General features: G+C 34.4%; 1 protein-coding gene across 1 annotated transcript; it reads left to right on the forward strand.

Moving 5' to 3' along the window:
• Positions 1-2,458: 2,458 nt before the first annotated feature.
• On the forward strand, positions 2,459-28,826 carry LOC134723571 (uncharacterized). Its single transcript, XM_063587150.1, has 3 exons — positions 2,459-2,955; positions 24,886-25,080; positions 27,001-28,826. The coding sequence occupies exons 1-3, from the start codon at positions 2,511-2,513 to the stop codon at positions 27,600-27,602; spliced, it is 1,242 nt and encodes a 413-aa protein (XP_063443220.1). The 5' UTR covers positions 2,459-2,510; the 3' UTR covers positions 27,603-28,826.
• Positions 28,827-72,089: the final 43,263 nt, after the last annotated feature.

A 72,089-nucleotide genomic window follows, 5' to 3' on the forward strand; every position in this document is an offset into this window, starting at 1 on the left:
ATGATTTAGATAAAGTGTTTGTCCTTTTTGGAAATAACCAATACACTTCTGTTACCATGTTTACATTTTTCTTGTCTGTTTTGAAGTCAATTCACATTATTTTCATCACAATTTTCACAAAAATCTGATGTTTTCACCTAAAATCTCATGTTTTTTAAAAAAATATCTTTTTTTTTATTATTTCATTTCATAAAGGCTTTATAAAGTGTTGTTAAATTTTTGATTTGAAATGATTATCTTCAAAAACAAATATTCTATTAGCTTTTCCCAGTTTTCCACTATTTTTGATAAATTTTGCTATTTTTCACCCCAAAAATCCATTTTCCCATCAGAATAACTTGGTAGACTTTTAGTATGTTACAAAGAAAGCCTTTCAGAATTGAAAAATGGCCAGAACAATTCTGTTGCAATTTTTTTGAGGTTAGCCTCATTTTTGGTCTATTTTGACTAGACTGTATGGAGTTGTGTTCACGTCAACTCGAAACTATACACATGTTCATTATGACATGTTTTTTTGAAATATAAATCGAGTCATACTGTCCTCTGGATCATACTTGTTTTTTTATTCGTTTCTACTTCTTTTTTTTAAGTTTAAGAGATTTTTTTTTATTATGGCAGTCCATGACATTTTCCTTCTTTTATCTTGTTGCAAACCAGATACAATCTCGTTTCAATTTCAATTCAAATTAACCTTTTAAGTATTTGCTACCGTTCCACTTGACCTCAACTTTATGGAGATCCCGCATGTACTTCGTAACTTGTCTTTTGAAAATGTTGTAGATACTAGTTATAGTAGATCATAGTAACACACGTCTGTCAAGATAAACTGCGATTACCAAAAACACAAACTTCGGTGAGTTACCTTAGCCGTATTTGGCCTAACTTTTTGGAACTTTGGATCCTCAATGCTCTTCAACTTTCTACTCTATTTGGCCTTACAATTATTTTAATTCGAGCGATACTGATGAGTCTTGTATAGACGAAACGCGTGTCTGGCGTAGTAAAAAGCTATAAGCCTGGTACATTTGATTATTATTTAAAAGAGAACGTAGAAAATGAAGAGTCGAACATGAAATATTGTATGAATAAAAGGAGAAAAGGTGTGCTCCAGTTACAACTTTTATTATGTCACAAGGTCACAATTAAAAATGTCCTCGGGTCACTAGGTCACTTGTAAGCAAACTATTTAAATTATAAACTGATTTGATTCTTGGTTTAAACATTTTAAAGGTCACATGTACTTTCAAAGGAGACTTCAGGTTGCAACATGGTCAGCCCCCTTAATCAACGTCCAAGGTCAGATTGGACCATGTTATAGCAACATATAACTCCACCCTGGTGAATGCATCCATCCTGAACATTCAGATCCTTCTATATAGATACCGACCTTAAGGTATATGTCAAAGTGTCCATACCATTGGGACCGCCTCGGTGGTGTAATGGTTAGCGTGCTCGCCTCGAGTGCGGTAGGTCGTGGGTTCGACCCTCGGCCGGGTCACACCAAAGACTTGAAAATTGGTATTTGCTGCTTCTCCGCCAAGCACGCGGCATTAAGGAGTTAGAGCAAAGACTGGTCGGCCCGGAGTCAGAATAATGGGTCCGGGTAAGGTGACATGTCTTCCTGCGAACTGTTACCTTGTGAGCTAGCACGTTAAAAATCCGGCTTAGCGTGTCGGTCTAGTACAAAGCGGGGTTAATATTCATTTATCATTATCATGTTCTCGTCCTGAATATGCATCTGACTTGCCACTGGACGTTAAACAACCATCCATCCATCCATCCATCCATACCATTGAAGTATTTTGGCTACATGGTTATTTCACTTGCGATACATACATGTAAATGTTTCATTCATGAATACAAATACCTTAAATTAATTGGCACTAAATGCATTAACAACAAATGACCTATTACAGATTATTGCATATACAATGATATTAATCATACTGTTATTAACTATAACAATGTTCGAGACTATAAAGCACAGATAGAACTTGACTGGTACGGAATGCGTTGTTTTCGTAGTCAGCAAGCCGCAGTACGTGGCGGATCCAGAACTTTTCATAAAAGGGGGGGCTGACTAACAGAAGGCGGGCACACTCCAGTCATGCTTCCGTGATTATCTAATCACCGAATTTTTTCCCATGAAAAAGGGGGGACCCCCCCTCGGAATCCGCCTATGGCAAGATATGCACACATTCAGATTAAATCCGATCTCTTGTAAAAAATCGGAGATCGGAGACAGATCCAGGCTCTAAGAAACAGGGCGTGATTGTTCGTTTTAACGATTTTTGAGCAAACAATTAGATGATTTAGATCAAAAAGGCTCTCTATACTAGCATTGATTTTTTATGGGTCGTTCCTCAAAATACAGATTTTGTTCCGTTTCGTTGTGTTTCGTTTCGTTTCGCCATGTTCCGTTCCGTTTCGTTTCGTTTCGCTCTGTTTCGTTTCTGTTCCGTTTCTCACTTTACCGGGACCCCTTTATCTCCCCTGATTTACTGGAAGCAATGGATTCTGACGTGCCGTCCTGCTCTGGAGCCAAAAAACGTCGCAAATCAACAGATCAAATAGACGATCCTGTTTTTGTTGAATTCCACTCGAACGAACCATTGATGGCGTTACTTAACAACAGTGTCTCGGCTTTAAAGAAAAGAAACGAGTTCTCTTTATGTATGCTTAAAATTTCCCATTGTAATGGAATGGCTCCAAAAAACTTCTCAAAAGCTTTTTGCCAAACAGAACGATATAAGTGCACTGATGAAGCTTCTTCATCATCATCTACATTGAGCCCAAAGCATGTTATGTTGTTTTCCATGTCCAGTATCTTTTGTTACGGAGAAGAATTGTTGTGTAGTTTTCTGAAACCAAAAAGTGAGACTTGCCTTCCTCAAAGAAAAGGTGCAAAAATTGCATTATCAAAGCTTTTGTATTTTCTTTCAGAAGAAACTGGCGGTAAGATTTATAAAAATATTCTATGGGCATTACTGGTCCAAGACCAGTTACTATATGAAATTCTTTGTTTTTATCAAATATTTTTTTTCAGGAACATCTGTTGAAAATATTCTTTTAGCATAAACTGATAAAAGCACAGTGTTCTCCCCAGGATTTTTGGATAGCACCATGGTAGCGCGTGACAAGTTCTATAAACGTGTTGACTTTTGTGACGCGTCGCAAAGTTTTTTATGGTGTTTTATTCATAATATGGTTATACCCTTATGAAAGGTTAGTTTTTGCATTCTTTTAATTGTTTTCTTCTTAACCCTGTTCTAAGTTTGACATATTCTGATTAAATAATTGAAAAGCAATAAAGATTTAATATTATTTATTCAAGAATAATAAAACAAGATAAAATACATGTACATAACATATGACAAGCACTAAGGAAAGTTACTATTGTTTTCAAATTTGCAAGTGCTCACTGATTAAAATCTAATTATTCTTTACTTTTCTTAAAACATTTAGGCTTAAGAACTAAAGTTAAAACAATTTCATAAAGTCAATTTAAAGCAAATAAATAACCAGTAAATAAAATTATTTCATTTCACAAGAAGTTTTATTATTATTTAATTTCAATAAAAAAAATACTGGAAAGGCACTGGAAAGGTTTATATTAAAAAGATATATATATTAGAAAGGAAGGAAAGGATACCTTTTTCATCTTGGGTAATAATTTAAAAAAATACTTGAAAGATTTATATTAAAACTAAGAAGGAAGGGATGGATACCTTTCTTATCTTGGGTAATAATTAACCAGGGATTGGTCTTCTGTCAATCACTGTCTATACAAAGTTAATAACAATTCTAAATAACAAGGGATGTTGGTGTGGGGCTTATCGCGCCCTTTATTTTACAATTTTAGTTGGTTTTTCCGCTGGGCTCCAGTCATTATGAGTTTTGATTCCCCATTTTCGGTATCGTATCATATTTATGTCAAGTGAAGCTTTGACCACGTGCTTCATAAAGAATCAAAATATGTATGATCCTTAAAATATATTCTTAATCCAACAATAATTCATCTTAATCCAACAACATTTTGTAATTGTATCACTTCCCCGTGGTGTGTACAACTGTCGGCACTGTTTGTGTACAAAGGTAAATTTGCCGGTGTCACTGGTCAATGCTTGGGTGGTGAGTGAAGCCATAAAATTATAATCTCCAGTCATAAATTAATCCAAAATCAATTAAAACACAAAGGAATTCTGTTACAAGCGATAATCAAGTGATTAAATCCAATCAACAAGTTTCATCGATCACCTGTTGTGCAGCTCAAATAACGCCCGGAATTTTAGACCGCGGATAAAATCCTACCGATTTAACGCTTTTTCGAATACAATGTCCGGAAAAATATAGCACCTCGGTCAAAAATTATAGCACCGCGGCAAGACCAATAGCACCGCGGCCCAGAAATATAGCACCGCGGTGCCGCGGTGCTTTAAGGCCTTGGGGAGAACACTGAAGCAGTTACCAAAAGTTATACTAAACACCATAATCTCGGGCTGCTTTCCATTATGAGGTTCCTACCGACTGTACCAGTCGAACCGGAAATGGAACACGAACCCTAGGTTTGGTTCAATTGGATTGTCTGTTGAGACGAACTAGAAGAACCAAAATAGTCCGCAGTAAATGGTTCAAACCCGGTACAAACCGCATAATGGAAAACACCCTCGGACTTTAAATCATTTTGTAAACCAGTGGACCATAAAATTGGGGTCAAAACTCTAATTTGGCATTAAAATACGGGACCTCACGGTTAATGACGCCATATTGGATAGGGGGCAAATTTTCATACTGGGGGTGAAAACGGTATGAAAAATAGGGGAAAACATCATGGAAACTGAACAGTTGCTTGGAAACACACATAGCTTTTCCCGTAGTTTCATACCATTTCCCCCTCCAGCCAGAAAATCTGCCCCCTATCCAATATGGCGTCATTAACCGTGAAGTCTCGTATTAGAAAGATCGTATATCATGATCATAGGAAACATGTGTAATAAGTGTCAAGTTGATTGGACCAACTTCATTCAAAACTACCTTGACCAAAAACTTTAACCTGACACAAGACAGACTATCATAGGTGGGGCATAATAATGAAAGTTGTGTGAAAGTGTGCTGACTTTTGCATAAAATTTTATGGTTACGAGGACCGGTTACTGTCCCTCAATCATACATGTATGACCATAAATTCACAATTAATATGAATATTCCTGTCATATGCATCTACAGCTGGAAGAGATATACCCAAACATGCCTGAGTACAATGTATGTCAATGAATTTTATAGCTATTCTTCCTTAAATCTGATCTGATCATGAACTGGTCCTTAAGACCATCAAAATACACTGTTTTAAATAGGAGCATAGCATATGATTTTTATTTTTATGCCCCAACTACGATAGTAGAGGGGCATTATGATTTCTGGTCTGTGCGTCCGTCAGTTCGTCCGTCTGTCCCGTGTCAGGTTAAAGTTTTTGGTCAAGGTAGTTTTTGATGAAGTTGGAAGTCCAATCAACTTGAAACTTAGTACACATGTTCCCTATGATATGATCTTTCTAATTTTAATGCCAAATTAGAGTTTTGACCCCAATTTCACGGTCCACTGAACATAGAAAATGATAGTGCAAGTGGGGCATCCGTGTACTATGGACACATTCTTGTTTTAAGCTGTTCACAATTTCACGAAACAAATTTGTTTTCTAGAAAAAACTTTGATATTTCTTGTTTAAAAACAGTAAGTTTTGAAACATCGAGGACATCGGGGGGTGGATGGAGGAATTTTCAAAAGGGGTGGGGGGTGCAAAACATATGTCCCGATACAAATGCATTGATCAGCCAAAATAAAGGGGGGTGCGCACCCCTGGAACCCTGCAGATAATAGCAGTATACCAAAGTTAACAAAAAAAGTAACAAAAAGATGGAATCGCTCTAATATACATGTTCACCCTAGGTTCTGTTCGTAGTAGGTTTGTTTGCCCATGGGTTCTGTTCATCCTGGGTTTGTTCGTGTTATATTTATTTTTCTTATGCAATGATTTTGATTGGATGACATGATGTGTAAAATTCTTTATCTCCCTTTCTGTTTTAACTAAAGGAAGCCAACATTTTGAATTCCGGAACATATTGACATGTAATTTCTCCAATAATACATTGTAAGCCAAAAAAAAAACCTCATATGATATTGCACCTATAACATATCCAAATATGTATGATATCACGTGACTTTGGTGCATTTCAAGCCATCATCTTGTTCTAATATGTCCCATAGAAAATTCATCTATTTAAATCCAAATTTCTCATTATTCTGACCTGTTTTCTGACTTTTGCAGCTATTTCCTTAATATTCAAGTGTAATTCAATTTAGAAATTTTGGTCCTGACAGTTTCAGCTCAGGGCTATTCCAGAAAAAAATGTATGGGGGTGTTGGAAGGCACTTTTTGTCAGCACCCACCACCCAGACAATTGTAATTGACAATCATAGTGCATTAGAGTGTGAAAAGGTGTCCTGATACCCATCACCCATGTATTATTCATATAAAATGCCTTCCAACCCCCCCATACATTTTTTTCTGGAATAGCCCTCACCCAAAGGGCCATGTGAGCTTATGCATTCGTGTAGTCCATTGTCCGTCGTCGTCGTAAACTATTTCAAAGATCTTCTCCTCTGAAACTACTGGGAAAAATACCTCTAAACTTTAACTTAATGGTCCTTATGGTATCTAGTTTATAAATTATGTCCGTTGTTTTGTTCCATTGACAAACATGGGGGCCATAGCTAGAACATAGGGGTCAAATGCATATTTTTGCTTATATTTTATCTCAAAAACTATAGCACTTAGACGGGGTAAAAATGTTCAATAGGTCAAGATCTATGACCCCTGAAATTTTCAGACAAATTGGACAATCCATTGTTGGGTTGCCATAGGGGGGGCCTGGGGGGCCCGTCCCCCCCCTTTCATGGGAAAAATTTGGTTGATTATATAGGGAATCACTGAAGCATGACTGGAGCAGGCCCCTCTTAGGTCAGTTAATGGCCCCCCTTATGAAAAGTTCTGGATCCACTGGTTGCTGCCACTAAAATGGTAATTTTAAGGAAATTTTGCAGTTTTAGGTTATTTTCTTGAATATTATAATAGATAGAAAGAAAATGTAAATAGCAAAAATGTTAAGCAAAGTAAGATCTACAAATATGTTATTTATAATAACCAAAATTGTCAATTGACCCCTTAAGGAGTTATTGCCCTTTTAAAACAATTTTACACAATTTTGTCATATTTGCTAACATTCAAAAATCTTCTGCTCTGAAACTACTGGGCCAAATACTTTGAAATATTAACTTAATGTTCCTTAGGGTATTTTGTGTATAAATTGTATCCAAAATTTTGATCCGTCGACAAACATGGCTGCCATGGCTATAAATAGAACATAGGGGCAAATGCAGATTTTGGCCCATATCTCAGAAACTATAAGCATTTAGAGCAAATCTGACATGAGTTTAGATGTTCATTAGGTCAAGATCTATCACCCCTGAAATTTTCAGAAATAATTGGACAATTCATTGCTGGGTTGCTGCCACTAAAATGGTAATTTTAAGGAAATTTTGCTGTTTTAGATTATTATCTTGAATATTATGATAGATAGAGAGAAAGTGTAAATGGCAAAAATGTTCAGCAAAGTCAGATAGATCTACAAAAAAGTTAAATGACCAAAATTGTCAATTGATCTCTTAAAGAGTTATTGCCCTTTATAAAAGACAATTTAACACAATTTGCTAACATTTAAAAATTTTCTGCTCTGAAATTTATTATTTGGCAAAATACTTTGAAACTTTTAATAACAGTCAGAGCTCAGACATAAATAAGTCTCAATCTGCTATTGACATAAAGAAGTCAAAACATGTATTCATTAAGACTTATCTAAGTAAAAAAATGACAGACTTGTTTAGGTCTATTTATGTTGATGAAAAGACTATCTTACTTGGTACACCACCTATGACAGCAAAAACTTCATCGTCTTGTCTGAGAGTTCACAAGGACTTGAGCTATCTATATTTAATTATATATCTAATTGAACATCATTACTAAACACAGATGTTTTACTTCATTAAGTGTGGTTCCAGGTGGTTGCATTGCAAGGTTAATTAACATTATCTCTGATATTTTAGACTCTCATTCATATTTTTCTTTAGAAGACAAAGCATTGTCAGTCAATGATGTCATTATTTCATTTAGTTGCATGACCTTTTTATAAATATGCGTGGGTCTTGAAGTTAACCAATTTTGGAAACTTATCGACTTCAAGGAGTCCATATTTGCAATTTTTTATTCTGGTCAATTATTTCTTGATTAACAATATTTGACTTATTAAAGTCGTATTTTGTCTTGCATTAAAGGGAGACAAATCTTAAAACTTACAAATTTAGACCTCTATGTGTTAAAAGCAGATTCAGACTTATTTATGTCTGAGCTCTGACTGTTTTTAGTGGAAGAAGACGTCAAGTCTTCTGAAGACTTAAGGGACCGACCCTTGGCATTGAGTCTCTGTATGCCGCATTCATTTCGTGTATTACAATTTCAAAACAACTTAAGATTCCTGACACCGATTTTTACACATGATTAGGCATCTGAATCATTTAATTTGTAAATTATGATTGTAAAACAATCACTATTGTAAATATGACCCTTTTATTTATGTAAATTATTAGATTTCATCTCATCCACATGAACGTGATTTGTTTACTTGTAACAGGATGTTTTAACTGTAGATATTTGTATTACGCATGCGTGAATTTGGTATCGGGACAACTCGCCCTGTTTACAAGTTTGCCCTTGAAGTTACGAATTTGCAATCCTGCAGACAAGAAGATGTTGTTTTTATATAAATAAAAAGGATATATAAAGTGTTGTCTTTATTCATGGTTTTCCTTTGTCATGTGAATTAGATGCCCTTCGTAACATATAATAATATAATAATAATAATAATAATAATAATAATAATAATAATAATAATAATAATAATAATAATAATAATAATAATAATAATAATAATAATAATAATAATAATAATAATAATAATAATAATAATAATAATAATAATAATAATAATAATAATAATAATAATAATAATAATAATAATAATAATAATAATAATAATAATAATAATAATAATAATAATAATAATAATAATAATAATAATAATAATATAATAATAATAATAATAATAAAGCTTTATTTAGAGTCGGTATAAGCAAGCAATTACAAACATAAGCTCTGAAGAGCTTTTAAAACCGACATAACAACAAATAAAACAAAACATACATATCGAGTCATGCACACAACATTAAACATATAAAGCAAGAGTTCAATCAGTATATAAACATGCAGCACAAAAGTTCTTTAAGCATTTTACAAGTTTAACACATACTGGTACATGCAATTATGAGATAAAAACACAAAAGCACAAATGAAATGGTTTGCACATAAAAAGCATAAAAGCACATTAAGTTTCTAAAATTAGCACAAAAGCAGCAGAAGCACTATAGTAAAGATATTAAAATAAATTTGCCATGCTGAAAATAAAGCAACAAAAACAAAAAATAATAAGCAGAGATTAACTGGTTTTGCAGGCAAAGCATTGGCATGAGCTGCCAGACCAAGAATTTATCAAGTTCTTGAATTGATTTAAAGATGATTGCTTACGAAGCTCATCTGGCAGCTCATTCCAAAGCCTAGCACCTGCATACCTGAAAGATTGAAGGCCATATGCAGTTGTTCTTACATGTGGTAGATCTGCTGTATTCTGGTATCTGAAAGAGTAAGTTTTTTCCTTTAAGTGAATCAAATCATGAAGATAAACAGGACAATCTTTATTTATAATTTTGAAAACTTCAATCGCCAAAGATCGCATTCTTCTTACTTTTAAAGATGGTAATTTTGATTTGCAGAGTAGATCTTCATAACTTGCTGAATGGTCTTCGTAGATAAACCTTAGTGCTCTCTCTTGAATTTTCTCTATCTTTTTTGTATTTACCTCCCCACAAAAGTGCCAAACTAGTGGGCAGTAATTAAAGTTGGACATTATGAAAGAATAATAAATTGTTAATTTTCCGAGTTTAGTCAGGTGTTTACCTATTCTTTTTAATACATTTAATTGTTTGGATGCTTTTTTACATATTATAGAGACATGTTCATTGAAATTTAGTTTAAAATCTATTGTTACACCTAGCAGTTTAACGTTATCTTCACACTCTATTTCATTACCTTCTAATTTAAATTTTAGGTTTTTGTCTTTAGTTTTTTTACCTACAGCTATTGCCTGAAATTTTTCTGGATTTGCTTTCATTTTATTTATTGAGAACCAGTTTATCAAAATTTTACTTTCTTCTTCTAAAGTTTTAATTAATTTATCTAAATCGTTATCTGCGTATGAAAGGGTGTTGTCATCTGCATAATTATAGAGTTCACTTTTATGAATAAAATAGAAAATGTCATTTAAAAAAATATTAAATAATGTTGGCCCTAATATTGACCCTTGTGGCACCCCTTTAAACATTGTTTGCCAATAGCTTGAATTAGTACCTACTTTAACACACTGTTTTCTATTAGTTAAATAGCTTTCCAAAAGTTTAAGAGATGAGGCGGACACACCATAAGATTTTAATTTTAGTAGGAGGAGGTCATGGGGTAGGCAGTCAAAAGCCTTGGACAAGTCCATTAATATAGCTGCTACATATTTATTCTGATCTAAAGCCTTTTTCCAATCTTCAATTATTTTTAATAAAGCGGTTTGGCATCCATATCCTTTTAGAAAAGCTGACATACATGTGTTTTCAGGGGTCTCCTCCCGTCCTCCCGTTTAGGAGAAAAAACTCCCGTGTATGAAATATTTCATGAATGAAAATTTTCAGACGCCATATTTGATCATTTCTTACTACTATACGGGTGTAATTGACACCTGTGTTAAATTTTACCTGAACATCAAAGAAGATGTATAATTATATGGCTTCACTTGACAGCTTGGGTGTTAAACATACTGCACGGGTGTCATTCGGTTTATCGAGAGAAATGAGCGTGAAAGAATATCTAACGGCGGTCAAGTATTGAGCGACGATCGTGAAATCTCTGGTAACGGATCGTGAAAGACATTTAATGGGAATTCTAGGTCAGAATCTTTAAAAATATTGCTTAATTTTCAAAACGCGGAACAAATCCGAATAAAAAAATATGTCTGTCAAAATGTTTTAACTTCCCCAACATAACTGTGAAATAAGAAAGAGAAAATATGCAGTACTTTATGAAAAAACACAAAAGGCGCAATGCATGTATATGCAATTAATTACAAATAACACGCTTTTTGTTACTGTAATGGTAATGTTTCAGTTCATCGTTATATATTTGAAATGTAATCTTTGGTGTATCTGATAGTATAGTAAAATTAAGGTATGTTCTCCTCTTAAAAGCATTAATTTGTATATGAAAACCTTGAATTTGTTGAATATCCATCCAACTTGATCGTGAAAGATCAGGCAACGCATTATTTTGATCGTGAAAGATAATGCGTGACCAGTCTTATTACTAGTAATCAGAAATCAGTATTTCTTTTACCATTTGATAAACCTGAAACTGGTTAAAGCCTCTAACTATTTTGATAAGGATGAACATTAAAGCTTTTTTCTTATTCAACGCTTTATCTCGAAAGTTAAAAAACAACAACTAAAACATCTCTAGATAAGTTTGAAAGATTCAGCTCTGAGAATCGGTCAAGTGCAATTCATTTACTAATAGCCAATAATATGGATATGCAACGTTTAAACCAAAATGATATCCATCAAACAAAAAATTACAGAAAAACAGCATCTTTCATGAGTATTTGAGATTGAACGATAACCAACATTTTGTGCAACAGAACTTTCTTAAGTTCTGTATATACAACGCAGATGTGGATTGATTTAACTATATACTATAGACTAAAAAATACCAAATCGAAAATGCTGTAATGTCTTGTCTGCTTTACTTATGATAGTTAATGTTATGGAACGTCTATAATATCAAGGGTTTTACTAGAAGTGTCAAATGCGCATAATGCGCTTAATGTATTTTTGTCCATCATATGAATTAAGCCTTTTCAATTGATTTTTATAGTTCGTTCTTATATTGTACTGTTATACCACTGTCCAAGGTTAGGGGAGGATTGGGATCCCAATAACGTGTCTAACCCCGCCACATTATTAATGTATGTGCCTGTCCAAAGCCAGGAGTCTGTAATTCAGTGGTTGTTGTTTGTTTATGTGTTACATATTTGGTATTCGTCCATTTTTTTTATACAAATAAGGCCTTTAGTTTTCTCGTTTTAATTGTTTTACATTGTCACTAAGGGGGCATGTTATAGCTGACTATGCGGTATAGGCTTTGCTCATTGTTGAAGGCCGTACGGTGACCTATAGTTGTTAATGTATTTGTCACTTTGGTCTCTTGTGGATATTTGTCTCTTTTGCAATCATACCACATTTTTTTTTAAATTATGATTGTCTATGGTTAATAAAAAGAGTGCAAGGTCAGATGAACCATGACATACAGATCTCTACAAATATCCCGTAGACCAAATAAATGTGTTCCGATCCTTACAGTGCCTTAGAAACTGACTAATATAAAAGTTATGCTGGCCAATTAATTCGAAACATAAGGTCAAAAGTATTTGAACCCTGACCGACAGCCAGACATAGACATCTTACTATCATTCAATATATCAAATACAAATGACGGCATTATGGTCATTTATGAAACATGCAAACAGGCATGTACACCATACACGAAATACCATGGCGCTATAGTATACAGGTATATTTTCAAAGGCTAGACATCATAAAACGAGCATTGCCGAATGATGCATGACAATGGGTTCATTGTCAGTTGAAACATTGCAGAAGTCGAAAATATACACCTCACAATCATAACAACAGACACTTATCCTAAAGCTTAACGAATCCGCGATACGGACTTGACCACAAAAATGAATCTTCATCCATGAAATAAGGCAAATTCGGGGTCAGGTGAATTCTGTCTGACGGACATGTAATTGACAGGATCCAATATACCAAATGTGGATATCCTATAACTCGTGATAAGTGAGTACTTCACATGACAATAAAAAGCTTCATCCTACAATCATCCAACTATTTTACATTTCATTTTCTGAAAATATTTATACTTTGAAAAACTTAAACCTATTGAGGATGTTGACCTAAATAGCTTTTCTCAATATCAATAACAAATATTAACTACGATATAATTGAAGAAAAATTTGAACGTCTTCGTAGCATCAGATCTTTTGCGATCCTTTTCATGATCTTCAAAAATACGGTACATGATCTTTCACGATCCAAAAAATCCATTTTTGTGTAAATAGTTATTTATCTTCCAAGTATCATATTATGTTTATACAAAATAACTATAAAAACCATTTGATTAATTCAAATAGAATGCCCTTATTCGTATTAAAGTAGGTTTTCTAGTCGAATTTGTGAAAAAATCATGTTTGTTTACATTTTTTATGTCATTGAAATGTCGAGAAGCAATCTGCCTTTTGTTGTTTTGTAATAACTATGAACTTTTAAAACTGGATATTCTGACATACTGATCATAATGTTGAACTATTTTGACAGACAGTTTTATTTTGTTGTAAATTTGTCTGTGTAATTAATTTAATTAGAATATGTATTGACCTTTCATATGTCTTCTCGATTAAATGTCTTTCACGATCCGTTACCAGAACTTTCACGATCGTCGCTCAATACTTGACCGCCGTTAGATATTCTTTCACGTTCATTTCTCTCGATAAACCGAATGACACCCGTGTACTGGTAATCAACGATGTTTACCTCCGGCTAACTGCCGTTGTGTTATCAAAACGATGTGTATTGGGAATATTGAAATACTTTTTTGTTACTTCCCTTTGTTTTAGCCTGTTTTCAGTTATTTTGCTTTTAAAAATGTAAATTGTAAAAAGACTATAAATGATTAATATTTTAATCAAATAATCATAAAATGATGTTGATTAAATGAATTTAAATGATTTTGGACAAATAAAAAAATTAAAATTTATAAATTATTTTAGCAATCTAGACCTCCTTTCAAGGATTACATTGAAGTTTATATGATAAATTTGTTTCTTTCGGAATTTAGTCAATCCAAAGGTTTAGTAGTTACATTAATTCCTAGTAAAATCTTAAATGTATATGTTAGTATATATTAGATTTTATTGTGTAAGCTAAGAAATAGCAAGACATTTTACACTGTTTTTAAGTCTTTTTATGCTGTCTACAAATATGACTTTCATAATGCTTAAAATCCATGCAGTACTAGTGTTAGTGTATGTTATTTTTTTAATTAATTTACGATGTTGCAAATATACGTGTGGAGCTTATTTCTTTCTTATTTGTCTAAACATTTACAAATGATAAGGAGATGGAGACATGAACAAAATTATATACAGATAAGATATATAAATATAATGATTCATTTGCAAGCAGTGAACAATCATTTGTCAAAAACAAAACAAAACAAGAAACAGATTCTCCTAATTATTTTATTTTATTCAAATAGAGAGACAATAAGGGAACTATAAACATTACAATTTGTTGGAAATTTGAAGAAAAAACACAATTTCTACATCATTTGGTTACATTTACGACAAAATTTATGTCGATAAAAAACATGATGTTTTGACCATTCAGTACTTAATAGATGCATAGTTCTTGGGGAAAAGTTTCATCAAATAATATGAATATAAATGACTTTTTTTGTGCTCATTTTTTACAGTGGGTTGTGATGATCTTCCAGTTAGGTTACCCTCATTTGGAGTGTTGTTCCAAACCTGTTAAAGGTCCATCTTTGTTCATTATTCAAAATTGGAAATTTCAACAAGCATCTAATATTCTTAATCTGGAAAATAAACCCTGGTCTGCCAGCTTCATGTATATTTTTTCTACCGATTTAATATATAACTAGAATCATGCAAAAAGACTTAAGGAAAAGGCATGTAAGTTCATCATACAAATATGACAATTTTTCTAGACAATCCAGATCTTGCAAAATACGTCGCTAAAAATTGTAACCTTTAAAATTGTTGTTGTGCAGTAAAAACCCATATGGGAACAGTCACTTTCAAAAGTTGGCGGGTATGTAACAAGTCTTACTATTTTTATGCTCCATTTATGGGCAATATGTTTTCTAGTCTGTCCGTCCGTCCTGCTTCTGGTTATAAAGTTTACGGTCGAGGTAGTTTTTGATGAAGTTGAAATCCAATCAACTTGAAACTTAGTACACATGTGTTCCTCTTGATATGATCTTCTAAATTTGACTGCCAAATTAAAGATTTTACCTAATTTTCATAGTCAACTGAACTTAGAAAATGATTGTACGGATGGGAAATCCATGTACTTATGACCTTTTCTTGTTTGAAGAAAAAAATACATTTTAACAATTATGGAACAAAGCAGCCTGGGTAAGTGGGGCTGCTTTTATGGTAATTCTAGTTACTTTTTATTCACCTTCTTCCACTTCAGAGCTATCAGCTCTTTGATTAACTGAATGTTCCTTATGTTATTGAGTTTATGAACTATATCTAAAGTTTTGTTCATCAAAAAACATGGCTGCCATGTCTAAAAAAAGAACATAGGGTCAAATGCAGTTTTTGGGAAAAGGCAGCGTTCATGCTGGCTGTCTCCTTATGTGGTTGCACGGATCATGTTCCCTCATTTACCGTATCTGTTCCGTACTTTACAATATATCTAGTGCAGGTCAAACAGATCATATATATCATATTTACGGTTACCTGACAACTTTCATTATAATGCATGCCCTACACGATTTTGAACCTTTATCCCGATTACTGAATCATGATCATAAAAATAGCCCCAAAGTACGATTTTAATCAAATAATCAAATAATTTTTAACCCGTTCATGGTAAAATTCTTCTAAACTGATTAACCAATCAAAATCGGGATTAACTGTAACACACAGCTGATCAATCAAAAGCAAAAAAGCTAATACAATCGTGAATCGAAAGATTGAATGGGATTTTGAAATGAATCTTTTGTCAGAACTCAGAATTGTATAAATTGTACGTCATACTGTTGAACTATTTTCAACTTGCAAATTCGGTATTATCTTTAACATGTTTTCAGCAGCTGAAGCTAAAACAATCGTGAATCGAAGGAATGGACCATTGAATGTGAATTACAAGTGAATCGAAAGAATGAACCATTGAATGAGATTTTGAAATTAATTTTTTGTCAGCAAGCAGAATTGTATAAATCGTTATACAGTTGAACAGGCCCTGTGCCGTATTTGATTGACATACGTTGTTAAATTCACTTCATTGGGGAACTGATTAGATTTTGCAGAATGTAATACAGTCGGAAAGCAAGTCCTTAGAAACGTCCGTTGTTGCTACTTTCATAAGACAACAATGAATCGCATGGATAAGCCCGCCATTCTGATATTACGTTAATTTCGCAGAAAAAAATATTTGGCGGTAAAATTGGATTTTTTTCATTTTTTTTGTTAAAATTTTAATTTTTTGGTCGTATATTGGTATCACATTAACGTTGGCGTCGTCGTCGTCCGAATACTTTTGGTTTTCGCACTATAACTTTAGTTTAAGAAAATAGAAATCTATGAAATTTAAACACAAGGTTTATGACCATCGAAGGCAGGTTGGGATTGATTTTGTAAGTTTTGGTCCCAACAGTTTAGGAATTAGGGGCCAAAAAGGCCCCAAATAAGCATTTTCTTGGTTTTCGCATTATAACTTTAGTTTAAGTAAATAGAAATCTATGAAATTTTGACACAAGGTTTATGACCACAAAAGGCAGGTTGGGATTGATTTTGGGAGTTTTGGTTCTAACTGTTTAGGAATTAGGGGCCAAAAAGGGCCCAAATAAGCATTATTCTTTGTTTTTGCGCAATAATTTTAGTATAAGTGAATAGAAATCAATGAAATTTAAACACAAGGATTTTGACCATAAAAGGAAGGTTGGGATTGATTTTGGGAGTTTTCGTCTCAACAGTTTGGGAATAAGGGGCCCAAAGAGTCCAAAACTAAACTTTGTTTGATTTCATCAAAAATTCAATAATTGCAATTGGGGTTCTTTGATATGCCGAATCTAACTGTGTATGTAGATTCTTTATTTTTGGTCCCGTTTTCAAATTGGTCTACATTAAGCACCAAAGGGTCCAAAATTAAACTTAGTTTGATTTTAACAAAAATTGAATCCTTGGGGTTCTTTGATATGCTGAATCTAAAAATGTACATAGATTTTTGATTATTGACCCGGTTTTCAAGTTGGTCCAAATCATGGTCCAAAATTAAATTTTGTTTGATTTCATCAAAAATTGAATAATTGGGGTTCTTTGATATGCCAAATCTAACTGTGTATGTAGATTCTTTATTTTTGGTCCTGTTTTCAAATTGGTCTACATTAAAGTCCAAAGGGTCCAACATTAAACTAAGTTTGATTTTAACAAAAATTGAATTCTTGGAGTTGTTTGATATGCTGAATCTGAACATGTACTTAGAGTTTTTATTATTGGTCCAGTTTTCAAGTTGGTCCAAATTGCGGTCCAAAATTAAAAGTTGTATGATTTCAGCAAAAATTGAGTCCTAGTTGTTCTTTGATACGCTAAATCTTAACATGTACTTAGATTTTTAATTGTGGGTTGACTTTTCAAGTTGGTCCAAATTGTGGTCCAAAATTATACTAAATGTTTTGTATCAACTAAAATTGAATCCTTGGATATTGGAATACTTCAAAAGGGATTGGTGTTCTTTAATATAGTAAATCTAATCAATATTTAAATTTTAAATATATTGGAAATTTACCAGAGGTGTTAAAAGGATAAATTTGATATAATTTTGTGTATTGACTTTAATCAGGACACTTATTATCTTAGCAGCCTCCTCAGTCAAATAGATAGATAAGAAAGAAAATTTAATTGCCATTTTATATACATATAATTGATTGTAATGATTACTGTTTGTTTGTTCTTTGTGTATGTGTTGATGACAATCCAGATTTGGATTTTTATATCAATAAAATCTTATCTTATCTTATCTAAATGAACTCTAAAGAACTGTCAAAGTAATTGTTTAGTGGTGTTTATCTATGGACATAAAGTCAAGTTATAAAGTTTTCTCTGCAGAACACTTAAAGATTCTGATTAACTTAATCTGTTTCATATTCAAAGATAAAGACTTGTTTAATGTATATTCTGGTCAGTTTTAAGGTTGTTGCTGGATGTGAAAAGTTGGTTACATGTTTGCACTATATAAATATTGTATATGAACTTGATGTTGTATTTTTTTGGAAAAAAATTTATGGGGTCAAATTTTTTAGGGGGGGGGGGTTTCAATTTTAGGATTTCTCACAATTTTTTTGCTATTTCTTTGTCTAAACATATTAACTAAGTATTGCACAACAGCACAGTGTATTGCGCAACAGCAAATTGTATTGCACAACAGCATGAAATCTTCAATTGAAAATAAATTCAAATCATTTAACCAATTTCAAGTTCTTTAACTACATTTATTCTGTGACAGAAAACTATCATGTGTCAAATATTTAATTAAAATCCAAATTCAGCCTCTATCAAGCTTGAATATTGTGTCCTTATTTGCCCAAACTGATCAGGATTGGACCTCTGCGGTCATATCAAGCTGCGCTCGGCCAAGAACATTTTTTTGTTTGCGTCAAAGAAAATATTTCAAATCTGATTAAATATCAGATGTCTCCCGCTATATAGACCCTTTAGAAACCTCTTAATAAACAGAATTCCATAGGAAAGACATTCTATGACATTGTAGTTTTTAGTCTCCCACATTGATGTCAACAAGTTGATGTTCTGAAGTCACAAGTGTGTATCAGTACACATGCAAGATTTTAAAATATAAGTGTATGTCATCACAGTTTTTTTTGAAATATTATGGCAATTGTTCAGCAGGGAGTTTATATTGTGGATTTATTCTCCTTGAAAAAAATTGAAGCAAAGGTAAGACATTTTAAATATATCTTAGAACTTGTACTTTTATATGGCCCTTAAATTAAAAAGAATCTAAAAATGTACGAGCCAGTTAGTTTTACAAAAGAATCTTTCAATGAAGATTGTTCAAATGTAAGCACAAATCATTTGATTTTCGGGGGGGGGGGGGGGGGGGGGGGGGGGGGCAGGGGATTTTATATCAAGACAGTTTTTTTTTAACCATGCAAACCAAGCAAGATTTTTTTTGTCTCGCCTGCGACTTTTGTCCCAAAAAGCGAGACTTAGGGATAGTGTTAAGGCGAAGGCGATGGCGGCATTAGCTCTTGACTAAAAGCTTAATATTTCAGAAGGTAGAAGACCTGGATACTTCATACTTTGTATATAGATGCCTCATGTTACGAACTGTCCGTCTGTCATATGACCATTGGCCTAATTGACCTCATTTTCATGGTTCAGTGACTACTTGAAAAAAAAGTTAAAAATTTTTGCAATGTGAATTTCTCACTTATTATAAGTAATAGGATAACTATATTTGGTGTGTGCGTACCTTGCAAGGTTCTCATGTCTGTCAGTCAGTTTTCACTTGACCTCGACCTCATTTCATGGATCAGTGAACAAGGTTAAGTTTACAGGGTTAAGTCCATATCTCAGAAACTATATGCAATAGGTCTTGTATATTTGGTGTGTGGAATGATTGTAAGGTGTACATGTCCAACTGGCAGGTGTCATCTGACCTTGACCTCATTTTCATGGTTCAGTGGTCAAAGTTAAATTTTTGTGTTTTGGTCTATTTTGCAGATACTATTAGCATTTAGTCAATTATATTTGGTGTATGGAATGATTGTAAGGTGTACATGTCCAACTGACAGGTGTCATCTGACCTTGACCTCATTTTCATGGTTCAGTGGTCAAAGTTAAATTTTTGTGTTTTGCTAACTTTTAAAAATCTTTTCCTCTGAATCTACTGAACCAATTTCAACAAAACTTAAGGTGAATGATCATTAGGGTGTCTAGAATAAAGTTGGTGTTTTATTTTCTGTTTCCTTAAAAAAGATGGCTGTCATGGCTAAAAGTAGAACATTGGGTAAAATGCAGTTTTTATACGACCGCAAATTTTGAAAAAATTTTCGTCGTATATTGCTATCACGTTGGCGTCGTCGTCGTCGTCGTCGTCGTCGTCGTCGTCGTCGTCCGAATACTTTTAGTTTTCGCACTCTAACTTTAGTAAAAGTGAATATAAATCTATAAAATTTTATCACAAGGTTTATGACCACAAAAGGAAGGTTGGTATTGATTTTGGGAGTTTTGGTCCCAACATTTTAGGAATTGGGGGCCAAAAAGGGCCCAAATAAGCATTTTCTTGGTTTTCGCACTATAACTTTAGTTTAAGTTAATATAAATCTATGAAATTTTGACAAAAGGTTTATGACCACAAAAGAAAGGTTGGGATTGATTTTGGGAGTTTTGGTCACAACAGTTTAGGAATTAGGGGCCAAAAAGGGACCCAAATAAGCATTTTTCTTGGTTTTCGCACCATAACTTTAGTATAAGTAAATAGAAATCTATGAAATTTAAACACAAGGTTTATGACCATAAAAGGAAGGTTGGTAATGATTTTGGGTGTTTTGGTCCCAACAGTTTAGGAACAAGGGGCCCAAAGGGTCCAAAATGAAACTTTGTTTGATTTCATCAAAATTGAATAATTGGGGTTCTTTGATATGCCGAATCCAACTGTGTATGTAGATTTTTAACTTTTGTCCCTTTTTCAAATTGGTCTACATTAAGGTCCAAAGGGTCCAAAATTAAACTTCGTTTGATTTTGACAAAAAATTAATCGTTTGGGTTCTTTGATATGCTGAATCTAAAAATGTACTTAGATTCTTGATTATCGGCCCAGTTTTCAAGTTGGTCCAAATCGGGGTCCAAAATTAAACTTTGTTTGATTGCATCAAAAATTGAATAAATGGGGTTCTTTGATATGCCAAATCTAACTGTGTATGTAGATTCCTAATTTTTGGTCTTGTTTTCAAATTGGTCTACATTAAAGTCCAAAGGGTCCAAAATTAAACTTAGTTTGATTTTAACAAAAATTGAAATCTTGGGGTTCTTTGATATGCTGAATCCAAACATGTACTTAGATTTTTGATTATGGGCCCAGTATTCAAGTTGGTCCAAATCAGGATCTAAAATTATTATATTAAGTTTTGTGCAATAGCAAGTCTTTTCAATTGCACGGTATTGCGCAATGGCAAGAAATATCTTATTGCAAAATATTGTGAAATAGCAATTTTGTTTTTAATAAGAGTTATCTTTCTTTGTCCAGAATAGTAAGCTAGAAATATCTAATTGTAAGAATTTTTTTTATTTGGAGTTATCTTTCTTTGTCCAGAATCAACTTAAATCTTTGTTATATATACAATATACAATGTATATTCACTTTTTACTACCAACTGATAAATTAAAATAATCTTTACCATTCAGTGATAACAAGCAGTTTTTTTTACATCTTAATATTTTATGATGTATTTAAATGAGTCGTTATTGTTGCAAACTCCATTAGAAATTTTAATTGAGATTAGTTTTGGAATAAGGGAAAGGGGGATGTGATTAAAAAAATTGGGTTCAATTTTCTCATTTGAAATTTCATAAATAAAAAGAAAATTTCTTCAAACATTTTTTTAAGAGGATTAATATTCAACAGCATAGTGAATTGCTCTAAGAGAAAACAAAAAAATTAAGTTCATTAGAACACATTAATTCTGTGTCAGAAACCTATGCTGTGTCAACTATTTAATCACAATCCAAATTTAGAGCTGAATCCAGCTTGAATGTTGTGTCCATATTTGCCCCAACCGTTCAGGGTTCAACATCTGCGGTCGTATAAAGCTACGCCCTGCGGAGCATCTGGTTTGCTTATATCTCAAAAACTAAAGCATTTAGAGCAAATCTGACTTAGGTGAATTTGTTCATTAGTTCAAGATCTATCAGCCCTGAAATTTTCAGAGGAATCAAACAACCCATTGTTGGGTTGCTGCCACTTAATTGGTAATTTTAAGGAAATTTTGCAGTTTTTGGTCATTATCTTGAATATTATTATAGATAAAGAGAAACTGTTAACAGCAAAACTGTTCAGCAAAGTAAGATCTACAAATAAGTCAATAATACCAAAATTGTCATTGACCTTTTAAGGAGTTATTGCCCTTTGAATATATTTTACTCAATTTGTTTACTTGTTAGCTTACTTTAAAAAAATCCTCTCCCTTGAAACTGCTGAATAAATTTCAGCCAAACTCAGACTGAATGAGTTTCAGAGTATCTAGTATAAATTTTATATTTATTTCCTTGTACATCAAGAAACATAGCCTGTATGGCTAAAATAGAATATAGGGGTAAAATGCATTTTTTTGCTTTTGAAGAAGATATTACCAGATTCAAGAATATTTATTTATATTGAAAAGCCAAAATAATCATTGATGAAAGATTTAAGCAAATAATTTAAGGTGAGCGATTCAGGCTCTTGAGAGCCTCTTGTTTGTGTTTTGGTCTATTTCTCATATACTATTGGCATCCAGTCAATTATATTTGGTGTATGGAATGTTTGTAACTGTAAACTGTGCATGTCTGTCTGGCAATAATCATCTGACCTTGACCTCATTTTTAGCTCACCTTTCCTAAAAGGACATGTGAGCCTTTGCTATCACTTGGCGTCCGTCGTCGTCATCCGTCGTCGTCATCAACTATTTCAAAGATCATCTCCTCTGAAACTACTGAACCAATTACAACCAAATTTAAGCTGAATGATCCTTAGGGTATCTAGAATAAAGTTTGTGTTTTATTTTCCATTTCATCAAAAAAAATGGCCAGCATGGCTAAAAATAGAACATAGGGGTAAAATGCAGTTTTTGGCTTATATCTCAAAAACTAAAGCATTTAGAGCAAATCTGACATGGGTTAAAAATGTTCATTATGTCAAGATCTATCAGCAACGAGCATGTGTTGATTGTGCCAGGAATCCCTATCCCACAACATAGAATTTCACTTTTAAGAGACACTTTTACCATTTTTAATTAGTTTATTGAACATTGAGATATTTTCGATATTCCCGGACTACTCTGACATGATTGTTAAATATAGTTACATCTAAAGCCACAAAAAATACAATTGCTCTCAGTGATCAGTAATGATGTAGTCAGAGAAGGCATGACTTCGATCATCCGCTAGAAGGCACAACGCAATTTTCATAAATTCTGACTCAATCTGCCAAGGGTGAAGAGGAGGGGCACCGGATCGTAATCCTTGGCTAGCGAAGATGGATGACTGTCAGCAGGGGGACATTGTTTAACATAGGACTCTATGGGTAAAACATACAAATGTTCAAATAAGCTTATCAAAGCCAGGTGAGCGATCCAGGCTCTCATGAGCCTCTAGTTTCATTTGCATTTGAAGCATTTGCATTTGCATTTCAATTTCTTTTGATTTTAAAGCATCAACCCAGAAAATTTTAATTAGTTCCAAAGCATCCTGATCCATAATATCCTCTTCTACCAAATTTGTAACTTTTATGTTTCGAACTTCAAATTTCAACATTGAACATTTAACTTCTTATTCTAAATGTTTGCCTAACGCTAACAATTCAGACTTTTTCAGTGCCACCAGCAATTCCCTATTTGGATTCTCCATAAAGTTCTTTGCAGATAAACTTATAGTCATACTAGTTGTGATATGAAAAAAACTCATGGTTGTGATATGAAAAAACTCATGGTTGTGATATGAAACAATTAATTTAAACTTTGATCACTTTGTTTATTCTAAGTGAAATATTTGTGATCCCAGACAAGCCCCCAATTTCTGCTACATGTATGTGAAGTTTTTATAATAATATACTACAGAAAGACAATCTGATTAATTTCTAATATTTATTTTAAAACGAAACAATTTACAACAAATATTTATCAAGTTATGAATAATGTACATTGTAAGGACTGGCCTGAATATCAAAAGAATGTACTTGAATAATTAATATTCCTTTCTTCCAAGATGCTATATTCCAAGATGTACTTTTATTTTCAATTAAGCTTGTGTTTATAAGTCCAAGAAGTGATATCACTAAATATGTATATATCCAAAAATTTCCAAACATCCAATGATGAATCCTTAGTATCCCAATTAATCCATTACATGAAAGATACAGTAAACTCAGGCCGTCAGCCTTGTATAGGGTTTGAGCGTCATGCATGACCACAACTATTTGTTCATATAAAATTTACTACAAAGTATAAAAAATAAATGATTCACAGGTTTGTCTACAACAAACTTGTATTTATATAAAGTTATTAATAGAATGATGTAACAATAGACTGAGTTTTCTATAGAATATTATTATAAACATACTGAATTTAATATTAGATATAATTTACAAGACAAATACATAACATTATTTACATTTATTGCTCCTTTTTTTTTAAGAAGACTTAAATTGTGAATATTTTGAATAGCTATCACATTTGTTTTCTACCGAAAGCAAAACAATTATGAGTTCCTAGTTTACACCAATTCTTGGTTTAAGACCCTGAAAATATGTTTACCTGCGTCTGAAAGTGTACTCTTTGTGGGCATCTTGAAAAGCCATTTCCTGTTGTTATTTTAGTCATAAGGGAAAACCAATTAACTTCAGGGGGTTTAATGATTGCTCCCTTAGGTGATTACTTCTGAGATATCTTTTAAAATATTATAGAATATGACAAGATTGTACAATAACTAGCATTCATCTGATTCATTTGCAATATTAATTTTAGAAAGAACTGTGTGATGCATACTAATGTACACTGAAATTCATTTCTTTTAATTTCAGCTGCTGAAAAGGCTTTTGCAGAGGAAGACCGGAAGTTGACAGAGGCAGAATGGGCAGTTGTTTTAGCTCATCACCTGTTTTCAAAACTGTCTGTTTCATCATATTATCTTATTGACAAGGGGTACAGCAAATATGCAAGATGTCCATGTGGTTGTGACGGAATTTTAACCGGGGACTATGGGGACACAAGCATAGGTATTGGAGATTATTCTAGTAACCGTATATTTTATTTAGAGTTAAGTGATACATTTACATGTACAATGTAATACCTCAATAATATTTTTTTTTAAAATGCGTTTGTATATTGCTATCATATTGTGGTCGGAAGACATATTGGTTTCTTGACAATAACTTTAGTTTAGTGAATGGATCCCTATGAAATTTAACCAAAAGGTTCAATACCACAGAAGGAAGGTTGTGATTGCTTTTGGAGGTGATGGTTCCAACTGTTTATAGCAATAAGGGGCCCAAATCAAACATTTTTCTAGTTTTTGGACAATAACTTGTGAAATAATTTTTTGAATGCTCTGAAATTTTACCACAAAGTTCAATATTTTTTTCGTATCCAGCTAACTCGGCAGAGCACATTTTTAAAGCAGTGCATTTATGTCATGGTGTAACTAACATTTTGTTAACCCGATGTTGATTACCTGATATAGAGTGCACACATGTTTCATTGTTTTTTTTTCATCTGTGACTTCTGTTGCAGAAAGTGAGCCTATATGGATAATGAGGCAGCAGCTTTAGCTCATTACCTAAGAAATTTCAGAAGGTAGACAACCTTGTTGCTTCATGTGTAGAACTATTAGTCAGAAAGTAGTATAATTATTTGAGACAAAATGGTTCCTGTGCATTGCTATTACTTTTGAAATATTTAGAATATTTTTGTATTTTCTGCTACCTGGAGGCTTGTCATGTGCTTATGAAGAAAAGAATTTCTTCTCTTCAACTTTCGAACCCCTTTGCATTTCATTTATGAAACTAATGATGATTCCCCCATATGCTCATTGATATCCTGGTAAAATTTACATCACAATTTTTTTGCTGCATTCATGCACATATATATATTCTTTTTAAACGTGTACTGAAGTTCTTGTTTTTTTTTCACAAAATATATAGATACATATGTATATGTAAACTGTAAAAAAATGGTTTTATTTCCAAGCCAAGGAATTATACCTTCACCAAATGACAACAAACATTCCTCAAGCAGTTGATGATGTTTCTGCAAGTTAACTTTTTATATGATTTGCTTTTATACTATTTATATGCAATGTTTTGCATTACAACATAATGCTTTTAAAAATGCTACTAGTTAAACAAATAGGAGAATTTAAGGTGTCACAATACAAAGATTTTTTCCCTACAATCACTAACCTTTAAAATGCTGTAACTTTATTTAGAATGCATAAACATTAATAAAAGAGGTATATATAGATAGATAAAAGATTAATCTTTTAAATGAATGCAATATTTTTATTATGCAATTATTATGTAATTAGTGGCAAATTATTGGTCAGTTCACTTGAATGAATTTAGCTCTGTCATCTCTTTAACTATACTGAAAATTGTAACGTAATCTTAATCAACACATTATGGGCTTCAAAAGGGTGTCTCAAAATGTCCCTATGGTATGCCATTCTCTCATAAATCACTAATTAGTGTAAACATCCTAACCACATAAAAGAAGATAATGTTTGAATATGTGTAAAATTTGTTCTATACATTCTATTTGAAATCTGAGACACCTTTTGTAGATAATGGCCATAGGAACAACATATAACAAAATCAGCCCTCTAGGGATACCTATGCAGAAGCTAATTTCAATTGAAAGTGGAAATTTCATGAAAAATATTTAAGGCACAGTTAACATTATAATTGATTACATAATTGTAGCATACTACTAACATTGCATTAATTTGAGAGAGTAATCTGTTAGCTATCCATAACTACCACATTTATAAATTTTCAAGCAATATTAAGAAAGTTACAGCATTTTAAAACTTGGGAGTTGTCAAGTTGTTGGAGTTATGAAATCTTTGTATTGTGCTACCTTAAAGGAAGTTAGTATAGGTGGTGTTTGTTATAGATTGCTTTTCAAGTTTTGTTTTACAGGTTGTCCTGAAGTTTGGCATGGTTTTGTTGATCTCATGATGGGCATGATTGGCATAAATATAGCAACCATTGAACCAGATTCACCTGGTGGGTCAGGAAACCGTTCTTCAATAGAAGTAAAAATTGAAAATACAGATTTGAAATCTAATAAGGAGCAAATGATAGCACAGTCCATTGTATTTTCATTTCTGCAACAAAAACTGCATCCTGAGTTTGTAAACCATTTAATTCCAAGCATTGGTATATCAAAAGAGATGTTAGTTATATACTACTATGATTGTAAAAATGATGTACTTATTGAAAGTTCTCAGATGCCTTACATTCAAGATGAAAAACTGTGTATTCCGACCATAGTTGCTTTGTGGTTAGCATTGAATTTCAAGTACTTTTGTTCTGGTATAACCAAGGGCATGAATAACTCCAGTTACAAAGCAGGCTTCTTTAAACAAGTTGATGAAAAATTAAATCTGTATATGAATGTTAATATGCCATGTGGTAAGCACTATTCAAAGGAGGATAATACCTGGACATGGTTAGGAAAGCCAATAGAAGATGAACCTGCAGAAAAAGTCAAAGATATCAATAAGTTAGAACCTTGGTGAAATTTCTCATTTAGACAAAAACTTAATGTACACCATTGATCTTCTTTTTCCTGCCTAATCAACATCTTCTTTACCAATCAAAGAACAATACTTTATTTTGGATCTTCTTCAAGTGTTGTTGTCTATGTCTGCAGTAGTAAATAAAAGTTTCAGGTCAAAAGATTGATGAACATATGTTTTCCTACTTAAGGCACTCTTGCAAAACGAGGATATCTTCAATCAAGATGATTTTTAATGCAACTGCTCACATTTTCATGTGAAAAAAATGTGACATAAGTCGCCACTTTGTGTTTAAAGACCCTGACACTTCATTGTTAACAAATCGTAAATGGTAGATTCCATTTGAATGGGTAAAAACCAGAACCTGATTGGCAGGTCTAAAAACAGGAAAGTTATTTTTTTATACATTTTTAAAACTCTATAAAACTTAAACTAAAATCTGTATATATATATATATATCATGTATATAGCAAAGAAGTGATTTTTATTAACTTTATTGGTATATTTATTTGAAATATGTGATGTTGTATCTAGGCAATATTTTTTAGGGAAAATATTGATTTAAGTTGAAATGATAGAGCATTATTTTGAGTTGGAATTTACTCTTGTCCACTTACTGTATAACTTGAAAACAGCAAGTGATAAACACACCTGGTCTTCAGTTATGATCACAGTACCATTAAACTATTTAAATGAGGGTGAGTCCCCTGGGTAACCCCCCACCACTTGTAATTTGAGAATGTTCTTAATATCTTGTAAATGGTTGTGATCCCCACCCCTATTTAAACCATATATATTCTTGTTTGGGACAATAAAACTTTGGCAAATGAAATATAGCGCGAGTCCCTTGGGTCTTGACTTCTTAAGACTGGAGTTTGATGTGTCTTAAATTTTCATGAAATTAACCGAAATTTGAATTGTAAAGTTAAGTATTAAATTTACAAGCACTTCTTTGTTTCATTGTAAAGTTTATTTCATTGTCTTTTTGAAAATGTTAAGTTTTAAGAAATCAGTAACCGTTAACCCAAAAATAATTTTACTACTGGTGATTAACATTTTGAGATAAAAAGTATATATGTTCTCATATTATTCATCTAAATATTATTTTATTGTTAACAATCTGTGTCAGAGATTCAGGACACTCCATTCACTATATTCTTGTTTTTCAATAAACTGACCGACAGCACTCATAGTGCTTTCATTAATAGGTACACCATCAGATGATCAAGATATTTCAATTTTTTTTAACCAACATTGACATAAAAATAGAACATTTGCAAAAATCAGTAAATTGCAAGTTACTATTCATATTCAATTTTACCACACGGTTTCATACCACAAAAGAAAGTTTCTGAATGGGAGTTATCTGGTTATGGCCGTAACTATTTAAGAAAAAGGGACCAACAACAAGCATTTTTCTTTTTCTTAGACAATAACTGATTAATAAATGTTTGGATCTGTACCTAATTGTACAACAAGTTTCCATATGACAAAGGAAAGGTTGGGAATTTCTTTGAATGTTATGGCCCAAAGTGTTTTGGAATCAGGTCTGGATTCCAGACCTTGGCCTCATTTTCATGGCCCATATGTCCATATATGAATATTTTTGTTTGGTTTCTCAGATAGCAATATGTCATCTGTATCTTTCAAATTGGAAGATTCTAAGATGTATTTTAAAAAAATATAATCCTGGTACCTTTGTACAAGCGTCTTCTCACAGGTGACTCATTTTAATGGTTCAAGTTCAGTATCTTTGGTGAGGTTTGTTTCTTAAAAATTAATAGGCAATAGTTAAGTAATATTTTTGTATGAATGATTGTAAGACTTTTGTAATGTTTTCAAACTGAAAGCCTTTTAATGAAGCAGTGTGAATAGTGATTATTTTGTAATTTTTGCTTTATTATAATTTTACAAAGTTAATACAAAATTGTGAATAGAAATGGGGAATGTGTCAAAGAGTCAACATTGAAACAAATTTGTAAATGGATTCAAATAAAAGTATTTTAAAGTTATAGCATTAAAATGAGTTTAGGATTTAAAAAAAAAGTTTTTAAATCAGTATATTAATGCAAGTGTAATATTCTGTAAATTTTTAAAGAATTTCCTTTAGCCTTGGTATGTTATTGCTTTTATATATGTTATCAATATTTGAATGAATTCACAGAGTTTTGTATAAATACTGGATGGAGAGTTGTCTCATTTGCACTCATACCATTTATATTGTCTGAATTTGTGATTGATTAACATTTTTGGGTTTATTTCCTTTTACATTTATTAATTTTAATGTAAATAACACGTATATGACATTACCAATTAAATCAATGTCATTTTTTTTCTTTTATTTTATGTATATGTTTAATATATATTTGTTACTTTACAAGTTCACTACATTTTACATTTTAACATGTTTGTACATCTCATCTGAAATCATGACAACTTTGTTTATCTTAATAAATATATTTGTATATTTTCTAGTTTATCATTTTAAATATATCATTTGAAATAGTGAATAATGCACGACATTTAAATGTTATTTGACAGAATTACCAGACAATTAGCCAAAAAACAACATTTGACTGGGTAGCAAGACAATAGCCAAAACTGCTATTTGTCCAGATACTAACAAATAGCCATGACCTAAAAAATAACTTGTTTATGTTATGATTAATTATCAACTCAAATTTTATAATCCCTCTCCATCCTTTTTTTGGTGCAACTTGGCAATATCTCTTGGTCGTCAAAATAGTCCTACACTTATTAGTTTGACACACTGATTTTTTTCATCTGTCCTTAATTGAGTGAATCTGTGAATTTATGTACATCGTGAATTTTGGCTATTAAACTGGACTCTTGACCATTTTGGTTGGTGCTTGCTACTGTAAACATTGATATCTGGTTTACATTTTAACATTTGCATGTTTGTACATCTAACCTGAAATCATGACTACTTTTGTTTATTTTAATAAATATATTTGTATATTCTCAGGAAGGTGTGTCATTTTTGCCTCATAAAATCTACCCATATTTATAAAAACACGCTCATTTTTCATACCTTTATTTATATAGATATATTCAAAGAATTACCTATACTTATAAACGATATTTTAAAGATAGAACCAATTGATCAAAGAACAATTAATGGTCTTTCCAATTTTAGATTGATGATTGATGAAAAAAAGAAAAAAATATTTAAAAAGGTAATAAAGAGGTTAAAAGATGATTAATCTTAACCTGATCCCAAAAATATATGGTTTCTATGCATTTTTACTTCAAATAAGGTAAAAATACAGCAACTTCCGGTTTGAAAATTTTTACTTCCGGTATCACTTGAAAGATAATTTTATCCTGATTACGAATATATATGGTTTGTATGGACTTATATGTAAAATAAGGGAGGTATTGACCACTTCCGATTACAAAATGGCATTTTTGGTCTCAGATAAGGCTTCACTACAAACCAGTAAAAGTCTGAAATGGCCTATATCTGTACTCGACTGTACTGATTTTTACTCGACCAGTCTGAATTGGTCTGAATTTTACTGAATATTACTCGACCCCAGTCTTAACCTTACTCGACTGTACTGATAAGTACTTGACCATTATTTATGCCATTGACAGGCTAGGTCTCAAGTGTTTAAACACGGGCACTAGGCCCTCAATGCCGTTTTCAAGTGTTCACAGAGGCTAGGTCTCAAGTGTTTAAACACGGGTACTGGGAACTTAATGCCGTTTTCAAGTGTTTACAGAGGCTAGGTCTCAAGTGTTTAAACACGGGCACTGGGCTCTCAATGCCGTTTTCAAGTGTTCACAGAGGCTAGGTCTCAAGTGTTTAAACACGGGTACTGGGCTCTCAATGCCGTTTTCAAGTGTTCACATAGGCTAGGTCTCAAGTGTTTAAACACGGGCACTCGGCTCTCAATGCCGTTTTCAAGTGTTCACAGATGCTAGGTCTCAAGTGTTTAAACACGGGCACGAGGCTCTCAATGCCGTTTTCAAGTGTTCACAGAGGCTAGGTCTCAAGTGTTTAAACACGGGCACTGGGCTCTCAATGCCGTTTTCAAGTGTTCACAGAGGCTAGGTCTCAAGTGTTTAAACACGGGCACTGGGCTCTAAATGCCGTTTTCTAGTGTTCACAGAAACTAGGTCTCAAGTGTTTAAACATGGGCACTGGGCTCTCAATGCGGTTTTCAAGTGTTCACAGAGGCTAGGTCTCAAGTGTTTAAACACGGACACTGGGCTCTCAATGCCGTTTTCAAGTGTTCACAGAGACTAGGTCTCAAGTGTTAAAACACGGGCACTAGGCTCTCAGCGTTGTACATAAAATAAAATAAAAACTTTCCAAACAAAACATGAAACTTCTCCGGTAACACAATAATATGGACCCCATACCGAAACAAACAAACGAACTAACAAATACCCCCCCCCCCCCTTTAATCAATTTCAAAGGGGGAAAGATCGTGTACAATTGCTTTTTAAAAGAAATTGATTTATATTTGATATATGCCTTTATGTTGGTTTTCTTGGCTTTTATGATGGTTTTTCGTGTTTCCCGCTTAATGAGGCACCTATTTATGTTGGAAAACACATGTTAAAGTTAGCCAAGGCCTTTACAGTAGAAATGACACCTTGTATAGACCAATGACATGCTCAGTTTGGTCTCTAGGGTGAAAAGATCCGGGGTAGGTATGCTCAATATTGGCGTCTGGCGATTCAAATTGGGAGTAGGGGTCGATTAAATATTTTTTTGGCTTACGTTCACATATTTCAGTATAAATAAAGATCCAGGCATGTAGTAAACACCCTTAGCATTAGTTTGAGCTATAATATACCTCATTGGCATGTCTGGGCGGTGCTAGGGGAAGATTTTCACTATAATTGATATTTGCCTTTATGTTGATTTTCTAGGCTTTTATGATGGTTTTTCGTGTTTTTCGCTTAATGAGGCACCTATTTATGTTGAAAAACACATGTTAAAGTTAGCCAAGGCCTTTAAGGTAAAAATGACACCTTGTATAGACCAATGACATGCTTAGTTTTGTCTCTAGGATGAAAAGATCCGGGGTAGGTATGGTCAATATTGGCGTCTGGCGATCCAAATTGGGAGTAGGGGTCGCTTAAATATTTTTTTGGCTTACGATCACATATTTCACTTTAAATAAAAATTCGGGCATGTAGTATGCACCCTAAGCATTAGTTTGAGCTATAATATACCTCAATGGCATGTCTGGGCGGTGCTGGGGGAAGATTTTCACTATAATTGATATTTGCCTTTATGTTGGTTTTATTGGCTTTTATAATGGTTTTTCGTGTTTCCTGCTTAATGAGGCACTTATTTATGTTGGAAAACACATGTTAAAGTTAGCCAAGGCCTTTACGGTAAAAATGACACCTTGTATAGACCAATGACTTGCTCAGTTTTGTCTCTAGGGTGAAAAGATCCGGGGTAGGTATGGTCAATATTGGCGTCTGGCGATTCAAATTGGGGGTAGGGGTCGATTAAATTTTGTTTGGTCTTACGTTCACCTATTTCAGTATAAATAAAGATCCAGGCATGTAGTAAACACCCTTAGCATTAGGGTGCAATCAACAGTTTTTTCTATGACGTCACATTTTTAGGGACCATGCATAAGTGACCCTTAGTGGTGGACTGATTAATAAAGATACTTGTATAAAACTTGATATCACTGGAATCAGAATGTTCTCTAGTTTATAATGAAATAAAAATAATGTGTACTTTTAATATATTAAAAACATTCCATCCAATGAACATGGGGGAAAAAAGCACTAATTTTGACAGAAAAAACTTGAAACCAGGTCATGTGCACAGACATGAAGACATGATCCATGCACATTTTTCATAATCAAAACTGTATGAAATTTGTAGGTTTTTACCTGGCCTTTCAAAAAAATCTTGTTTCAGGGTACGGTTTCCTGCTCCGAAAAGAGCTACAGTGGCTGCAAATAAGTTTTCAATTTTCACTGCCAAAAAAACAGGATGTTTACAAAGTTGTCTCCCCTCAAAACATGTAAAGTTAATTTAATTTTTAAAAATATTTCAATCATTCAACCTGTTTTAATTGAAAGCTAATTAACTATTTTTTACAATCAAACACAAAAAACATGATACTTTTGCACCAATTGAGTTAATAAACAGGGGTTTCCCTCCATGGTTATTTTTAGTCAGGGAATAACCCCTAGTTTTTTATACGAAACTGTTTATAGCACCCTTAAGGCAAAACTTTATATTCAATATATTAAAATTTCTTAGCTTTTCTGAATCTGTACACTATACCGATTAAAATGATGTCTTACTTTAAGGATTGTGACCACAAATAGTGATAATACAGCTCTTTTCTCATGTCGCGTAGTACTGACATATTGGCCAGTGGCAAACAGTTAAACCAGCTAATTCCAAACATTTCCTGTATCTCATTTTCATCAGTTTTACAAAGAAAATAATTCATCAAATAGGGTTTCTTTTGAATAAATAGAATAAAAACTATGAAATAAGCATGACTAAAGTTACTTGAAATATATTTTGTCCCTAGTATTATGTGAACTAAGTTATAGCTGAGTTGAGAAAAATATGGAAAAAGTGTTTTTCTTAGGAATGGCACATGTACCTTTAAGACTATAAAAAGTACCAAATATATAATATAATGAATTAAGATTTATGTCACACTGATCAGTAGTAAAGGTCAAAGTAGAAAATATCTACACTTTAAATGTGCAACCTATGGTTTCAAATATATGAGAGATTAAATAAAATATCATGACGTCGCAAAAAGATGCAAAAAACTTCAATATTCGCGCAGAGTCTGGTTTTCTTATTTCTGGTTGCTATGTACAAATCTGTAATATTTGCATTAAATATACCAAACTGATGCTTTTAAATTAAAGTATACATGCCGTACAATATTTTTCAGAATTATTTTACTCCATTCGCATGCACTTTTCTATGCTAAAACATCACTATAATATATATTTGTCCCTTTAAGGGTGCAATCAACAGTTTTTTTCTATGACGTCACATTTTTAGGGACCATGCATAAGTGACCCTTAGTGGTGGACTGATTAATAAAGATACTTGTATAAAACTTGATATCACTGGAATCAGAATGTTCTCTAGTTTATAATGAAATAAAAATAATGTGTACTTTTAATATATTAAAAACATTCCATCCAATGAACATGGGGGAAAAAAGCACTAATTTTGACAGAAAAAACTTGAAACCAGGTCATGTGCACAGACATGAAGACATGATCCATGCACATTTTTCATAATCAAAACTGTATGAAATTTGTAGGTTTTTACCTGGCCTTTCAAAAAAATCTTGTTTCAGGGTACGGTTTCCTGCTCCGAAAAGAGCTACAGTGGCTGCAAATAAGTTTTCAATTTTCACTGCCAAAAAAACAGGATGTTTACAAAGTTGTCTCCCCTCAAAACATGTAAAGTTAATTTAATTTTTAAAAATATTTCAATCATTCAACCTGTTTTAATTGAAAGCTAATTAACTATTTTTTACAATCAAACACAAAAAACATGATACTTTTGCACCAATTGAGTTAATAAACAGGGGTTTCCCTCCATGGTTATTTTTAGTCAGGGAATAACCCCTAGTTTTTTATACGAAACTGTTTATAGCACCCTTAAGGCAAAACTTTATATTCAATATATTAAAATTTCTTAGCTTTTCTGAATCTGTACACTATACCGATTAAAATGATGTCTTACTTTAAGGATTGTGACCACAAATAGTGATAATACAGCTCTTTTCTCATGTCGCGTAGTACTGACATATTGGCCAGTGGCAAACAGTTAAACCAGCTAATTCCAAACATTTCCTGTATCTCATTTTCATCAGTTTTACAAAGAAAATAATTCATCAAATAGGGTTTCTTTTGAATAAATAGAATAAAAACTATGAAATAAGCATGACTAAAGTTACTTGAAATATATTTTGTCCCTAGTATTATGTGAACTAAGTTATAGCTGAGTTGAGAAAAATATGGAAAAAGTGTTTTTCTTAGGAATGGCACATGTACCTTTAAGACTATAAAAAGTACCAAATATATAATATAATGAATTAAGATTTATGTCACACTGATCAGTAGTAAAGGTCAAAGTAGAAAATATCTACACTTTAAATGTGCAACCTATGGTTTCAAATATATGAGAGATTAAATAAAATATCATGACGTCGCAAAAAGATGCAAAAAACTTCAATATTCGCGCAGAGTCTGGTTTTCTTATTTCTGGTTGCTATGTACAAATCTGTAATATTTGCATTAAATATACCAAACTGATGCTTTTAAATTAAAGTATACATGCCGTACAATATTTTTCAGAATTATTTTACTCCATTCGCATGCACTTTTCTATGCTAAAACATCACTATAATATATATTTGTCCCTTTAAGGGTGCAATCAACAGTTTTTTTCTATGACGTCACATTTTTAGGGACCATGCATAAGTGACCCTTAGTGGTGGACTGATTAATAAAGATACTTGTATAAAACTTGATATCACTGGAATCAGAATGTTCTCTAGTTTATAATGAAATAAAAATAATGTGTACTTTTAATATATTAAAAACATTCCATCCAATGAACATGGGGGAAAAAAGCACTAATTTTGACAGAAAAAACTTGAAACCAGGTCATGTGCACAGACATGAAGACATGATCCATGCACATTTTTCATAATCAAAACTGTATGAAATTTGTAGGTTTTTACCTGGCCTTTCAAAAAAATCTTGTTTCAGGGTACGGTTTCCTGCTCCGAAAAGAGCTACAGTGGCTGCAAATAAGTTTTCAATTTTCACTGCCAAAAAAACAGGATGTTTACAAAGTTGTCTCCCCTCAAAACATGTAAAGTTAATTTAATTTTTAAAAATATTTCAATCATTCAACCTGTTTTAATTGAAAGCTAATTAACTATTTTTTACAATCAAACACAAAAAACATGATACTTTTGCACCAATTGAGTTAATAAACAGGGGTTTCCCTCCATGGTTATTTTTAGTCAGGGAATAACCCCTAGTTTTTTATACGAAACTGTTTATAGCACCCTTAAGGCAAAACTTTATATTCAATATATTAAAATTTCTTAGCTTTTCTGAATCTGTACACTATACCGATTAAAATGATGTCTTACTTTAAGGATTGTGACCACAAATAGTGATAATACAGCTCTTTTCTCATGTCGCGTAGTACTGACATATTGGCCAGTGGCAAACAGTTAAACCAGCTAATTCCAAACATTTCCTGTATCTCATTTTCATCAGTTTTACAAAGAAAATAATTCATCAAATAGGGTTTCTTTTGAATAAATAGAATAAAAACTATGAAATAAGCATGACTAAAGTTACTTGAAATATATTTTGTCCCTAGTATTATGTGAACTAAGTTATAGCTGAGTTGAGAAAAATATGGAAAAAGTGTTTTTCTTAGGAATGGCACATGTACCTTTAAGACTATAAAAAGTACCAAATATATAATATAATGAATTAAGATTTATGTCACACTGATCAGTAGTAAAGGTCAAAGTAGAAAATATCTACACTTTAAATGTGCAACCTATGGTTTCAAATATATGAGAGATTAAATAAAATATCATGACGTCGCAAAAAGATGCAAAAAACTTCAATATTCGCGCAGAGTCTGGTTTTCTTATTTCTGGTTGCTATGTACAAATCTGTAATATTTGCATTAAATATACCAAACTGATGCTTTTAAATTAAAGTATACATGCCGTACAATATTTTTCAGAATTATTTTACTCCATTCGCATGCACTTTTCTATGCTAAAACATCACTATAATATATATTTGTCCCTTTAAGGGTGCAATCAACAGTTTTTTTCTATGACGTCACATTTTTAGGGACCATGCATAAGTGACCCTTAGTGGTGGACTGATTAATAAAGATACTTGTATAAAACTTGATATCACTGGAATCAGAATGTTCTCTAGTTTATAATGAAATAAAAATAATGTGTACTTTTAATATATTAAAAACATTCCATCCAATGAACATGGGGGAAAAAAGCACTAATTTTGACAGAAAAAACTTGAAACCAGGTCATGTGCACAGACATGAAGACATGATCCATGCACATTTTTCATAATCAAAACTGTATGAAATTTGTAGGTTTTTACCTGGCCTTTCAAAAAAATCTTGTTTCAGGGTACGGTTTCCTGCTCCGAAAAGAGCTACAGTGGCTGCAAATAAGTTTTCAATTTTCACTGCCAAAAAAACAGGATGTTTACAAAGTTGTCTCCCCTCAAAACATGTAAAGTTAATTTAATTTTTAAAAATATTTCAATCATTCAACCTGTTTTAATTGAAAGCTAATTAACTATTTTTTACAATCAAACACAAAAAACATGATACTTTTGCACCAATTGAGTTAATAAACAGGGGTTTCCCTCCATGGTTATTTTTAGTCAGGGAATAACCCCTAGTTTTTTATACGAAACTGTTTATAGCACCCTTAAGGCAAAACTTTATATTCAATATATTAAAATTTCTTAGCTTTTCTGAATCTGTACACTATACCGATTAAAATGATGTCTTACTTTAAGGATTGTGACCACAAATAGTGATAATACAGCTCTTTTCTCATGTCGCGTAGTACTGACATATTGGCCAGTGGCAAACAGTTAAACCAGCTAATTCCAAACATTTCCTGTATCTCATTTTCATCAGTTTTACAAAGAAAATAATTCATCAAATAGGGTTTCTTTTGAATAAATAGAATAAAAACTATGAAATAAGCATGACTAAAGTTACTTGAAATATATTTTGTCCCTAGTATTATGTGAACTAAGTTATAGCTGAGTTGAGAAAAATATGGAAAAAGTGTTTTTCTTAGGAATGGCACATGTACCTTTAAGACTATAAAAAGTACCAAATATATAATATAATGAATTAAGATTTATGTCACACTGATCAGTAGTAAAGGTCAAAGTAGAAAATATCTACACTTTAAATGTGCAACCTATGGTTTCAAATATATGAGAGATTAAATAAAATATCATGACGTCGCAAAAAGATGCAAAAAACTTCAATATTCGCGCAGAGTCTGGTTTTCTTATTTCTGGTTGCTATGTACAAATCTGTAATATTTGCATTAAATATACCAAACTGATGCTTTTAAATTAAAGTATACATGCCGTACAATATTTTTCAGAATTATTTTACTCCATTCGCATGCACTTTTCTATGCTAAAACATCACTATAATATATATTTGTCCCTTTAAGGGTGCAATCAACAGTTTTTTTCTATGACGTCACATTTTTAGGGACCATGCATAAGTGACCCTTAGTGGTGGACTGATTAATAAAGATACTTGTATAAAACTTGATATCACTGGAATCAGAATGTTCTCTAGTTTATAATGAAATAAAAATAATGTGTACTTTTAATATATTAAAAACATTCCATCCAATGAACATGGGGGAAAAAAGCACTAATTTTGACAGAAAAAACTTGAAACCAGGTCATGTGCACAGACATGAAGACATGATCCATGCACATTTTTCATAATCAAAACTGTATGAAATTTGTAGGTTTTTACCTGGCCTTTCAAAAAAATCTTGTTTCAGGGTACGGTTTCCTGCTCCGAAAAGAGCTACAGTGGCTGCAAATAAGTTTTCAATTTTCACTGCCAAAAAAACAGGATGTTTACAAAGTTGTCTCCCCTCAAAACATGTAAAGTTAATTTAATTTTTAAAAATATTTCAATCATTCAACCTGTTTTAATTGAAAGCTAATTAACTATTTTTTACAATCAAACACAAAAAACATGATACTTTTGCACCAATTGAGTTAATAAACAGGGGTTTCCCTCCATGGTTATTTTTAGTCAGGGAATAACCCCTAGTTTTTTATACGAAACTGTTTATAGCACCCTTAGTTTGAGCTATAATATACCTCAATGGCATGTCTGGGCGGTGCTGGGGGAAGATTTTCATTATAATTGATATTTGCCTTTATGTTGGTTTTCTTGGCTTTTATGATGGTTTTTCGTGTTTCCCGCTTAATGAGGCACCTATTTATGTTGGAAAACACATGGTAAAGTTAGCCAAGGCCTTTAAGGTAAAAATGACACCTTGTATAGACCAATGACATGCTCAATTTGGTCTCTAGGGTGAAAAGATCCGGGATAGGTATGGTCAATATTGGCGTCTGGCTATCCAAATTGGGGGTAGGGGTCGATGAAATATTTTGTTGCCTTACATTCACATATTTCAGTATAAATAAAGATTCAGGCATGTAGTAGACACCATAAGCATTAGTTTGAGCTATTATATACCTCAATGGCATGTCTGGGCGGTGCTGGGGGAAGATTTTCACTATGATTGATATTTGCCTTTATGTTGGTTTCTTGGCTTTTATGATGGTTTTTCGTGTTTCCCGCTTAATGAGGCACCTATTTATGATGGAAAACACATGTTAAAGTTAGCCAAGGACTTTACGGTAAAAACAACACCTTGTGTAGACGAATGACATGCTCAATTTGGTCTCTAGGGTGAAAAGATCCGGGGTAGGTATGGTCAATATTGGCGTCTGGCGATCCAAATTTGGAGTAGGGGTCGCTTAAATATTTTTTTGGCTTACGATCACATATTTCACTTTAAATAAAAACTGAGGCATGTAGTAGACACCCTTAGTATTAGTTTGAGCTATAATATACCTCAATGGCATGTCTGGGCGGTGCTGGGGGAAGATTTTCACTATAATTGATATTTGCCTTTATGTTGGTTTTCTTACCTTTTTTTATGATATTTCATGTTTTCCGCCTAATGAGGCACTTATTTATGTTGGAAAACACATGTTAAAGTTAGCCAAGGCCTTTACGGTAAAAATGACACCTTGTATAGACCAATGACATGCTCAGTTTGGTCTCTAGGGTGAAAAGATCCGGGGTAGGTATGGTCAATATTGGCGTCTGGCTATCCAAATTGGGGGTATGGGTCGATTAAATATTTTCTTGGCTTACGTTCACATATTTTAGTATAAATAAAGATTCAGGCATGTAGTAGACACCCTAAGCATTAGTTTGAGCTATAAAATACCTCAATGGCATGTCTGGGCGGTGCTAAGGGAAGATTTTCACTATAATAATTGATATTTGCCTTTATGTTGGTTTTCTTGGCTTTTATGATGGTTTTTCGTGTTTTCCGCTTAATGAGGCACCTATTTATGTTGGAAAACACATGTTAAAGTTAGCCAAGGCCGTTAAGGTAAAAATGACACCTTGTATAGACCAATGACCTGCTCAGTTTTGTCTTTAGGGTGAAAAGATCCGGGGTAGGTATGGTCAATATTGGCGTCTGGCGATCCAAATTGGGAGTAGGGGTCGATTAAATTTATTTTGGGCTTACGTTCACATATTTCAGTATAAATAAAGATCCAGGCGTGTAGTAAACACCCTAAGCATTAGTTTGAGCTATAATATACCTCAATGGCATGTCTGGGCGGTGCTGGGGGAAGATTTTCACTATAATTCATTTTTGCCTTTATCTTGGTTTTCTTGGCTTTTATGATGGTTTTTCGTGTTTCCCGCTTAATGAGGCACTTATTTATGTTGGAAAACACATGTTTAAGTTAGCCAAGGCTTTTACGGTGAAAATGACACCTTGTATAGACCAATGACATGCTCAGTTTGGTCTCTATGGTGAAAAGATCCGGGGTAGGTATAGTCAATATTGGCGTTTGGCTATCCAAATTGGGGTTGGGGGTCGACTAAATATTGTCTTGGCTTACGTTCACATATTTCAGTATATATAAAGGTTCAGGCATGTAGAAGACACCCTAAGCATTAGTTTGAGCTATAATATACCTCAATGGCATGTCTGGGCGGTGCTAAGGGAAGATTTTCACTATAATAATTGATATTTGCCTTTATGTTGGTTTTCTTGGCTTTTATGATGGTTTTTCGTGTTTCCCGCTTAATGAGGCACTTATTTATGTTGGAAAACACATGTTAAAGTTAGCCAAGGCCTTTACGGTAAAAATGACACCTTGTATAGACCAATGACATGCTCAGTTTTGTCTCTAGGGTGAAAAGATTCGGGGTAGGTATGGTCAATTTTGGCGTCTGGCTATCCAAATTGGGGGTAGGGGTCGATGAAATATTGTATTGGCTTACGTTCACATATTTAGGTATAAATTAAGGTTCAGGCATGTAGAAGACACCCTAAGCATTAGTTTGAGCTATAATATACCTCAATGGCATGTCTGCGCGGTGCTAAGGGAAGATTTTCACTATAATAATTGATATTTGCCTTTATGTTGGTTTTCTTGGCTTTTATGATGGTTTTTCTTGTTTTCCGCTTAATGAAGCACCTATTTATGTTAGAAAACACATGTTAAAGTTAGCCAAGGCCGTTAAGGTAAAAATGACACATTGTATAGACCAATGACATGCTCAGTTTTGTCTCTAGGGTGAAAAGATCCGGGGTAGGTATGCTCAATATTGGCGTCTGGCGATCCAAATTGGGAGTAGGGGTCGATTAAATTTATTTTGGGCTTACGTTCACATATTTCAGTATAAATAAAGATCCAGGCATGTAGTAAACACCCTTAGCATTAGTTTGAGCTATAACATACCTCAATGGCATGTCTGGGCGGTGCTGGGGGAAGATTTTCACTATAATAATTGATATTTGCCTTTATGTTGGTTTTCTTGGCTTTTATGATGGTTTTTCGTGTTTCCCGCTTAATGAGGCACCTATTTATGTTGGCAAACACATGTTAAAGTTAGCAAAGGCCTTTACGGTAAAAATGACACCTTGTATAGACCAATGACATGCTCAGTTTGGTCTCTATGGTGAAAAGATCCGGGGTAGGTATGGTCAATATTGGCGTCTGGCGATCCAAATTGGGAGTAGGGGTCGATGAAATATTTTTTTGGCTTACGTTCACATGTTTTAGTATAAATAAAGATTCAGGCATGTAGTAGACACCCTAAGTATTAGTTTGAGCTATAATATACCTCAATGGCATGTCTGGGCGGTGCTGGGGGAAGATTTTCACTATAATTGATATTTGCCTTTATGTTGGTTTTCTTGGCTTTTAAGATGGTTTTTCGTGTTTTCCGCTTAATGAAGCACCTATTTATGTTGGAAAACACATGTTAAAGTTAGTCAAGGCCTTTACGGTAAAAATGACACCTTGTATAGACCAATGACATGCTCAGTTTGGTCTCTAGGGTGAAAAGATCCGGGGAAGGTATGCTCAATATTGGCGTCTGGCGATCCAAATTGGGAGTAGGGGTCGATTGCATTTTTTTTAGCTTACGTTCACATATTTCAGTAGAAATAAAGATCCAGGCATGTAGTAAACCCCCTTAGCATTAGTTTGAGCTATAATATACCTCTATGGCATGTCTGTGCGGTGCTGGGGGAAGATTTTCACTATAATTGATATTTGCCTTTATGTTGGTTTTCTTGGCTTTTATGATGGTTTTTCGTGTTTTCCGCTTAATGAGGCACCAATTTATGTTAGAAACACATATTAAAGTTAGCCAAGGCCTTTACGGTAAAAATGACACCTTGTATAGACCAATGACATGCTAAGTTTGGTCTCTATGGTGAAAAGATCCGGGGTAGATATAGTCAATATTGTCGTCTGGCTATCCAAAGTGGGAGTAGGGGTCGATTAAATTTATTTTGGGCTTACGTTCACATATTTCAGTATAAATAAAGATCCAGGCATGTAGTAAACACCCTTAGCATTAGTTTGAGCTATAATATACCTCAATGGCATGTCTGTGCGGTGCTGGGGGAAGATTTTCACTATAATTCATATTTGCCTTTATCTTGGTTTTCTTGGCTTTTATGATGGTTGTTCGTGTTTCCCGCTGAATGAGGCACCTATTTATGTTGGAAAACACATGTTAAAGTTAGCCAAGGCCTTTACGGTAAAAATGACACCTTGTATAGACCAATGACATGCTAAGTTTGGTCTCTATGGTGAAAAGATCCGGGGTAGGTATAGTCAATATTGGCGTCTGGCTATCCAAATTGGGGGTGGGGGTCGACTAAATATTGTCTTGGCTTACGTTCACATATTTCAGTATAAATAAAGGTTCAGGCATGTAGAAGACACCCTAAGCATTAGTTTGAGCTATAATATACCTCAATGGCATGTCTGGGCGGTGCTAAGGTAGGATTTCACTATAATAATTGATATTTGCCTTTATGTTGGTTTTCTTGGCTTTTATGATGGTTTTTCGTGTTTTCCGCTTAATGAAGCACCTATTTATGTTGGAAAACACATGTTAAAGTTAGCCAAGGCCGTTAAGGTAAAAATTACACCTTGTATAGACCAATGACATGCTCAGTTTTGTCTCTAGGGTGAAAAGATCCGGGGAAGGTATGCTCAATATTGGCGTCTGTGGATCCAAATTGGGAGTAGGGGTCGATTAAATTTATTTTGGGCTTACGTTCACATATTTCAGTATAAATAAAGATCCAAGCATGTATTAAACACCCTTAGCATTAGTTTGAGCTATAATATACCTCAGTGGCATGTCTGGGCGGTGCTGGGGAAAGATTTTCACTATAATTCATATTTGCCTTTATGTTGGTTTTCTTGGCTTTTATGGTGGTTTTTCGTGTTTCTCGCTTAATGAGGCACCTATTTTTGTTGGAAAACACATGTTAAAGGTAGCCAAGGCCTTTACGGTAACAATGACACCTTGTATAGACCAATGACATGCTCAGTTTTGTCTCTAGGGTGAAAAGATCCGGGGTAGGTATGGTCAATATTGGCGTCTGGCTATCCAAATTGGGGGTAGGGGTCGATGAAATATTTTATTGCCTTACATTCACATATTTCAGTATAAATAAAGATTCAGGCATGTAGTAGACACCCTAAGCATTAGTTTGAGCTATAAAATACCTCAATGGCATGTCTGGGCGGTGCTGGGGGAAGATTTTCACTATGATTGATATTTGCCTTTATGTTGGTTTCTTGGCTTTTATGATGGTTTTTCGTGTTTCCCGCTTAATGAGGCACCTATTTATGATGGAAAACACATGTTAAAGTTAGCCAAGGACTTTACGGTAAAAATAACACCTTGTGTAGACGAATGACATGCTCAATTTGGTCTCTAGGGTGAAAAGATCCGGGGTAGGTATGCTCAATATTGGCGTCTGGCGATCCAAATTGGGAGTAGGGGTCGATTAAATTTATTTTGGGCTTACGTTCACATATTTCAGTATAAATAAAGATCAAGGCATGTAGTTAAGACCCTTAGCATTAGTTTGAGCTATAATATACCTCAGTGGCATGTTTAGGCGGTGCTGGGGAAAGATTTTCACTATAAATCATATTTGCCTTTATGTTGGTTTTCTTGGCTTTTATGATGGTTTTTCGTGTTTCCCGCTCAATGAGGCACCTATTTATGTTGGAAAACACATGTTAAAGTTAGCCAAGGCCTTTACGGTAAAAATGACACCTTGTATAGACCAATGACATGCTCAGTTTTGTCTCTAGGGTGAAAAGATTCGGGGTAGGTATGGTCAATTTTGGCGTCTGGCTATCCAAATTAGGGGTAGGGGTCGATGAAATATTGTCTTGGCTTACGTTCACATATTTAGGTATAAATTAAGGTTCAGGCATGTAGAAGACACCCTAAGCATTAGTTTGAGCTATAATATACCTCAATGGCATGTCTGCGCGGTGCTAAGGGAAGATTTTCACTATAATAATTGATATTTGCCTTTATGTTGGTTTTCTTGGCTTTTATGATGGTTTTTCGTGTTTTCCGCTTAATGAAGCACCTTTTTATGTTAGAAAACACATGTTAAAGTTAGCCAAGGCCGTTAAGGTAAAAATGACACCTTGTATAGACCAATGACATGCTCAGTTTTGTCTCTAGGGTGAAAAGATCCGGGGTAGGTATGCTCAATATTGGCGTCTGGCGATCCAAATTGGGAGTAGGGGTCGATTAAATTTATTTTGGGCTTACGTTCACATATTTCAGTATAAATAAAGATCCAGGCATGTAGTAAACACCCTTAGCATTAGTTTGAGCTATAATATTCCTCAATGGCATGTCTGGGCGGTGCTGGGGGAAGATTTTCACTATAATAATTGATATTTGCCTTTATGTTGGTTTTCTTGGCTTTTATGATGGTTTTTCGTGTTTTCCGCTTAATGAGGCACCTATTTATGTTGGAAAACACATGTTAAAGTTAGCCAAAGCCGTTAAGGTAAAAATGACACCTTGTATAGACCAATGACATGCTCAGTTTTGTCTCTAGGGTGAAAAGATCCGGGGTAGGTATGCTCAATATTGGCGTCTGGCGATCCAAATTTGGAGTAGGGGTCGATTAAATTTATTTTGGGCTTACGTTCACATATTTCAGTATAAATAAAGATCCAGGCATGTAGTAAACACCCTTAGCATTAGTTTGAGCTCTAATATACCTCAATGGCATGTCTGGGCGGTGCTGGGGGAAGATTTTCACTATAATTGATATTTGCCTTTATGTTGGTTTTCTTGGCTTTTATGATGGTTTTTCGTATTTTCCGCTTAATGAGGCACCTATTTATGTTGGCAAACACATGCTAAAGTTAGCAAAGGCCTTTACGGTAAAAATGACACCTTGTATAGACCAATGACATGCTCAGTTTGGTCTCTATGGTGAAAAAATCCGGGGTAGGTATAGTCAATATTGTCGTCTGGCTATCCAAATTGGGGTTGGGGGTCGACTAAATATTGTCTTGGCTTACGTTCACATATTTCAGTATAAATTAAGGTTCAGGCATGTAGTAGACACCCTAAGCATTAGTTTGAGCTATAATATACCTCAATTGCATGTCTGGGCGGTGCTGGGGGGAAGATTTTCACTATAATTGATATTCGCCTTTATGTTGGTTTTCTTGGCTTTTATGATTGTTTTTCGCGTTTCACGCTTAATGAGGCACCTATTTAGGATGTAAAACACATGTTAAAGTTAGCCAATGCCTTTACGGTAAAAATGACACCTTGTATAGACCAATGACATGCTCAGTTTGGTCTCTAGGGTGAAAAGATCCGGGGTAGGTATGCTCAATATTGGCGTCTGGCGATCCAAATTGGGAGTAGGGGTCGATTAAATATTATTTTGGCTTACGTTCACATATTTCAGTATGAATAAAGATTCAGGCATGTATTAGACACCCTAAGCATTAGTTTGAGCTATAATATACCTCAATGGCTTGTCTGGGCGGTGCTGGGAGAATATTTTTACTATAATTGATATTTGCCTTTATGTTGGTTTACTAGGCTTTTATGATGGTTTTTCGTGTTTTCCGCTTAATGAGGCACCTAATTAAGTTGGAAGACACATGATAAAGTTAGACAAGGCCTTTACGGTAAAAATGACACCTTGTACAGACCAATGACATGCTCAGTTTTGTCTCTAGGGTGAAAAGATCCAGGGTAGGTATGGTCAATATTGGCGTCTGGCTATCCAAATTGGGGGTAGGGGTCGATTAAATTTTGTTTTGGCTTACGTTCACATATTTAGGTATAAGTTAAGGTTCAGGCATGTAGTAGACACCCTAAGCATTAGTTTGAGTTATAATATACCTCAATGGCATGTATGGGCGGTGCTGGGGGAAGATTTTCACTATAATTGATATTGCCTTTATGTTGGTTTTCTTGGCTTTTATGATGGTTTTTCGTGTTTCCTGCTTTATGAGGCACATATTTATGTTGAAAAACACATGTTAAAGTTAGCCAATGCCTTTACGGTAAAAATGACACATTGTATAGACCAATGACATGCTCAGTTTTGTCTCTAGGGTGAAGAGATCCGGGGTAGGTATGGTCAATATTGGCGTCTGGCTATCCAAATTGGGGGTAGGGGTCGATAAAATATTATATTTGCTTACATTCGCATATTTCAGTATAAATAAAGATTCAGGCATGTAGTAGACACCCTAAGCATTAGTTTGAGCTATAATATACCTCAATGGCATGTCTGGGCGGTGCTGGGGGAAGATTTTCACTATAATTGATATTTGCCTTTATGTTGGTTTTCTTGGCTTTTATGATTGTTTTTCGTGTTTCTCGCTTAATGAGGCACCTATTTAGGTTGTAGAACACATGTTAAATATAGACAAGGCCTTTACAGTAAAAATGACACCTTGTATAGACCAATGACATGCTCAGTTTTGTCTCTAGGGTGAAAAGATCCAGGGTAGGTATGGTCAATAATGGCGTCTGGCTATCCAAATTGGGGGTAGGGGTCGATTAAATATTGTTTTGGCTTACGTTCACATATTTAGGTACAAATTAAGGTTCAGGCATGTAGTAGACACCATAAGCATTAGTTTGAGTTATAATATACCTCAATGGCATGTATGGGTGGTGCTGGGGGAAGATTTTTACTATAATTGATATTTGCCTTTATGTTGGTTTTCTTGGCTTTTATGATGGTTTTTCGTGTTTCCTGCTTGATGAGGCACCTATTTATGATGGAAAACACATGTTAAAGTTAGCCAATGCCTTTACGGTAAAAATGACACCTTGTATAAACCAATGACATGCTCAGTTTTGTCTCTAGGGTGAAGAGATCCGGGGTAGGTATGGTCAATATTGGCGTCTGGCTATCCAAATTGGGGGTAGGGGTCGATTAAATATTATTTTTGCTTACATTCGCATATTTCAGTATAAATAAAGATTCAGGCATGTAGTAGACACCCTAAGCATTAGTTTGAGCTATAATATACCTCAATGGCATGTCTGGGCGGTGCTGGGGGAAGATTTTCACTATAATTGATATTTGCCTTTATGTTGATTTTCTAATCTTTTATGATGGTTTTTCGTGTTTTCCGCCTAATGAGGCACCTATTTATGTTGGAAAACACATGTTAAAGTTAGACAAGGCCTTTACGGTAAAATGACACCTTGTATAGACCAATGACATGCTCAATTTGGTCTCGAGGGTGAAAAGATCCGGGGTAGGTATGGTCAATATTGGCGTCTGGCTATCCAAATTGGGGGTGGGGGTCGATTAAATATTGTCTTGGCTTACGTTCACATATTTCAGTATAAATTAAGGTTCAGGCATGTAGTAGACACCCTAAGCATTAGTTTGAGCTATAATATACCTCAATGGCATGTCTGGGCGGTGCTGGGGGAAGATTTTCACTATAATTGATATTTGCCTTTATGTTGGTTTTCTAGGCTTTTATGATTGTTTTTCGTGTTTCCCGCTTAATGAGGCACCTATTTAGGTTGGAAAACACATGTTAAAGTTAGCCAAGTCCTTTACGGTAAAAATGACACCTTGTATAGACCAATGACATGCTCAGTTTTGTCTCTAGGGTGAAAAGATCTGGGGTAGGTATGCTCACTATTGGCGTCTGGCTATCCAAATTGGGAGTAGGGGTCGATTAAATATTATTTTGGCTTACGTTCACATATTTCAGTATGAATAAAGATTCAGGCATGTATAAGACACCCTAAACATTAGTTTGAGTTATAATATACCTCAATGGCATGTCTGGGCGGTGCTGGGAGAAGATTTTTACTATAATTGATATTTGCCTTTATGTTGGTTTTCTAAGCTTTTATGATGGTTTTTCGTGTTTTTCGCTTAATGAGGCACCTAATTAAGTTGGAAGACACATGTTAAAGTTAGACAAGGCATTTACGGTAAAAATGACACCTTGTATAGACCAATGACATGCTCAGTTTTGTCTCTAGGGTGAAAAGATCAAGGGTAGGTAAGGTCAATATTGGCGTCTGGCTATCCAAATTGGGGGTAGGGGTCGATTAAATATTGTATTGGCTTACGTTCACATATTTAGGTATAAATTAAGGTTCAGGCATGTAGTAGACACCCTAAGCATTAGTTTGAGTTATAATATACCTCAATGGCATGTATGGGCGGTGCTGGGGGAAGATTTTCACTATAATTCATATTTGCCTTTATGTTGGTTTTCTTGGCTTTTATGATGGTTTTTCTTGTTTCCTGCTTTATGAGGCACCTATTTATGATGGAAAACACATGTTAAAATTAGCCAATGCCTTTACGGTAAAAATGACACCTTGTATAGACCAATGACATGCTCAATTTAGTCTCTAGGGTGAAAAGATCCGGGGTAGGTATGGTCAATATTGGCGTCTGGCTATCCAAAGTGGGGGTAGGGGTCGATTAAATATTATTTTTGCTTACATTCGCATATTTCAGTATAAATAAAGATTCAGGCATGTAGTAGACACCCTAAGCATTAGTTTGACCTATAATATACTTCAATGGCTTGTCTGGGCGGTGCTGGTTGAAGATTTTCACTATAATTGATATTTGCCTTTAAGTGGATTTCTAGGCTTTTATGATGGTTTTTCGTGTTTCCCGCTTAATGAGGCACCTATTTATGTTGAAAAACACATGTTAAAGTTAGCCAGGACCTTTACGGTAAAAATGACACCTTGTATAGACCAATGACATGCTCAGTTTGGTCTCTAGGGTGAAAAGATCCGGGGTAGGTATGGTCAATATTTGCGTCTGGCTATCCAAATTCGGGGTAGGGGTCGATGAAATATTTTCTTGGCTTACGTTCACATATTTCAATATAAATAAAGATTAAGGCATGTAGTAGACACCCTAAGCATTAGTTTGAGCTATAATATACCTTAATGGCATGTCTGGGCGGTGCCGGGGGAAGATTTTCACTATAATTGATATTTGCCTTTATGTTGATTTTCTAGGCTTTTATGATGGTTTTTCGTGTTTTCCGCCTAATGAGGCACCTATTTATGTTGGAAAACACATGTTTAAGTTATACAAGGCCTTAACGGTAAACATGACATCTTGTATTGACCAATGACATGCTCAATTTGGTCTCTAGGGTGAAAAGATCCGGGGTAGGTATGGTCAATATTGGCGTCTGGCTATCCAAATAGAGGGGGGTCGATTAAATATTGTCTTGGCTTACGTTCACATATTTCAGTATAAGTTAAGGTTCAGGCATGTAGTAGACACCCTAAGCATTAGTTTGAGTTATAATATACCTCAATGGCATGTCTGGGCGGTGCTGGGGGAAGATTTTCACTATAATTGATATTTGCATTTATTTTGGTTTTCTTGGCTTTTATGATTGTTTTTCGTGTTTCCCGCTTAATGAGGCACCTATTTAGGTTGGAAAACACATGTTAAAATTAGCCAAGTCCTTTACGGTAAAAATGACACCTTGTATAGACCAATGACATGCTCAGTTTGGTCTCTAGGGTGAAAAGATCCGGGGTAGGTATGCTTAATATTGGCGTCTGGCGATCCAAATTGGGAGTAGGGGTCGATTAAATATTATTTTGGCTTACGTTCACATATTTCAGTATGAATAACGATTCAGGCATGTAGTAGACAGCCTAAGCATTAGTTTGAGCTATAATATACCTCAATGGCATTTCTAGGCGGTGCTGGGAGAAGATTTTCACTATAATTGATATTTGCCTTTATGTTGGTTTTCTAGGCTTTTATGATGGTTTTTCGTGTTTTTCGCCTAATGAGGCACCTAATTAAGTTGGAAGACACATGTTAAAGTTAGACTAGGCCTTTACGGTAAAAATGACACCTTGTAGAGACCAATGAAATGCTCAGTTTGGTCTCTAGGGTGAAAAGATCCGGGGTAGGTATGGTCAATATTGGCGTCTGGCTATCCAAATTGGGGGTAGGGGTCGATTAAATATTGTCTTGGCTTACGTTCACATATTTCAGTATAAATTAAGGTTCAGGCATGTAGTAGACACCCTAAGCATTAGTTTGAGTTATAATATACCTCAATGGCATGTCTGGGCGGTGCTGGGGGAAGATTTTCACTATAATTGATATTTGCCTTTATGTTGGTTTTCTTGGCTTTTATGATGGTTTTTCGTGTTTCCCGCTTAATGAGGCACCTATTTATGTTGGAAAACACATGTTAAAGTTAGCCATGGCCTTTAAGGTAAAAATTACACCTTGTATAGACCAATGACATGCTCAGTTTTGTCTCTAGGGTGAAAAGATCCGGGGTAGGTATGGTCTATATTGGCGTCTGGCGATCCAAATTGGGAGCAGGGGTCGATTAAATATTTTGTTGGCTTACGTTCACATATTTCAGTATAAATGAAGATTCAGGTATGTAGTAGACACCCTAAGCATTAGTTTGAGTTATAATATTTCTCAATGGCATGTCTGGGGGGTGCTGGGAGAAGATTACACTATAATTGATGTTTGCCTTTATGTTGATTTTCTAGGCTTTTGTGATGGTTTTTCGTGTTTCCCGCTTAATGAGGCACCTATTTATGTTGAAAAACACAGGTTTAAGTTAGACAAGGCCTTTACGGTAAAAATGACACCTTGTATAGACCAATGACATGCTCAATTTGGTCTCTAGGGTGAAAAGATCCGGGGTAGGTATGGTCAATATTGGCGTCTGGCTATCCAAATAGAGGGTGGGGGTCGATTAAATATTGTCTTGGGTTACGTTAACATATTTCAGTATAAATTAAGGTTCAGGCATGTAGTAGACACCCTAAGCATTAGTTTGAGCTGTAATATACATCAATGGCATGTCCGGGCGGTGCTGGGGGAAGATTTTCACTATAATTGATATTTGCATTTATGTTGGTTTTCTTGGCTTTTATGATTGTTTTTCGTGTTTCCCGCTTAATGATGCACCTATTTAGGTTGGAAAACACATGTTAAAGTTAGCCGAGTCCTTTACGGTAAAAATGACACCTTGTATAGACCAATGACATGCTCAGTTTGGTCTCTAGGGTGAAAAGATCCGGGGTAGGTATGCTTGATATTGGCGTCTGGCGATCCAAATTGGGAGTAGGGGTTGATTAAATATTATTTTGGCTTACGTTCACATATTTCAGTATGAATAACGATTCAGGCATGTAGTAGACACCCTAAGCATTAGTTTGAGCTATAATATACCTCAATGGCATTTCTAGGCGGTGCTGGGAGAAGATTTTCACTATAATTGATATTTGCCTTTATGTTGGTTTTCTAGGCTTTTATGATGGTTTTTCGTGTTTTTCGCTTAATGAGGCACCTAATTAAGTTGGAAGACACATGTTAAAGTTAGACAAGGCCTTTACGGTAAAAATGAAACCTTGTAGAGACCAATGACATGCTCAGTTTGGTCTCTAGGGTGAAAAGATCCGAGGTAGGTATGATCAATATTGGCGTCTGGCTATCCAAATTGGGGGTAGGGGTCGATTAAATATTGTCTTGGCTTATGTTCACATATTTCAGTATAAATTAAGGTTCAGGCATGTAGTAGACACCCTAAGCATTAGTTTGAGTTATAATATACCTCAATGGCATGTCTGGGCGGTGCTGGGGGAAGATTTTCACTATAATTGATATTTGCCTTTATGTTGGTTTTCTTGGCTTTTATGATTGTTTTTCGTGTTTCCCGCTTAATGAGGCACATATTTATGTTGGAAAACACATGTTAAAGTTAGCCAATTCCTTTACGGTAAAAATGACACCTTGTATAGACCAATGACATGCTCAGTTTTGTCTCTAGGGTGAAAACATTCCGGGGTAGGTATGGTCAATATTGGCGTCTGGCTATCCAAATTGGGGGTAGGGGTCGATTAAATATTATTTTTGCTTACATTCGCATATTTCAGTATAAATAAAGATTCAGGCATGTAGTAGACACCCTAAGCATTAGTTTGAGCTATAATATACCTCAATGGCATGTCTGGGCGGTGCTGGTGGAAGATTTTCATTATAATTGATATTTGCCTTTATGTGGATTTCTAGGCTTTTATGATGGTTTTTCGTGTTTTCCGCTTAATGAGGCACCTAATTAAGTTGAAAGACACATGTTAAAGTTAGACAAGGCCTTTACGGTAAAAATTACACCTTGTATAGGCCAATGATATGCTCAGTTTTGTCTCTAGGGTGAAAAGATCCGGGGTAGGTATGCTCAATATTGGCGTTTGGCGATCCAAATTGGGAGTAGGGGTCGACGAAATAATTTTTTGGCTTACGTTCACATATTTCAATATAAATAAAGATTCAGGCATGTAGTAGACACCCTAAGCATTAGTTTGAGCTACAATATACCTCAATGGCATGTCTGGGCGGTGCTGAGAGAAGATTTTTACTATAATTGATATTTGCCTTTATGTTGGTTTTCTAGTCTTTTATGATGGTTTTTCGTGTTTTCCGCTTAATGAGGCACCTAATTAAGTTGAAAGACACATGTTAAAGTTAGACAAGGCCTTTACGGTAAAAATGACACCTTGTATAGACCAATGACATGCTCAGTTTTGTCTCTAGGGTGAAAAGATCGGGGATAGGTATGGTCAATATTGGCGTCTGGCTATCCAAATTGGGGGTAGGGGTCGATTAAATATTGTCTTGGCTTATGTTCACATATTTAGGTATAAATTAAGGTTCAGGCATGTAGTAGACACCCTAAACATTAGTTTGAGTTATAATATACCTCAATGGCATGTATGGGCGGTGCTGGGGGAAGATTTTCACTATAATTGATATTTGCCTTTATGTTGGTTTTCTTGGCTTTTATGATGGTTTTTCGTGTTTCCCGCTTAATGAGGCACATATTTATGTTGGAAAACACATGTTAAAGTTAGCCAATGCCTTTACGGTAAAAATGACAACTTGTATAGACCATTCTAATGCAACAACGTTTGTAACGTTCATTTTGATTGGATAACGTCACTTTCTTACATGGCATCACTTGACAATTGATGCTATGAGAAGTACGCGCAAGCGCAGACGGCATATGACAGGTTTTAAATACATGTTTTAACGTTGTTTTCTGTCAGTTTCATTAGAATGGAGATAACAATATTGTATTTTAAGCTCCGACGGCATCAATTTTGGATTTGATGGTCGCAAATACCCGTTTACTGTCTCCGCTAACGCGTCGCCAGTAAACTTAATTTGCGACCATCAAATCCCCAATTGATGCCGTCGGAGCTTAAAATACAATACAGTTATCTCCTAAATGACATGCTCAGTTTTGTCTCTAGGGTGAAAACATTCCGGGGTAGGTATGGTCAATATTGGTGTCTGGCTATCCAAATTGGGGGTAGGGGTCGATTAAATATTATTTTTGCTTACATTCGCATATTTCAGTACAAATAAAGATTCAGGCATGTAGTAGACACCCTAAGCATTAGTTTGAGATATAATATACCTCAATGGCATGTCTGGGCGGTGCTGGTGGAAGATTTTCACTATAATTGATATTTGCCTTTATGTGGATTTCTAGGCTTTTATGATGGTTTTTCGTGTTTTCCGCTTAATGAGGCACCTAATTAAGTTGGAAGACACATGTTAAAGTTAGACAAGGCTTTTACGGTAAAAATGACACCTTGTATAGGCCAATGATATGCTCAGTTTTGTCTCTAGGGTGAAAAGATCCGGGGTAGGTATGCTCAATATTGGCGTCTGGCGATCCAAATTGGGAGTAGGGGTCGACGAAATAATTTTTTGGCTTAAGTTCACATATTTCAGTATAAATAAAGATTCAGGCATGTAGTAGACACCCTAAACATTAGTTTGAGTTATAATATACCTCAATGGCATGTCTGGGCGGTGCTGGGGGAAGATTTTCACTATAATTGATATTTGCCTTTATGTGGATTTCTAGGCTTTTATGATGGTTTTTCGTGTTTTCTGCCTAATGAGGCACCTATTTATGTTGGAAAACACATGTTAAAGTTAGCAAAGGCCTTTACGGTAAAAATGACACCTTGTAAAGACCAATGACATGCTCAGTTTTGTCTCTAGGGTGAAAAGATCCGGGGTAGGTATGGTCAATATTGGCGTCTGGCGATCCAAATTTGGAGTAGGGGTCGCTTAAATATTTTTTTGGCTTACGATCACATATTTCACTTTAAATAAAAAAATTCAGGCATGTAGTAGACACCCTTAGCATTAGTTTGAGCTATAATATACCTCAATGGCATGTCTGGGCGGTGCTGGGGGAAGATTTTCACTATAATTGATATTTGCCTTTATGTTGGTTTTCTTGGCTCTTTTATGGTATTTCGTGTTTTCCGCCTAATGAGGCACTTATTTATGTTGGAAAACACATGTTAAAGTTAGCCAAGGCCTTTACGGTAAAAAATGACACCTTGATTAGACCAATTATATGCTCAGTTTTGTCTCTAGGGTGAAAAGATCGGGGGTAGGTATGGTCAATATTGGCGTCTGGCTATCCAAATTGGGGGTATGGGTCGATTAAATATTTTCTTGGCTTACGTTGACATATTTTAGTATAAATTAAGGTTCAGGCATGTAGTGGACACCCTAAACATTAGTTTGAGTTATTATTATAATATATCTCAATGGCATGTCAGGGCGGTGCTGGTGGAAGATTTTCACTATAATAATTGATATTTGCCTTTATGTGGATTTCTAGGCTTTTATGATGGTTTTTCGTGTTTTCCGCTTAATGAGGCACCTCATTAAGTTAGAAGACACATGTTAAAGTTAGACAAGGCCTTTACAATAAAAAATAATCTTTAATTTAAATTATAAAAAACATGGACTCTGATGCATGATTTTTTACTATTAATTGGTTTTGGCTTTTAACTAGCTGTCAGTAACTGCGAGTACTCTCAAATCGTATTTTCTTGTTAATTCGACCTGTTGAAACTGTTTATAATGCTTTTTTGTCATTTTTTATTTATATGGATCTTGTCTGTACACCAGCTTTGATTATTTGTAATATCTTCAATTTTTCACTTATTCTTACAACATTTGTATAAACTTCAAGATTATAAAAGACCGTTTTTTTTCTAAAGTGAACATTGATTGGTTAAATATCTCTCAGTGTGTTTGAATTTGTTTGTTAGCCTTTTGGTCATGAATGTTTGTCTCTAAGATTTAATTAACTGTGCATTTGTATTCAGATATCGCAGATAAAATTGATTCGTTCATTGTGTAATCATACGTTTTTTTATTGAGTTAAGTCTGCCAATTGATATTTTATCGTATGTTTTTCTCTGTTGTGATGTAATGCTATTGTTTCAGAAAAAGGGAGAAGGTTTGGATCCATTAAAACGTTTAATCCCGCTGCAAATGTTTGCACCTGTCCTAAGTCAGGAATCTGATGTACAGTAGTTGTCGTTTGTTTATGTAAAATATACGTGTTTCTCGTTTCTCGTTTTGTTTATATAGATTAGACCGTTGGTTTTCCCGTTTGAATGGTTTTACACTAGTAATTTTGGGGCCCTTTATAGCTTGTTGTTCGGTGTGAGCCAAGGCTCCGTGTTGAAGGCCGTACTTTAACCTATAATGGTTTAATTTTTAAATTGTTATTTGGATGGAGAGTTGTCTCATTGGCACTCACACCACATCTTCCTATATCTATGGACGTTTTGCCCTATTAATATTAATACCACGGACATGATTTCATAGGAAAGTTAGTCTGGTTACTTACATTTTATCAAAAATATAAAAACACAGCTCTTAAAAAAATGTTAATTATGTAAATGAATTATATGTTTCAGATTTAAAAAAAAAAAAAGGACATGGACATTTTTACCTAGGAATATTAATGACATGGACTTAAATTCCTAGGTAAATTAGTCTGGGGACAAAAATTACTAACATCAGACTATATTTACTAGTAAAATTTGTAACCATGAACATTTTATACTAGGAATATGGGTCCGCCCGGACATTTTTCACAAGGACAAATTTATCGCTTACAAATGTACCAATGTTGACAAAATACAAAAAACTGTCAAAATCGATAACACACTCCACTCTCTGAATCACATGGATGATTGGAAAACAACTGTTAAATTCCTGACTTGGTACAGGCATTCTCCGAAGTAAATGGTGGGTCAAACCTGGTTTCATAACATGCTCAACCCCCCACCCGTATGACAGTTGTTAAAGAGTTTCGTAGTAGATGGAGTTACCCATAAAAGACATAATCAGTAAAGTGACAATTTTGGGATTTTAGTCGTCAAACCTGAAACCAGTCGGGAGAACATCATAATTGGTCAGAATGCGGACATTTGTAGTCAGACCAAGGTTATTCAAAAACTCAAAATAACGAAAACTTAACACTGACTGAGTAAGGAAAACAAAACAGTGTAAGTTAACACATGATTGACGAAAAAAGGTTTGACATTATTTAAAGAGATCCGTTGTTAATGGGGTACTCCATAAAGACATAATCGGGAAAGTTCAACAACGGGATTTCTATCGTGAAACCTGTAAAAACATCATAAACACAAGACAAACAAAAAACCAAATTTATAATCTTCACCGATTTTGTACGAAATTCCTTCAAAAGTCACATGACCAGTGTCAGCCTCTACCTTAATGTGCCAAATTTCCATAGGGAACTATTATCTGAACATAGCGTATCCTAATTTTTATTTTTTTTTTCGTAACAAATTATTCTTCTTTTTTTACGCGTTGGCACAATTTTTTTCATCAAATTTTACATTACGCTATATTATAGTGAAAACCTTGCTTCAGATTTTTTTCCTGCCCCTCTTTATCAGATTATTTTTTTTCTGAAAGTTCAGCAACAGAATATTTTTTAAAGAAAAAACCATTGCCCCCCCCCCCCCCCCCCCACCGTTCTCCCTTGCAAGTTAAATGGTCGGTACCTAATCCATATTTAGTATTATTGAGCCATATATGGGGTACCCTTATCCTCTCTGTTCCACCACATGTTTCTGCAATGCGGGGAAGGGGGGATTTCGCTTGATGGAGTTGTCTCCCCTCTCCCTCCAAAGCGTGAATTGTCACATCTTTTTCCGCTTCTGTTTGGGGAATCTCAAATAGTTAACTCGAATCATCTCGGGGAAGGCTAGTTCGCATCTTTAACATACGATGAAAGCTACTCGCTAGCTTCTTGTCTAGTTGACGCCATCTGTTGGTGTGTATCTTGTAGGACACTTCTTTCTTTCGCGGCGAGGCTGGACCCTGGTGAATAAATACAATATTGTTTTCAATGATTTATTTCCAATCAGCAAGTTCATGCGAAATGTGAAATGTGTGAGTCTTTAAAAAAATATATTGAATAAAATATTTCAAGGCGTGAATAATTTATATCGATTACTTATTTTCAACAATTTAAAATTATTTTACTATTATCTATATTAAAATTTAAAAGATAAAGTTTCTTGCATTTCATTTATAAAAGTAGTTTTAGAATTTATACTATTTCACATACCTGGTGGCAAGTTCATGTGATATGTGAAATGTGTGATGTTGGGAGACAGCGTCGTTTCCTATAGCTTTTACACCAACATCACGTGCTGATCGATCCCTATTTATTCACCAATGAAACTTGATTTTACATTTGAATCTTACCTACAAAACTTATTATTTGTCGAATTCTTAATTAATCATACTGATCTATGGGATTGACATTTCGAATACGTTATGTATACAAAAGCAATTAACGAAATTACCAAAATTCTTTTAGCTCAAATGAGGGATTATCTTTAAATTCAGTTGAAACACGGTATAAGTCTTTTTAAGGCGATGACACTTAGTTTACTTCATTTCTCAACTTCACTTATAATGCGTGATTAAAAGAACTCTTACTAGATGGATTTTCTTAAAAGACAAAACTAGATTTACCGTGATACCCTCATTAGGAATGCCCTGATGGTATTAGTACTACACGTCACTGGGTTGCATCATTTTCTTACATTCACAGTAAATTTTCAAGGTTTGTAAAAATTTGAAAAATAATTATGCACTTTTCTCGTTTTGTCCTGCTATTGTGACGTCCCTAAAGCAAACCTTTCATAGAGTTGGTGAAAGTGAACACCTTGAAAGGTACTTCCCACCCTCTGATTCCCAAGGTGGGTAAATTCACCATTTTTTGACACAGAATTTAGAAGTTGATACATATTTCAAAATTGCCTTTTAATAATGCCCTGGTGAAGTTACTTTGACAGAGCTTTTGCCATGCGTTGTAGAAAGTTATAACTTTTACTAGTAATACACTCCACTCGAATCCTCAGGTTGGTAAATGCATCCTTTTTCTCGCGGCAGCAAATTTTCAAAGTTAAAAATTAAGAAAAAAATCGTATACCCCCTTTCCTTCCTTTTAGTTATGCCACTGTGAAGTCCCTACAGGAAAGCTAATACAGAGCTGATGAAAGTGGTCACTATGACTAGTACTATGATAGATTGACTGTGATAGATTGACTATGACTAGTACTAGTACTCTCTGATACCTCAGGTGGGTAGTTGCACCGTTTTCTTACACAGAAAGTTGGTAATATTTTAATGTCTGGTATCCCCCCTATTTTTAATACCCTAGTTAGGTTGAAACACACAACGCGATTTCCCAGGTGGGATAATTCATGGTTTTTACCCAAAAAAAATCAGTCCGTAATTAAATTTTTACAAAGTGATTTTGAAAGTGATCATCTACGGACTAGTACTACCAACCATCTGATTCGCAAGCATGATACTGTGACCTATATACATGGTGTCAGAGTCAATCTATCACAGTCAGATGATTTATCCTGTAACAATAATGATACCTTAACCAAAAGAAATGGCGTCAGAGTAAATCTATCACAGTCAGATTATTTATCCTGTACCACTAGTGGTACTGTGGCCAATAGACATTGTGTCAGAGTCAATCTATCACAGTCAGATGATTTATCTTGTAATAATAATGATACTGTGATCTATAGACGTGGTGTCAGAGTCAATCTATCACAGTCAGATGATTTATCCCGTAATAATAATGATACTGTGACCTATAAACATTGTGTCAGAGTCAATCTATCACAGTCAGATGATTTATCTTGTAACAATAATGATACCTTAACCAAAAGAAATGGCGTCAGAGTAAATCTATCACAGTCAGATGATTTATCCTGTACCACTAGTGGTACTGTGGCCAATATACATTGTGTCAGAGTCAATCTATCACAGTCAGATGATTTATCTTGTAATAATAATGATACTGTGATCTATAGACATGGTGTCAGAGTCAATCTATCACAGTCAGATGATTTATCTTGTAACAATAATGATACCTTAACCAAAAGAAATGGCGTCAGAGTAAATCTTTCACAGTCAGATGATTTATCCTGTACCACTAGTGGTACTGTGGCCAATAGACATTGTGTCAGAGTCAATCTATCACAGTCAGATGATTTATCTTGTAATAATAATGATACTGTGATCTATAGACATGGTGTCAGAGTCAATCTATCACAGTCAGATGATTTATCCCGTAATAATAATGATACTGTGACCTATAGACATGGTGTCAGAGTCAATCTATCACAGTCAGATGATTTATCTTGTAACAATAATGATACTGTGGCCAATAGACATGGTGTCAGAGTTAATCTATCACAGTCAGATGATTTATCCCGTAATAATTATGATACTGTGGCCAATAGACATGGTGTCAGAGTCAATCTATCACAGTCAGATGATTTATCCCGTAATAATAATGATACTGTGACCTATAGACATGGTGTCAGAGTCAATCTATCACAGTCAGATGATTTATCCTGTACCACTAGTGGTACTGTGGCCAATAGACATGGTATCAGAGTCAATCTATCACAGTCAGATGATTTATCCCGTAATAATAATGATACTGTGGCCAATAGACATTGTGTCAGAGTCAATCTATCACAGTCAGATTATTTATCCCGTAACAACAATGATACTGTGGCCAATAGACATGGTGTCAGAGTCAATCTATCACAGTCAGATGATTTATCCTGTACAAATAATGATACTGTGATCTATAGACATGGTGTCAGAGTAAATCTATCACAGTTAGATGATTTATCCTGTAATAATAATGATACTGTGATCTATAGACATGGTGTCAGAGTCAATCTATCACAGTCAGATGATTTATCCCGTAACAATAATGATACTGTGGCCAATAGACATTGTGTCAGAGTCAATCTATCACAGTCAGAAGATTTATCCCGTAATAATAATGATACTGTGACCTATAGACATGGTGTCAGAGTCAATCTATCACAGTCAGATAATTTATTTCGTAATAATAATGATACTGTGACCAATAGACATAGTGTCAGAGTCAATCTATCACAGTCAGATGATTTATCCTGTAACAATAATGATACTGTGACCTATAAACATGGTGACATAGTTAATCTATCACAGTCAGATGATTTATCCCGTAATAATAATGATACTGTGACCTATAGACATGGTGTCAGAGTCAATCTATCACAGTCAGATGATTTATCCTGTGACAATATTGATACTGTGACCTATAAACATGGTGACATAGTCAATCTATCACAGTCAGATGATTTATCCTGTAACAATAATGATACTGTGATCTATAGACATGGTGTCAGAGTCAATCTATCACAGTCAGATGATTTATCTTGTAACAATAATGATACTGTGACCTATAGACATGGTGTCAGAGTCAATCTATCACAGTCAGATGATTTATCCCGTAATAATAATGATACTGTGATCTATAGACATGGTGTCAGGGTCAATATATCACAGTCAGATGATTTATCCCGTAATAATAATGATACTGTGACCTATATACATGGTGTCAGAGTCAATCTATCACAGTCAGATGATTTATCCCGTAATAATAATGATACTGTGACCTATAGACATGGTGTCAGAGTCAATCTATCACAGTCAGATTATTTTCCCGTAACAATAATGATACTGTGGCCAATAGACATGGTGTCAGAGTCAATCTATCACAGTCAGATGATTTATCCTGTAATAATAATGATACTGTGATCTATAGACATGGTGTCAGAGTCAATCTATCACAGTCAGATGATTTATCCTGTAATAATAATGATACTGTGATCTATAGACATGGTGTCAGAGTCAATCTATCACAGTCAGATGACTTATCCTGTAATAATAATGATACTGTGATCTATAGACATGGTGTCAGAGTCAATCTATCACAGTCAGATGATTTATCTTGTAACAATAATGATACTGTGGCCAATAGACATGGTGTCAGAGTCAATCTATCACAGTCAGATGATTTATCCCGTAATAATAATGATACTGTGACCTATAGACATGATGTCAGAGTCAATCTATCACAGTCAGATGATTTATCCCGTAATAATAATGATACTGTGACCTATAAACATGGTGACATAGTTAATCTATCACAGTCAGATGATTTATCTTGTAACAATAATGATACTGTGGCCAATAGACATAGTGTCAGAGTCAATCTATCACAGTCAGATGATTTATCCTGTAACAATAATGATACTGTGACCTATAATCATGGTGACATAGTTAATCTATCACAGTCAGATGATTTATCTTGTAACAATAATGATACTGTGGCCAATAGACATAGTGTCAGAGTCAATCTATCACAGTCAGATGATTTTTCCTGTAACAATAATGATACTGTGACCTATAAACATGGTGACATAGTCAATCTATCACAGTCAGATGATTTATCCTGTAACAATAATGATACTGTGATCTATAGACATGGTGTCAGAGTCAATCTATCACAGTCAGATGATTTATCTTGTAACAATAATGATACTGTGACCTATAGACATGGTGTCAGAGTCAATCTATCACAGTCAGATGATTTATCCCGTAATAATAATGATACTGTGATCTATAGACATGGTGTCAGAGTCAATCTATCAGAGTCAGATGATTTATCCCGTAATAATACTGATACTGTGACCTATAGACATGGTGTCAGAGTCAATCTATCACAGTCAGATGATTTATCCCGTAATAATAATGATACTGTGGCCAATAGACATTGTGTCAGAGTCAATCTATCACAGTCAGATTATTTATCCCGTAACAACAATGATACTGTGGCCAATAGACATGTGGTCAGAGTCAATCTATCACAGTCAGATGATTTATCCTGTACAAATAATGATACTGTGATCTATAGACATGGTGTCAGAGTAAATCTATCACAGTTAGATGATTTATCCTGTAATAATAATGATACTGTGATCTATAGACATGGTGTCAGAGTCAATCTATCACAGTCAGATGATTTATCCCGTAAAAATAATGATACTGTGGCCAATAGACATTGTGTCAGAGTCAATCTATCACAGTCAGATGATTTATCCCGTAATAATAATGATACTGTGACCTATAGACATGGTGTCAGAGTCAATCTATCACAGTCAGATAATTTATTTCGTAATAATAATGATACTGTGACCAATAGACATAGTGTCAGAGTCAATCTATCACAGTCAGATGATTTATCCTGTAACAATAATGATACTGTGACCTATAAACATGGTGACATAGTTAATCTATCACAGTCAGATGATTTATCCCGTAATAATAATGATACTGTGACCTATAGACATGGTGTCAGAGTCAATCTATCACAGTCAGATGATTTATCCTGTGACAATAATGATACTGTGACCTATAAACATGGTGACATAGTCAATCTATCACAGTCAGATGATTTATCCTGTAACAATAATGATACTGTGATCTATAGACATGGTGTCAGAGTCAATCTATCACAGTCAGATGATTTATCTTGTAACAATAATGATACTGTGACCTATAGACATGGTGTCAGAGTCAATCTATCACAGTCAGATGATTTATCCCGTAATAATAATGATACTGTGATCTATAGACATGGTGTCAGGGTCAATATATCACAGTCAGATGATTTATCCCGTAATAATAATGATACTGTGACCTATATACATGGTGTCAGAGTCAATCTATCACAGTCAGATGATTTATCCCGTAATAATAATGATACTGTGACCTATAGACATGGTGTCAGAGTCAATCTATCACAGTCAGATTATTTTCCCGTAACAATAATGATACTGTGGCCAATAGACATGGTGTCAGAGTCAATCTATCACAGTCAGATGATTTATCCTGTAATAATAATGATACTGTGATCTATAGACATGGTGTCAGAGTCAATCTATCACAGTCAGATGATTTATCCTGTAATAATAATGATACTGTGATCTATAGACATGGTGTCAGAGTCAATCTATCACAGTCAGATGACTTATCCTGTAATAATAATGATACTGTGATCTATAGACATGGTGTCAGAGTCAATCTATCACAGTCAGATGATTTATCTTGTAACAATAATGATACTGTGGCCAATAGACATGGTGTCAGAGTCAATCTATCACAGTCAGATGATTTATCCCGTAATAATAATGATACTGTGACCTATAGACATGATGTCAGAGTCAATCTATCACAGTCAGATGATTTATCCCGTAATAATAATGATACTGTGACCTATAAACATGGTGACATAGTTAATCTATCACAGTCAGATGATTTATCTTGTAACAATAATGATACTGTGGCCAATAGACATAGTGTCAGAGTCAATCTATCACAGTCAGATGATTTATCCTGTAACAATAATGATACTGTGACCTATAATCATGGTGACATAGTTAATCTATCACAGTCAGATGATTTATCTTGTAACAATAATGATACTGTGGCCAATAGACATAGTGTCAGAGTCAATCTATCACAGTCAGATGATTTTTCCTGTAACAATAATGATACTGTGACCTATAAACATGGTGACATAGTCAATCTATCACAGTCAGATGATTTATCCTGTAACAATAATGATACTGTGATCTATAGACATGGTGTCAGAGTCAATCTATCACAGTCAGATGATTTATCTTGTAACAATAATGATACTGTGACCTATAGACATGGTGTCAGAGTCAATCTATCACAGTCAGATGATTTATCCCGTAATAATAATGATACTGTGATCTATAGACATGGTGTCAGAGTCAATCTATCAGAGTCAGATGATTTATCCCGTAATAATACTGATACTGTGACCTATAGACATGGTGTCAGAGTCAATCTATCACAGTCAGATGATTTATCCCGTAATAATAATGATACTGTGACCTATAGACATGGTGTCAGAGTCAATCTATCACAGTCAGATGATTTATCCTGTACCACTAGTGGTACTGTGGCCAATAGACATTGTGTCAGAGTCAATCTATCACAGTCAGATGATTTATCCCGTAATAATAATGATACTGTGACCTATAGACATGGTGTCAGAGTCAATCTATCAGAGTCAGATGATTTATCCCGTAATAATACTGATACTCTGACCTATAGACATGGTGTCAGAGTCAATCTATCACAGTCAGATGATTTACCGTATCCCGTAATAATAATGATACTGTGACCTATAGACATGGTGTCAGAGTCAATCTATCACAGTCAGATGATTTATCCCGTAATAATAATGATACTGTGACCTATAGACATGGTGTCAGAGTCAATATATCACAGTCAGATGATTTATCTTGTAACAATAATGATACTGTGACCTATAGACATGGTGTCAGAGTCAATCTATCACAGTCAGATGATTTATCCTATAACAATAATGATACCTTGATTAATAGAAATGGCGTCAGAGTAAATCTGTCACAGTCAGATGATTTATCCTGTATTAGTGGTACTTTGGCCAATAGACATAGTGTCAGAGTCAATCTATCACAGTCAGATGATTTATCCTGTAACAATAATGATACTGTGATCTATAGACATGGTGTCAGAGTCAATCTATCACAGTCAGATGATTTATCCCGTAACAATAATGATACTGTGATCTATAGACATGGTGTCAGAGTCAATCTATCACAGTCAGATGATTTATCCCGTAATAATAATGATACTGTTACCTATATACATGGTGTCAGAGTCAATCTATCACAGTCAGATGATTTATCCTGTAATAATAATGATACTGTGATCTATATACATGGTGTCAGACTCAATCTATCACAGTCAGATGATTTATACTGTAATAATAATGATACTGTGATCTATAGACATGGTGTCAGAGTCAATCTATCACAGTCAGATGATTTATCCCGTAATAATAATGATACTGTGGCCAATAGACATGGTGTCAGAGTCAATCTATCACAGTCAGATGATTTATCCCGTAATAGTAATGATACTGTGACCTATAGACATGGTGTCAGAGTCAATCTATCACAGTCAGATGATTTATCCCGTAATAATAATGATACTGTGACCTATAAACATGGTGACATAGTTAATCTATCACAGTCAGATGATTTATCTTGTAACAATAATGATACTGTGGCCAATAGACATAGTGTCAGAGTCAATCTATCACAGTCAGATGATTTATCCTGTAACAATAATGATACTGTGACCTATAAACATGGTGAAATAGTTAATCTATCACAGTCAGATGATTTATCTTGTAACAATAATGATACTGTGGCCAATAGACATAGTGTCAGAGTCAATCTATCACAGTCAGATGATTTTTCCTGTAACAATAATGTTACTGTGACCTATAAACATGGTGACATAGTCAATCTATCACAGTCAGATGATTTATCCTGTAACAATAATGATACTGTGATCTATAGACATGGTGTCAGAGTCAATCTATCACAGTCAGATGATTTATCTTGTAACAATAATGATACTGTGACCTATAGACATGGTGTCAGAGTCAATCTATCACAGTCAGATGATTTATCCCGTAATAATAATGATACTGTGATCTATAGACATGGTGTCAGAGTCAATCTATCAGAGTCAGATGATTTATCCCGTAATAATACTGATACTGTGACCTATATACATGGTGTCAGAGTCAATCTATCACAGTCAGATGATTTATCCCGTAATAATAATGATACTGTGACCTATAGACATGGTGTCAGAGTCAATCTATCACAGTCAGATGATTTATCCTGTACCACTAGTGGTACTGTGGCCAATAGACATTGTGTCAGAGTCAATCTATCACAGTCAGATGATTTATCCCGTAATAATAATGATACTGTGACCTATAGACATGGTGTCAGAGTCAATCTATCACAGTCAGATGATTTATCCCGTAATAATAATGATACTGTGACCTATAGACATGGTGTCAGAGTCAATCTATCACAGTCAGATGATTTACCGTATCCCGTAATAATAATGATACTGTGACCTATAGACATGGTGTCAGAGTCAATCTATCACAGTCAGATGATTTATCCCGTAATAATAATGATACTGTGACCTATAGACATGGTGTCAGAGTCAATCTATCACAGTCAGATGATTTATCTTGTAACAATAATGATACTGTGACCTATAGACATGGTGTCAGAGTCAATCTATCACAGTCAGATGATTTATCCTATAACAATAATGATACCTTGATTAATAGAAATGGCGTCAGAGTAAATCTGTCACTGTCAGATGATTTATCCTGTATTAGTGGTACTTTGGCCAATAGACATAGTGTCAGAGTCAATCTATCACAGTCAGATGATTTATCCTGTAACAATAATGATACTGTGATCTATAGACATGGTGTCAGAGTCAATCTATCACAGTCAGATGATTTATCACGTAACAATAATGATACTGTGATCTATAGACATGGTGTCAGAGTCAATCTATCACAGTCAGATGATTTATCCCGTAATAATAATGATACTGTGACCTATATACATGGTGTCAGAGTCAATCTATCACAGTCAGATGATTTATCCTGTAATAATAATGATACTGTGATCTATATACATGGTGTCAGAGTCAATCTATCACAGTCAGATGATTTATACTGTAATAATAATGATACTGTGATCTATAGACATGGTGTCAGAGTCAATCTATCACAGTCAGATGATTTATCCCGTAATAATAATGATACTGTGATCTATAGACATGGTGTCAGAGTCAATCTATCACAGTCAGATGATTTATCCCGTAATAATAATGATACTGTGACCTATAGACATGGTGTCAGAGTCAATATATCACAGTCAGATGATTTATCCCGTAATAATAATGATACTGTGACCTATAAACATGGTGACATAGTTAATCTATCACAGTCAGATGATTTATCTTGTAACTATAATGATACTGTGGCCAATAGACATAGTGTCAGAGTCAATCTATCACAATCAGATGATTTATCCTGTAACAATAATGATACTGTGACCTATAAACATGGTGACATAGTTAATCTATCACAGTCAGATGATTTATCTTGTAACAATAATGATACTGTGGCCAATAGACATAGTGTCAGAGTCAATCTATCACAGTCAGATGATTTTTCCTGTAACAATAATGATACTGTGACCTATAAACATGGTGACATAGTCAATCTATCACAGTCAGATGATTTATCCTGTAACAATAATGATACTGTGATCTATAGACATGGTGTCAGAGTCAATCTATCACAGTCAGATGATTTATCTTGTAACAATAATGATACTGTGACCTATAGACATGGTGTCAGAGTCAATCTATCACAGTCAGATGATTTATCCCGTAATAATAATGATACTGTGATCTATAGACATGGTGTCAGAGTCAATCTATCAGAGTCAGATGATTTATCCCGTAATAATACTGATACTGTGACCTATATACATGGTGTCAGAGTCAATCTATCACAGTCAGATGATTTATCCCGTAATAATAATGATACTGTGACCTATAGACATGGTGTCAGAGTCAATCTATCACAGTCAGATAATTTATTTCGTAATAATAATGATACTGTGACCAATAGACATAGTGTCAGAGTCAATCTATCACAGTCAGATGATTTATCCTGTAACAATAATGATACTGTGACCTATAAACATGGTGACATAGTTAATCTATCACAGTCAGATGATTTATCCCGTAATAATAATGATACTGTGACCTATAGACATGGTGTCAGAGTCAATCTATCACAGTCAGATGATTTATCCTGTGACAATAATGATACTGTGACCTATAAACATGGTGACATAGTCAATCTATCACAGTCAGATGATTTATCCTGTAACAATAATGATACTGTGATCTATAGACATGGTGTCAGAGTCAATCTATCACAGTCAGATGATTTATCTTGTAACAATAATGATACTGTGACCTATAGACATGGTGTCAGAGTCAATCTATCACAGTCAGATGATTTATCCCGTAATAATAATGATACTGTGATCTATAGACATGGTGTCAGGGTCAATATATCACAGTCAGATGATTTATCCCGTAATAATAATGATACTGTGACCTATATACATGGTGTCAGAGTCAATCTATCACAGTCAGATGATTTATCCCGTAATAATAATGATACTGTGACCTATAGACATGGTGTCAGAGTCAATCTATCACAGTCAGATTATTTTCCCGTAACAATAATGATACTGTGGCCAATAGACATGGTGTCAGAGTCAATCTATCACAGTCAGATGATTTATCCTGTAATAATAATGATACTGTGATCTATAGACATGGTGTCAGAGTCAATCTATCACAGTCAGATGATTTATCCTGTAATAATAATGATACTGTGATCTATAGACATGGTGTCAGAGTCAATCTATCACAGTCAGATGACTTATCCTGTAATAATAATGATACTGTGATCTATAGACATGGTGTCAGAGTCAATCTATCACAGTCAGATGATTTATCTTGTAACAATAATGATACTGTGGCCAATAGACATGGTGTCAGAGTCAATCTATCACAGTCAGATGATTTATCCCGTAATAATAATGATACTGTGACCTATAGACATGATGTCAGAGTCAATCTATCACAGTCAGATGATTTATCCCGTAATAATAATGATACTGTGACCTATAAACATGGTGACATAGTTAATCTATCACAGTCAGATGATTTATCTTGTAACAATAATGATACTGTGGCCAATAGACATAGTGTCAGAGTCAATCTATCACAGTCAGATGATTTATCCTGTAACAATAATGATACTGTGACCTATAATCATGGTGACATAGTTAATCTATCACAGTCAGATGATTTATCTTGTAACAATAATGATACTGTGGCCAATAGACATAGTGTCAGAGTCAATCTATCACAGTCAGATGATTTTTCCTGTAACAATAATGATACTGTGACCTATAAACATGGTGACATAGTCAATCTATCACAGTCAGATGATTTATCCTGTAACAATAATGATACTGTGATCTATAGACATGGTGTCAGAGTCAATCTATCACAGTCAGATGATTTATCTTGTAACAATAATGATACTGTGACCTATAGACATGGTGTCAGAGTCAATCTATCACAGTCAGATGATTTATCCCGTAATAATAATGATACTGTGATCTATAGACATGGTGTCAGAGTCAATCTATCAGAGTCAGATGATTTATCCCGTAATAATACTGATACTGTGACCTATAGACATGGTGTCAGAGTCAATCTATCACAGTCAGATGATTTATCCCGTAATAATAATGATACTGTGACCTATAGACATGGTGTCAGAGTCAATCTATCACAGTCAGATGATTTATCCTGTACCACTAGTGGTACTGTGGCCAATAGACATTGTGTCAGAGTCAATCTATCACAGTCAGATGATTTATCCCGTAATAATAATGATACTGTGACCTATAGACATGGTGTCAGAGTCAATCTATCAGAGTCAGATGATTTATCCCGTAATAATACTGATACTCTGACCTATAGACATGGTGTCAGAGTCAATCTATCACAGTCAGATGATTTACCGTATCCCGTAATAATAATGATACTGTGACCTATAGACATGGTGTCAGAGTCAATCTATCACAGTCAGATGATTTATCCCGTAATAATAATGATAATGTGACCTATAGACATGGTGTCAGAGTCAATATATCACAGTCAGATGATTTATCTTGTAACAATAATGATACTGTGACCTATAGACATGGTGTCAGAGTCAATCTATCACAGTCAGATGATTTATCCTATAACAATAATGATACCTTGATTAATAGAAATGGCGTCAGAGTAAATCTGTCACAGTCAGATGATTTATCCTGTATTAGTGGTACTTTGGCCAATAGACATAGTGTCAGAGTCAATCTATCACAGTCAGATGATTTATCCTGTAACAATAATGATACTGTGATCTATAGACATGGTGTCAGAGTCAATCTATCACAGTCAGATGATTTATCCCGTAACAATAATGATACTGTGATCTATAGACATGGTGTCAGAGTCAATCTATCACAGTCAGATGATTTATCCCGTAATAATAATGATACTGTTACCTATATACATGGTGTCAGAGTCAATCTATCACAGTCAGATGATTTATCCTGTAATAATAATGATACTGTGATCTATATACATGGTGTCAGACTCAATCTATCACAGTCAGATGATTTATACTGTAATAATAATGATACTGTGATCTATAGACATGGTGTCAGAGTCAATCTATCACAGTCAGATGATTTATCCCGTAATAATAATGATACTGTGGCCAATAGACATGGTGTCAGAGTCAATCTATCACAGTCAGATGATTTATCCCGTAATAGTAATGATACTGTGACCTATAGACATGGTGTCAGAATCAATCTATCACAGTCAGATGATTTATCCCGTAATAATAATGATACTGTGA

The sequence above is a fragment of the Mytilus trossulus genome, chromosome 1, assembly GCF_036588685.1.
Source record: "Mytilus trossulus isolate FHL-02 chromosome 1, PNRI_Mtr1.1.1.hap1, whole genome shotgun sequence".
Classification (NCBI taxonomy): Eukaryota; Metazoa; Mollusca; class Bivalvia; order Mytilida; family Mytilidae; genus Mytilus; species Mytilus trossulus.

What these genes read in the sequence shown, in the direction of transcription:
- LOC134723571 (XM_063587150.1), top strand. Translation starts at nt 2,511, where the DNA reads ATGGATTCTGACGTGCCGTCCTGCTCTGGAGCCAAAAAACGTCGCAAA. An exon ending in TCTTTCAGAAGAAACTGGCG is followed by an intron (nt 2,956 to 24,885) that starts GTAAGATTTATA and finishes TTTTAATTTCAG; the next exon opens with CTGCTGAAAAGGCTTTTGCA. An exon ending in CTATGGGGACACAAGCATAG is followed by an intron (nt 25,081 to 27,000) that starts GTATTGGAGATT and finishes TTTGTTTTACAG; the next exon opens with GTTGTCCTGAAGTTTGGCAT.